Consider the following 71,736-nt stretch of genomic DNA (forward strand, 5'->3'; position numbering starts at 1 on the left):
AGTACCAGCACTACCACCACACCCTGCTACTCCCACCCTAACGGTTACAGGGGCGGGGTCCTATACAGCACCCCCTCTGCCCTCCATCTCCAGTATCCCCGCCCTCCATGGGAGCGGTGGATCCAGCATCTCCTTCCCTCCCAGATCGGCGGAGCACAGCGGCTCCGGGCTTGAGGAGCCGGAGATCTACGATGATGTATCGGCCGTGAGTATAGGCTCCTCCTCATTTAAGGGCTATTCACATCACTGGGGGTGTTTCACTTGGACTAAACGACTATGGAAATCCGTTAGCATCTTTGAAAGTATTTTGTTAAAGTTATTTTAAAAGTCATAAAATGTTGATTCAAATCATTCATATTTTCTATTAACAAGGAGATTTCACGTTCTTGATGTGGAATTTATAAATAGTCTAAAATACTTGCATTTTTGCTTTTGAATATATTTCATTTTAAGGCTTCAAATGGCTTCCCATAATTTTTAAGTCCAATTTAGAGTTAAGTTCGATGTAGGATCTTTGTGAAATACCCCCCTGGAGAATCTAGGGTTTGTAAAGAAGGAGGCACTATTTAAACAAAAATTATGCCAAGTATTGAAAACAAGTTTTATCACATTTATCAGATGTGTTTGGGGTCAAAATTTTGAAAAGGGAGAGGGCACATTTAGGGTTTTATACTTCAAAATGCAGGGAGGGGGAAAGGGCAAGTTAAGTGTGCCCTCTTAACTCAGCTAGTATTTCACATTTGTGAGGTTCAAGATTGTTGTTTTAAATTGTGATTGCAATGTCACTTTTTATTCATGTTAAATCTAAAACCAAATTTTAGTAACTGTTGAACAAGGAAAGAAAACCTTAAGCCAGTCTCTTGAAAACTCTTTAGGGTGATTTCTCCAAGAGTTAGTGGCATAGAAGGGATTTAATTTAGTTGTGAATTTGATTTGCCATACACGTAATTTTACAGGACTGTATGGTTTGTTCATTTAAGAAATGAAGCCCCTAAATTTCTTATTGATAATGATTTTTGTCTTGCAATGTCATTTTTTCCTTTTGACAGGATGGAGAATCGGATGAATTATATGAGGCATTGGATGTAGATGAAGAAAGGTATTGATATTCATTTCCTCTCTTACAAAAAAAATTGTAATTCCTGTGTCCATGTTCATATCCTTTTCAGAATTTTCAAATGTATTGCTTTCAAGAATATTTGTACTCTAAATCCCCCCTCCCCTTAAGATACCATAGTTGCTAATTTTAAGAGGAACATATGACCATTTTATCCATAAGATTACAGACAGTATATTTCATATTTCCTCAAAATTTTACCAATCTGTTTCTCTAATTTTTCTGCTTTTATTAAAATCAAGTCATTAGGCTGGAGTTCCCCATTATATGGCAACTTAATAGCATGACGTTTTACTTTTTGGTAGCAGCAAATTAACAATAATATGAATTATTCTGTTACAGGACGGCAGAAGCGGAACTGGAACAGGAAAGGGAAGAAAAGAAGAAACAAGAAGAAAAGAGGAGAAAGGAGGAAGAAAGATTGAGGAAAGAGCAAGAGAAACAGCAGAAGAAGGAGGAGGAGAAAAGGAAAAAGAAAGAAAAGGAAGAAAAGAAGAAGAAGGAGAAAGAAGAGAAGGACTTAAAGAAAAGGTTCAATGTAAGTACGATGCATTCAGCGAGTATTTTGAAAAGTTTTGATGAATCAGCTCTTCCTCTTTGAATGGGCAACTTCAATATTTGTTTCTGTCTGCGTTGCATTCTTTTGATGGACTGGTGTAAATTTAGAATGCACGGGCCTCATTTAATGCTGTTTGATATAAGAATGGACAATTTTGATGATGTATTTGACAGTTTGAAAATGTAACTAGTTTAACAAGTTTCCTTTCTGAAATAATGGAGGAACTGCAACTTTTAACTTGGAAATTTCCAAGAGAGTTTTAAACTAACATGCAAGGGTTACTTGAGATAGGAAAAGTCCCTTTGAGTTACTCTTGAAAGGTTATTGATTGTCACAACAAGAACTGGCCATTTAGAAGGAAGTCATTGAAATAAACATAATAATCTGAAGCAGAAGGGATAAGATGACAATTTGTTGTTATTAAAGACAATAAAGAGCAAGAGAGGGGGAGTGAGAAGGAAATATTGTAAGGGACATTCAGATGAATTTTCATGCATCAAAGTTCCCTTTGAAATAATGTTTGTATTCTGCTTGTAAGTGTCGGCTTGCATGGTGATGTAGATATACAGTAGGCTTGCGGGTGCACCATGTGAGAGAGAGGGAGGATTGAGGAGTCCTGAAAAGGACTCTCGGTAATCTTTCTTGGAGAGCCACTCCTGCCATTCATCCTCTCCAAGCGCTATAGTTCTCCTTAGAACTATAAGCTAAGAAAGATAACCAACAGTCTTTTTCAAGACTTTACCATTAGTCCTTTTCAGGACTAACAAACCCTCAAGAAAGATTACAGAGAGTCCTTTTCAGGACTCCTCAATCCTCCCTCTCTCTCACATGGTGCACCCGCAAGCCTACTGTATAATGTTTGTATTGTTTATCATTGTATTGAGTATTTAAAGAGCCAGAAGAGGGTTAATTTTGGATAAAGTTTATAGGCTCGTGCCTTCTGGCTCCAAACTAATGATAGGATGTTCAGACATTTTGAATTATGGACCTGTACTTTTCAAAACAATTTAGGATACAAACATATGGATGTGGTTAGCACGTCTTTATTTGAAAAAATATTTGAAATTTAAGGAGTGCCTCTTACCATGTATTGGAAGAGTTGGAGTATTACAATGGGAGGTACAAAGTATGTCTGATGTTCTTTCTTTTGATGTCTTATGTGATTGAGGCAACATTTTTCATTTCGTTATGTGCTGAGAAATGGGTAATGAAGAGAGTATCTGTGAAGTTATGTTTTATTTAAAGCTATACTGTGCTAGGAGCACTACGGCAAAATTTCCTCTATAGTGAGTTAGCACCATCTCAGGTCAGCTGTAGCAGTGTGGTTCCGTAACTCGCTGCTTCCCTAGCTGCGCTGTTGGTTTTCAAATACCGTAATTAATGGTGTATAAACCGCCCTCGTGTATTTACCGCACCCCTCTTTTTCGCCCTAAAAAAAAGAAAAAAGGATAGAACCTTGTGGTACGCCGTGTAATAGAAAAAAAAATTGGAGGAATTATTATTATAAACTACATATTGAGATCTATCAGAAAGATTACTTTTGAACCAAGATGACAGACAAATTTGAGTGTTGTTCTAGTTTCCGAGTGGTGAGTCAACACACCGATTACTGAGCTGGGAGACATTGCCAGGCATAGCACCAGGTGGAGGGCTATAAATCGAAACTTGATTTAAAAAAAAAAATTGTATTGTGTACCTTGTATAAGACGCACCCCCCACTTTGAATTTGTTTTAGGCGGCAAAAAAGTGCAGTTAATTACGGTATATCAATTCCTCTTGTCTTCAAAGTGGAAATTAGGTATTGGGTTATGCACTGTTGAGAGTCAAAAGGATACAAGAGATAGAGGAATATAAAAGATGAAATACATGATAATAAGAGTGAAGCAACAATTCAAGTTATAAAGGCTGCTTATAAGTATTGGCTTGCATGGTGATGTAGATATAAACAGGTTTACTGTTGCACCATGTGAGAGGGGGGGGGGGGGGGAATTGGGGAGTCCTGAAAAGGACTGTCGGTTATCTTTCTTTCTTGAATGTGTGTGTAGTCCTAAAAATTAAAATGATATTGATAATTATATCTGCTCATTGAATGACAATATCATAAAAACAAGCTCATTGCAAATCAACATTGTGCTCTCTCTTACATGTAGCTCAAAGGAGAGATCAACATCATCGATGAGGGTATCGTCCTGGAGGCTATGGACGCTGAGTATGAGAAGTACAGCCTCCAGTGTAACATAGGGGAGAAGATTGAGATCCTTAGGAAAGAAGGGAATCCCCCTGGCAAGTGGCTGGCAAGGAATCCAGACGGACATTGTAAGTTACCATTCCATACAGGAAGCCTGCCCTCGCACGAAATTGTCTGTTTTGAGCCAGAATGATGTTAACTCTGTGTGAAGTGGTATGAGTTAAAACACACTGGCTCCAAACAGACAATGGGGTTTTCCAATTAAATCCAATAAAATCTAGAATTTTCAATGTGCCAAGATTTACTGGAATAAAAAACTGGAGACCATAGTTGGTCTGTAATTTTCTGTAGTTATTTTCTGGTATGCATTATCACCCTTGGACTCCAATCAGACAAAATATTGGTTTACCCAATGGGGTTTTCCAATTCAATCCAGTTAAATCTAAAGTGTGTAATCTGCCAAGATTTACTGGAATAAAAGCCAGGAGACCACAGTTGGTGATTATCCTGTTAATGGTTTATGAGGAAGTGATCTGCAATTATCTCTAGTTATTAGCTAGATTTGTCATCAGTTTTGATACTTTTGAAAGTAAAGTCCATAAAGGGATTAGAATATATATTATAGGCTGAAATACTGAGGCATTTTAGGTCCTGGGCATACAGTTAGGAATAGTAACACAATGATGTATAATAATAGCATGCAAGACAGAGGAATTAAAGTCATGTGCATTCAGAATATGTATGCATTGATGTAGAGAAATTGCTAGGATAGGTTGACATAATATCTACATTTCTGTTTTTAACATTTAAATTAAAAGATTGTATGCAGTGTTCAAGTATTGAAGATAAAGACTGAATATCAAAGTTAATTGCTGATATACAATGTTATGATATTATATTTGTCATAAATAAAAGTATATTTGGTGACACTGTAAGATTTACAGCTTGTTCAGATATGAAATTATATACCACTACTTAAGAAAATAAAATATTGTGTAAATGAATATCAACTGCATGCAACAATGTTCCTGTGCATATTCAATTACATGTAGCTCTTTGTTATAAGATACAGAAATACCTTGTAACAAATATAATATCACAACATTTGTATCAACAATTAACTCTAATATTCAGTCTTTGTCTTCAATAATTGAACACTGCGTACATTTTGTTTACACTTCAATCTTCAAAACAGACCTGAAGATATACATCTAGCATTTTACACTTACTTTGTTTTACTAAAAATGTGCAGATGTTTACCTTGTATCTGAAGAAGAACTTGAAACACATCGCTATTTAAAAATGTGACCTCCTATCCATTGTTTTCTTTTGATTGTTTTTTTTGTTTCTAGATGGTTATGTGGATCATCAGTTTGTGAGACTAGAAGAATTTGATGCAGGGGAGGTGTATGACGATGTGATGGGTAAGAATCTTTGAACTTTTACTTTTGGTAATCATAAACCATAGCTGCCAATCTATCCTATTGGGGACGAATGATTCCTAGGTTTCGGGCCTTCAAGATATTGTTTTGACCCCTAGATTTCTCTCTTCGTCTGAATTATTCTGTGTGAAAGTAAACAAAATAGACTGTATTCCTAATTTTGCTTAGAGAGATTCCTAATTTTTGCTGTGAAAGGTCTGCGGGTATGATAAACTTCTGTAAGGGATAACAATGGAAGGTGGGATTTCAAAAGGTTTTTGTGAGGGTATTGCTCAATCACAATCCCACAGTAGTAGCAAGTTACTTTAAAAGCAAAACCTGAAAGCAGAGAATTGAGTGAAAATATAAACAAGATTAGAAAAACATATAGTGATGAATTTTAAGATTTTTAGACCACTAAATGCAAGGAAGTCTCAAATTGGATTGGCAAATGTTTCATTCAGCTGTGATGTTATTAGGGTCAAAGGTCGCATTTGTTATTACGCAAAGAAGAAAACAAATATCATATTCTCTCACAGGTACCTTTCCCTTCACTACATGTATATCTATATAGAGTGGTAAAGTGTGAAGTTATCAAAAATCTATTTTTTAGAATTTCTCAATTTTTTCCTCATATTCCGAAAGAACACCAAAAATAATTTCCAAATGTCGAAAAACAATTGAATATGTCAAGTACTGGCTGAGTTATGACCATCTGAAGAATATATGTCCTATGGGAATTCAATCAGTGTTATATGCTCTAGCTCCTAACCATTAGAAGCCAGAGCATATAACACTGAGTTCCTATGGGGAGTAAATTTATTCAGATGGTCATATCTCAGCCAATATTTAACATATTCAATTGGTTTTTCGAAATTTGGACATCATTTTTGATGTTCTTTCGGATTAAGAAAAAATTGAGAAATTCTAAAAAATAGATTTTTATGACGTCACAGCTTCGGTACTCTATTGTGGGTAGCATGTTGTTAAAGATCCTCCAATAAAGAAAGGATCGTATTAAATCTCATAAGATTCTTATTGTTAATTTAAGGGGAAGAACTTATTTTATTTAATCAATGTTGTTCAAACTTTAATATATGTGTTTCTCATATATTTCATTATGAAACTTGCTTTCAAGGTTTTTGAAAGAGCCTGTAAGTATTCTGTCTGACACAAATGTAATATTTTTGAAAACCTCTATATATCATTTTTTACTTCATTTTTGTTGTTGACATGGGACAATTTATTTCTTCAATAATTTATTCATCTTCATCTTTAATAAACTCATTGGTTTTGTTAATCTTCCTTTATCACTAAATGTTTAATCACAAGAACTTTTCTGTATAATGTGAGATTTCTCATTTTCCATAATCCAAGGTATTCTTTTTTTTCTCTACAGTACTTTAATTTCCCAGTTTAAATTTTGAATGTCAAATTTTTTTTTTTACTTTGATACAGAAAACCTAATTTTCCATCCTGGGAAGAGATTAATGTTTTACACGGATTGTGTTTGAGTGTAAGCTCATGTCCCAAATGACCCCGAATATCCACAGATCTTCAAAACATGAAGAGGTCCCAATTTTTGTACATTTTGAAATAATCACTCCTATAGCGATGGAGGTGCTACATAAATATCCTTTGTTTCCCCTTTTCAAAGAATACCTCCACCTGTGTATCATGGAGTGCACTGCTTGTGCATAAATGAATAATGATAACATAACACTCATGAGCACGCATCCAGTATTTTGTCTCCGTGTATTTCACAATTTGGTCTGCAATCACATTTATCTCCTTATGCTCAGACTGATTGGTATTGATTGATTGCTTCAAAAGTTATAATTTGTATTTTTTTGGAAAAAATAATATTCTCAATTTCTAGAAGAAGAAAAACAAACTGTCAAACCAATTGAACCAGTCAAAAGTGAGTATTTAAATGTGGGGAAATATTCTTTGGTTTCCATGCTTTTCACTTCAATGCAGCATCTACATCATATTCAAATATCTTCTATTCGTCAGAGAATATATGGAAACTGTCTGTCATTAACTAGAATGCTATTTGTTCTATATTATTGCTTGTCAGGCACTTGTCTTCTTGTATGTGGTTTACTATACCTTTTTATGCCTCCGCCACCGAAGGTGGTGCCGGAGGCATCATGTTTTCGGGTTGTCCGTCCGTACGTCCGTACGTCCGTACGTCCGTCCGTCCGTACGTCCCGTTTGACCGTTATCACAATATCTCAAGAACCATTTAAGATTTAAACTTAAGACTCGGGAATAGTATTTATCACCATAGGAAGACGATCTGATTAGATTTTGGAGTACGTAGGTCAAAGGTCACAGGTCACAGAGGTCAACTTATGAAATTCCTTGTATTGAGTTTGTTAGCGCGATATCTCAAGAACCATTTGAGATTTAAACTTCAAACTTAAGGATAGTATGTATCACCATAGGATGACGATCTGATTAGATTTTGGAGCACGTATGTCAAAGGTCAAGGGTCACAGAGGTCAACTTATGAAATTCCATACATTGAGATTGTTATCATGATATCTCAAGAACCACTGGAGATTTAAACTTCAAACTTAGTGATAGTGTGTATCACTATACGAAAACAATCTGATTAGATTTTGGAGCACGTATGTCAAAGGTCAAGGGTAACAGAGGTCAACTTATGGAATTTCATACATTGAGATTGTTATCATGATATCTCAAGAACCACTGGAGATTTAAACTTCAAACTTAGTGATAGTGTGTATCACCATAGGAAGACGATCTGATTAGATTTTGGAGCACGTAGGTCAAAGGTCAAGGGTCACAGAGGTCAACTTATGAAATTCCATACATTGAGATTGTTATCATAATATCTCAAGAACCACTGGAGATTTAAACTTCAAACTTAGTGATAGTGTGTATCACCATAGGAAGACGATCTGATTAGATTTTGGAGCACGTAGGTCAAAGGTCAAGGGTCACAGAGGTCAACTTATGAAATTCCATACATTGAGATTGTTATCATAATATCTCAAGAACCACTGGAGATTTAAACTTCAAACTTAATGATAGTGTGTATCACCATAGGAAGACAATCTGATTAGATTTTTGAGCACGTAGGTCAAAGGTCAAAGGCCACAGCGCACATTATGAATGCAAAAACAGCTTGTGATCGCGTTATCTCAAGAACCGATTGATGGATTCATGCCAAAATTAGGTCATGTTTGTTACTTGCAGAGCCAATGAACTGAGTAGATTCTTGGTTCATAAGGTCAAAGGTCAAAGGTCATGGGCCCATTATGTATGCAAAAATAGCTTGTGAACGCATTCTCATTAGAACTGACAGATGGATTACTATTTAACTCAGAACATCTTGCAGAGCCAATGAACTGAGTAGATTTTATGGTCATGAGGTCAAAGATCAAAGGGTCATATATGTATATGAGAAATTGCTTGTAATCACAATATTCTGAGAACCTGTCAATGGATTACCATTGAACGTGAATTCAATTTTTTTTTTCTGTTTTGGTTTGTAAAATTGCTCTATAACGGAGGCATCATTTTCGACTGCGCGCAGTCGAATTCCATCTAGTTTCTATCTGTTTTTGAGCAATTTGCCTTATATTTCAACTTTAAAATACAGACGCAATTCTCTTTCTGATCTGTTAAGTTGAAAAGTATGTATATCTCAGCTCCTGTTCTCTTTTGCGTGGTTTAATATCTTTTTTATCTGTTCTGTTGAATAAGTATGTATGTTCTCTTTTCATGGTTTACTTATCTTTTCTGTTAAGTCGAAAAGTTTGTATATACACAGCTCCTTTAATCCTTTCATGGTTTACTTATCTTTTCTATCTGTTCTGTTGAATCTTGGTATATGGCTCAGTTCTTAACAGACCTTTTTTCTGCAGTGTACTTTATTTATGTCCCTGTTAATAATTAAATCTTAACTCATAATGGGTTCTATTCTCTCTCTGTTCAATTGAATATGACTATTGTATCAATTCATAATGGATGCTATTCTCTGTCCAGTCAGTAACAGGCACTATTATCTTATACAAACTTTTGAACAGGCTTCCTCTTTTTGTGGTTTACTAGACTTTCTGTCATTGGAATTGCATCTGTCTTTCTGCCCTCAATCATAACAAAATATATTCTCTTGCTGGTGATGTTTACTAGAGTAGTATGTCTGAATTGTATGTCTGCACTCCTAACAGTTACTCTAAGTTCTGTCGTTTACTAGACTTTTTAGATCTGTTCATTAGCAACTGGCTGTATGTTTCAAAAATGTCTCCAAGCGCTAGCCTTTGCCAATGCTGGTATAAATACTTTGAATCAATAAGTATACTAAGTGCTTGCTATGTTTCGAAATTTGTAACCATTGAGCAAGATTAAGAATTGTAGTAGAGCACTGGAAGTTAGTGTGTCTTGAAAAAGAAAAAAAATCTCTGAGGTTTCGGAGGCACAATGTATTATGGGAATGTATATTGCCATGAGCGGTAACAAGAATTAAGCTTATGCCTTTCACCTATCAGCAGATGATATTTCCTTCCCTGTTTCTGATCTCTGCGGAATGTAAACATTGATTTTCTTCTTTCACTTTCCATTTAGGTTTCCAGTTAGATATTCGATAAGGCATTGGCGCTAAATTTTATGTATGTATGACTTGATGTAATGATTTAACAATTGGCCTGTGCTCACTTTCTATAACTTTAGTAGCAACCCCACATATACAAAATAAAAATATATTTCTTTATCTGTTTCTTGTTTCCCATTTAGAACAAAAATGGCCTCTGAATAATTTTTCTTTTTGTTGTTGCATCTATTAGCACTGAAAAAGTATAATGTTTATATCAATAGCTTTACAATTAAGCCCCCCCCCCCCCCTCTTTTTACTACTTCTAGTACAGTATGGCTTTATGACACTAGGGGAAATCTCTTCCTCTTAATATTGATTTTTATAAAGGAGAATTCGCAGAAGACAAGATTTGAGTAATCTGCACTCCCAAGGATTTTAACAAGGATATCTCCTAGACGTCTGCTGTATAAAGCTCTTGCTAGACATTTTATTAATGAAGGCTGTTTTTCTATGAAGAAAAAAAGTTTTAGAGCCTTTAATTCTAGTTAATTATCTTTTGGAAGTCTACAAGGGGCATACCCTAGCTTTATCTAATCAAGTTCAAGTTCAAGTCTATGTAGTTCACATCTTAACATGACAAACCGTACACAAAGTTAAAGATGATACAATTCATACATAAATTAACATAACTAGTACTTAAATATACGATACATGTATTTTCATGACAATTTATTTTCATGATAATACATGCATTTTCATGACAACAGCAACAAATGCAAAAGAAAAAAGGGAAAATATTTGGCTTATTTCTGAAGAATCTTTGTCTTTTATGGTAGAGGAGAGGAGAGGAGAGGAGAGGAGAGGAGAGGAGAGGAGAGGAGAGGAGAGGAGAGGAGAGGAGAGGAGAGAGGGAAGGGAGATAGATAGATAGAGAAGAGAAGGGAGGGACAGAGAAGAGAAGGGATAAGAAGAGAAGAGAAGAGAAGAAGGGAGAGAGGATAGGAGAGGAGAGGAGATAGATAGAGAAGAGAAGGGAGAGACAGAGAAGAGAAGGGATAGAGAGAGAGGTATATCTATATATTATAGATAATGGGGAGGGTAAGCAGTCAGGGGAAGAAAGTGGGAAACTTTTGAACTTTCGGTCGGCTATATAATTTAAATCATATGTGAACTGTCACTCCGGCGACAGGGAGTTCTGTTCTCACCGGGCTCTATATATGATTCATCTGTTTACAAGTATATGCCAGTCACCAGAGCATGTAATAACATTTGTGGGATTCTGTTACAGTTGGGTTATTTTTAGGACTTCCTCTTTCTAGATGCATAAAATATTGCTGTTCGGTGGACAAAAAATACTAGCCCCCCCCCCCCCCTCCTCCTTCTCCATTTTCCCCATATTCCTTTCGATATAAAACATTTAATACTACGAGGATGAATTATATACTTGCACTGACTTAACAATTACGGACTTGTGTTTTCCCCACCTGGTTCTATTCTCTATGATCTTCTCCAGGAGTTCTCCAGGAGTTCTCCAGCCTTGCTTGATAAGTATTTTTCATAATGCCTTTGATTCAACAAAATAAAAGATTCCCCACCCCCCCCCCCCCCCTCTCTCTCTCTCTCTCTCTCTACTATCTTGTATTCCATTATCCCTTTGGATGGACAAAATTAATAGATAGTTCCCCAATTCTCTTCCATATTCCATTCAACACAAAAGTTCATGAAAATTATTGTCCCTACTCTCTCTCTCTCTCTCTTTCTCTCTCTCATTCTCTCTCTCTCTTTCTCTCTCTCTCTCTCTCTCTCTTTCCTATCTCTCTCTCTCTCTCTCTCTCTCTCCCTCCCTCTCTCTCCCTCCCTCTCTCTCCCCTCCCCCCCCCCCTCTCTCTCTCTCTTTCTTTCATATTTCAATCAACATGAAACTGTGATTATGTGTTTCAAAACAATTATCATTGTCAATGGTGTATCCAGGATTCTGTGACCTTGCAGTGAGGATCAAGGCACTCTTTCTAATTCTGACAAGATAATAATGAATTGACTAAAATTAATCACAGTTTCAGGGGTCATGCTAGGGGCATGCCCTTTTTTCTTCCTATTAAGCATGTACCATACCTGGGGGGTGGGGGGGGGGTGCTTCAAAAAGACTCAGATCAACTTTAAGTTGGGCTTAACTAAGGCAGGCCTTTCATGCCACTGTTTGGTCTCACTGTTTACTGGCATTTGTCTCTCAAGGGACGTACAAATTAATCATGGTCACAAATCTACAGAATTTACATTTTTTTGAGAATTCATTATTGAAGGAAAATACAATATCTAAAGATCATAATGGGGGAGCAAAAAGTGGTATGAATGGCCTGTCATATCGTTAAGTTCAACATCTTTGTGAAACACTCCCCTGTACCATGTACCAGATTAGGTTTGTATACGTGTGGAACGGGGGAGGGGGGGGGGGGGGGTTAGGGGGCGTACATGTTCCTCTGGATGCTGGATCTGCATAAGATTCTATTGCTTTCCCAAAGAAAAAGAGGGACATTGAAGAATAGGCACATGAACCATTTTATTGCTTTGAATAATGAGAATAGAGGAGGAAGTTTGTAACCAAAATTCTAGAGAGGTCATGGTAGAACCCAATCAACATTCAGTTCAATCTATAACATGATATTGCGGGTGATCAACGGAGGTAATAGGCTGAATAATGAGTTTGTGATTTTTCAAAAGAATCTTGTTTTGATAAAGGAGGAAGTTTGTAACACAAGGATAGAATCGTGATACAGGTAAAGGGGAGTGGAATGTAACCAAATATGATTGAGTTGTATATCCATGAAGTATAGGAGTGTATAGAAGGTGCAGAACCAAACGCTATGTGTAGTAGTCTTGAGGTGTTAAAGCCCCACTGTACTACTTGTAGCTACTTGCTCCCTCTATATAGAAAACAATGCCTAATCGGTGACCATTGGTCCCCATGATCCTCTTTTTCTTATGTTAATTGAGAGCTGTGTTGATGGGATAGCCACCTGTCATTGACCACCCTGGGTGGTCTAATCCCTCCTAGCCAAACTAGTACAGATGGGTTTAAAGAGAAGGTTGAGTTCTGGGAAGAGGTGAAAAATAATTTGTGAGCGTTATCATTCTTATTATGCAAGTGTGGAAGAACATCAGATAAGACATGTTCCCTGAAAAGCATGGCTCTTCAAATGCCTTTATATTCTAAATATGTCATGTAACTCGTAAAACTCGGGGGGGGGGGGGGGTAGGTTTTTACGCCACGTGTTCGTGTAGTCCCATATACATCTTTCTGTGTACAATGTTTGTAACTTTACCAAGACTTGGCCAAATTTCTTATCATTTTTATGATTCCAGAACCTTGCATTACACACAAATTCTATTATGCTAGATGATCAACCTTTGCTGGTCGATTTCACACCGTTTCTTTCACAATGCAATTGCATGACCAGAACTCAACTTCATCTTTAAGATCATGTAAAGTGAGAAGATGAAGTTATTTATCATCTGGTGTGAGCTAGGAGGGTGTATGTATGCATAGTTAGCATCCTTCTGGATCTCAGCTGAAAACATACCCTATATCATCAGAAGAAAGGCTGTAAAATCATATTATTATGTTTTATAATGTGAGTTACCCACCTTCTGGCTCTTTGCAGATAGTATTAATTATAAAGGTTTTTTCCTCTTGGCAAGTTTTTACAAAGGTCATTAGAATTCTCCATTTTTATTTATCACAATAATGCTATTCACAAATTATTGCCCCTCTTTTTCATTTATTATTTCATTCATTTTTGTATTCATTATTTTCAATTCCAATAGAAAATCAAAAGCTTACAGAGACAAATCACAGTTTAATATTACCCTCCATAGGAGATTTTATGTTCTTGATGTGGAATTGATGAAAAGTCTAAAATACTCCAATTTTTGCTTTTGAATATATTTCATTTTAAGGCTCCAATGGCTGTCTATACTTTTTAAGTCCAACTTAGTGTTAAGTTCTACTTAGGATCTTTGTGAAACACCCCCCAGGGGTATGAATAATTCAGTTGTTCACTGTAACTGCATATTCTGTCTTCCTCCTAAATTGAATTTGAGTGTGAAACGAGCTATAAGTTTCTTTATTTGCGATCATATACTAGTGTCTCACATTAAAGTAGGTAGTGTTGCCATAATATGCTCTGAGACAATTAAAATATAATCATGTATGGAGTGAGTAATAGTGTGAAGCCATCAATAACGTATATTGCAGCCTGAGTCCTCATTCTGTAGAAACAATGGGGTTTGTAAGTATAATGACCCTAGCTGCTATACTCCTTTTGTGAGTCATTAGTCAATTAAGAAAACCCTCATCACCCGTCAAAGCAAACCGGTCATCTATTTTTAATCTGAGGATTAATTAATCCCTTCCTCTTACTAATGAAGAAGGCAGGCAGGCAGGCATGGAGGAGGGGGAGGGGGGGGGGGTGTCCCTAGGTTTGACAAATGGATTAGGGAAGCATTTGCCCCCTCTTGTACACATCAATATCATGCTCAATGTTGGTTTGGACAGCTTAAAGGGAAGTATACCAGATGTGAAAGAAGATTTGAATAGAAGCTGAAAATGAGAGAAATATATAGGCACAGTGTGCAAAATTGGGGTCAGGGGAGGGGTGGGTTGGGGGGGGGACAGGAGAGGGAGGCATGTGTTGCCCCCCCCCCCTTCCCCCTCAAAATCCAATGTACCATGATAAAATACACATCATAAGAAATGCACAAAATTATATAATGTGTTCCCCCATCAAAATGTGATAAATTTTCTCCCCTTTTGCGTGCTTATCAGAATATTTGTGAACTTGTACCTTCTGGTGAAAATGTGAAAATCTTTTTAGTCTGAACTCTTTACATGAATAGAAGGTTTATCAAAATAGATAAATGCCATACTGTGATCAGTAATATTATTATTGGCTTGAGGATAATATTATACAGTATGATGATTATAGTCAATTACATTAAATTTTCTGCACAAAAGATCATCATTTGCAATTCAGAAATAAAATGTGTTAGTCGGGTTCGTAATCTCAGACTTTTGTTCAAAGTCTCAGATTTCAAATTTTGTAGTTCAGCATCAGTCCATAATCACAATATCTGGAGGATCAGAAAAATATCTGAATCAGAAAGTTCTTTCTGTTCATTCTTTTATTGTACATGTCATTTGGATATGTGTAATTTGTTTTATATCGGCCTTCCTCAAAATCCAATACCGGTAGCCTGTCTGCAACGAGTTCAGAATACGGCAACTTGATCGGCTCATCGCTCTTCGTAGTAGATCAAACAGTATTTCAGTTATTTAAATCTCTTCATTGGTTATCAGTCACAAAAAGAATCATGTATAAGCTGTAACTCATTACTTACAAAACACTTCTTCATTCTTCACCCCATTACTTGTATCCGATTTGAAACCGTACACCCCACAACAGAATTTACGTTCAGGTTCACAGCTCATGTCATGTACACCCAAAACCAATAACAAATGGGGGGACAGGGCTTTTGCTGACATATTGCACCCAAATTATGGAACACTAATTATTTTGATATTGTACAGAAGTGCCTGTCATTATATATGCAAAATATGTATTATAAAAACATAACTGGGAAATGCTTTCTATGTGAATCTGGATTCAAAACTACATGGACTATTGTATGTATTATAACAGCTTAAAAACAATGATTTCAATACGTAAGCAAAAGAATCAATCAGTGTTGCAACCTTTAGCGCTTGCTAATCTGATGAACAGGATATTGCATAGGTACCATTATTTCCGTTCATTTGTTGTTAGTACTGTAGAATGGCATTCTTGTGGCTTGTGAGGGCAGCATTCAACTTCAAAACTTCCTACCTTCAGAGTTTTCATATTTGCTATATTGCTTTGGAAAAAAACCCGTATTGATTTGATATTTGATTTAGAGAACATCGTATGAAGAGTCTATTAACAAACAAAGCTGTTGCATCTGACCCCTCAAAAGGTGGTGGTAAAATCAGAGGTAAAGAGGGAGATAGTAAGAAACAGACAGAGATACAGACAGCAAGAGACAGAGGCAGACGGACAGCTAGGAACTGACAGAGGGAAATATAGACCAGTAGTAAGAGAGAAATTCTACAGACAGAAAGAGAATGAAAGTGATCATGTGTATTAATTAGAAGATAGGCAGGGACATAATGATTGTAAGATTAAAGGAGAGAAGGAGAGGAGTGGGAACCATTGAATTCAGTTAGGATGGGGGCCAGGTACTGTTTGTAAACTGCATTCTGATGTTTGAACTACACTTACTTGTACCATGAAGTTGTAGAAGCAGAAGCGAACCAATTTGATTGGCTTTTTTGGCACCCTCCTTTCAGGGACTGCTGGGGTGTTTCACAAAGACTAAGATAAACTTTAAGTTGGACTTAACTATGGCAGGCCATCCATGCCACTGGTTGCTCTCATCATTATGATCTATAGATTATATTTTTCAATTCTGTAGATTGGTGACCATGATTTGTATGTCCCTTGAGAGACTGATGCCAGTAAATGATGAGAGCAAACAGTGGCATGAATGGCCTGCCATAGTTAAGTGCAACTTTAAGTCAATCTTAGTCTTTGTGAAACACTCCCCTGGTATGACTAGCTGGTCCACAACCATTTGATAACTGCTGAAGTGGCTATCATTGGCAATTGCACAAGATATGAAGGAAAAAATGGAGTGTAAATGTTAACAATTCTATTGCAAAATGAAGATTACCTTTGATTTTTAACTTTCTTTTGTTTTTTAAATTTCAATTAGGTGATGAAGAGGGAGAGGAAGAGAACATCTATGATGCTGTCAATTGATGAAAGCCAACTCCATTGGGTTAGTGGTTCCAGGAAAGAACTCTACTTAATCCGTACTTGAAGTGGAATAGCGCCCTCGGGATGTACTTCTAATTTAGTGGTTAAATAATAACACTTATCAGGATTGTGAATGAAGATCATCGAGTATGAATGAAAAGTGAATCTATGAAGTAAACCTTTGGTGAGAAAGAACTCTACTTACTCCTTACTCCAAGCTGAGGTGCCCTTCAAACGTGATTTTTATTTTTCTCATGGTCATAATATAAATTAGACTCGTGAATTAAGATCATTAATGGAATGATCAATATAGATCTATGAAGGAAAGTTTTACTTAATCTGAATTTCAAGTTCAGTTGACTTCAAAGTGTACTTTAAATTTTCACTTTGTAATAACATTAATCAGACATAAGAAGTAAGATGATGAAGAATGAATGGTTAGAGTTTGTTTGGTTGGCTGAGGATTATTGAAGAAATCTTTCTATGAGACTTAACTCTTAACTTAATCTGCTACAAGCAAAAGTGCCCCGTGTACTTTCTGATTCTAGCAATTTGCATCCATACAAACCAACCTGGAAATTTGTAGAGCGCCTGTATCTAATTGCCTAATCTAAGGCGCCCGACGAGACTGAAAAACTACTGAATATGCCATTCGTAATTTTAACCTGAGAGAGACTAGAGTAGTGGCTAGTTGTATTTAAAGCAATGTGGAATAGGTATATCTTTAGTTGGGTTTTAAAGGTGGATAGCAGGTCAGAAGAGCAAAGATACTGAGGAAAGCTAGCTGGTCCATAACCTAGGTGCAGAAGCAGGGAATGTCCTATCGCCAAGCAGAGAATGGGCTCCAGAACTCTGCACAATTGCTTTAAATCAAGTTTCGGAATCGGCAAGTTGCTAGTAACTCTTTATCCGTGTCTGTCAAATAATGAAACAAACAGTGAACCGCTAGTGTCAACTTTTGGCACACCTCAAATGTACCGTATATGGAACATTTCATCTGTTTGTAGCCCAAGGGCATAAAGTTTGTTTTAAAGTATGAGTAAAGCTCACGTAAATGTTTGGATTAATGCCCTTCTGGCTCCAAAGTAACGACATACTCCAAATAATTTAGCGTTCTATTGTTTCAATCTGTAACAAATATTTATGTCCTATCTGTGAAATTTAAACATTAGCAGTGTCCTGAATATTCAAATTATGCAAGGAAACCCGTTTACTTGCTAGACTGTAACAAATAAGGAGTGAATATTGCGTCCATTAACCTGTACTTGAACTTGATATCAATATTAGGCAATAAAATAAATGAATGACATCGCTGAGTTAATCATGATTGAAAGGATGAATACCATGCTAGGGTAATTAGTATTTAATCGTTTGTCAATTTTTATTGAGAACATAACCTGTTTACACACAAATTTAATGATGTGATAGTTTGATTTATGTAAAATACCCAGAATGAAATATCTGTCCCAAATTGTAGATGATGCTGCAGGAATTTATGCAGCTTTTAAAAATTAAAATGCGGTCTCTGTGTGCTATTGATTATTAATATGACTTCTTTAATGACAGAAACAAAATTGTCACAAATGTTCTCTGAACATATGGTAAATCATATTTTCTGGTCAGTTATCAGCTTATCTACGAAGCCTTTCAGTGGTGGATTAAGGATTTAGGAACTGCAAATTCATCTTGCTGCTTTTACATGCAATATCTGGGTTGACTTTAGAATGTAGTAGGTGTACTAAAAACCTGTTATTATATGTTGGGAGCCAGAAAAACATTACCTTTGTGTTAGATGGTATGAGTTAATGACCTTGTGGCTCTCAGCTGAGGATATTGACCTTTGACCTCTTAGAGATGGGATACTGGGGCCCTGTGTCATTAAACCTCATCAAAGAACAAGATACAGTACCTGTTATAAGCTACTGAAATCACGGCTTTTGATTGGCTGTGAGCAAATTGACATACCGGTAGAAATTTAGCATTTGTTATTGATAAAAAGTTTGTATGAAAGTGAAACAGGGCCCATGACCTGGCACACCAAACTGTGTGGGAGTTGGTAAAGATCAGGTAGCGCTCACAAAACCTTTTACTGGTACTTGAATTTTATGGGCATTTCCCCCCTCCCCCAGAAAAAAATATATAAATGAGGGGCAATTGTTTCCTGCTTTCTGGCAATGCCTTTCTAGCACAAAACAGCCCTTGCATTGATCCCGTGGTTGAAAAGTAGACAAATTATGTCATATGAAATACTTTTAAGTATATTTGCTTAATGGGAGAATTTTAATGTATTTATTTAATCGCAACTTCCATAAAAATAGAAGGTATATTTTTGTAGCCAAGCTCAGTTGAATAGTTTTATGCATAGACTTGTAGGTTTTTTACATCTCTTTTTATATACAAAACTACAGTAATATAGCATTGTAAGTCATGTAGTAATAATATTGGACTCTCAAGGTATAAGCAAAAGTTCCTTAGCATTCTTTTCAGACTATTATGTACTCAGTATTTAGATATATTAGACTTGAAAATTATCTTGAAGAAATGATGTGTTTTCTTTAATTGTACGATACTATACAGAGACGAGAATACATAAATGTTATGAACAGTACAAAACTTGTAATTATATCTTGTACAGCATACCTTGGATTATATATATTTTAAAGCATCAGTTTTATGTGTCATTATATTATATGATCATGATGTAGAGTAAGAAATATGTTTTATGTTAAATAATTTTTAAAGGATCTTTTTCAAAATATGATCATGTCTAATTTCATGCTGGTTTGATACATGTATTACATAATAATATGGCAATTTTAGACAGCTGCAATTCTATGATTTGTCTCTGAAAGATTTTTTTTTTGTGTGTGTGCAAAATCTTAAGGTCTTTTAATGTTATACAGTTCTTCTTATTATTTCATTCTTAATACAATACTATATCATGTAAACTTCATCAAGCAAATTTTTATGAATACTGTTATTTGTATGATAAATTGTTGATTTTACGTATGTTATTGATCAGAACGAAAACTAGTATTTACCGAGAGCTGTAATGGTTTAAATGCATACTTCATATATATTATGGTGAAGCCCATTAAAGATATCGTCGCTGTTTTCACGAAGTGACGGTAGTGAAAAAAAATTGCATTCACTTTCGTTACGATTTTCCTCAGTACCGTCACTTCGTGAAAACAAGGACGATATGATATCACAACTTTTTGACAAGTCCAAAATGAAATTGAAAAAAGAAAATTGAAATTGAAATTGAAATTAGCAATAATCTTATATTTTTTGTAGTAAAGTTAAAGGCTATCATGTAGAGGTGTCTAGTGGATATGTCACCAGACTGTGGATTACAGGGTTCGAGTCCCACTGTGGAATTAATGTCATTTGGCAAGACATTAATCTACATTTGCCACTCTCCACCTAGGTGAATTAAAAGGGTACCCGGTAGGACGAAATTCCTTGAATGCTTTAGTGCCTTACTATGGCAGCTCAGCTACAGCCGGGGTAATAATGTGATACTTTGTATTACGAGCAGTAGTGGCTGCACTGTATAAATGGACCTATTTTTATCATTACCAATATGCTATTACATCATACCTATATTTTAATTTGATCTGTATTCTGAGGAAATAAATGCCACCCCGCCTATGAATGAGACGATGCTGTTATTTTCTTAACTTATTTTGCAAATATTGAGTCACAACCCAACTTTCTTAGCTAAGAAAGATAACCAACAGTCCTTTTCAGGACTACAAACCCTTAAGAAAGATTACCAAGAGTCCTTTTCAGGACTCCTCAATCCTCCCTCTCTCTCACATGGTGCACCCGCAAGCCTACTGTAAACCCAACTTTTGTTAGTGAGAACTGACTCGTAGTTACGCTTTCCTCTTTGTAAGTTTTTGTAGGAACAAGCCACATCACTTTTGTTCTGCCAATAGCTACTGTTTGGGGTTTGGGGTATGTGATACTTATATCATGTAAAGGGTTTCATACTTTTTAATTCAGGTTGAATATTCTTATTTGATTTGATTTGATTTGATTTGATTTATTGGTTTCTGCATCTTTTTTTATTAAAGGTTAATGCCAATTTCCCCATAAATATCAAGAGATTACTCCTTATAGCTTGATGGGAGGATTAAAGACAATTTGCTTTCAATCATTGGGAAATTGAGACCCCCCCCCCCCCAAAAAAAAAAAAAAAAACATCAAAAAACCCAAACAAACAAACAAAATGATTTTTCTTAAATAGGTAATAAATGCGAGTGTTGAAATTGAACTAAGAAAATGCTTGGCTCAACAAATTTCTATGTTCCTTAAAGGTTTTTTTAACGAAAAGAACCCCAGTATATTGTAGAAATTATTTTCTTTCCATTATTTAGTAGTATTGGTGATGGTTGATATGCAATATTACTGAATAGAATTGTTAACTCCAAGTTTTAGTTGTATACGTCAATGATTATCTAAGGACATGCTTGCAATGCAGTAACTCCCAAACAATATGATGTATACTGAATGTGAATAACGATCTCAGAAATATAGTCTAACCACTATATTAACTAATTTTTTTTTTTTTTCAATTATTACACCCATGAAATCTTGTGTTGTAGTTCTAGATTTATTTCATATTTTGCCTTATAAGTTCATAATATTAAGTGCTGTAGAGTGTAGTTCAGGCAAAACATTGACCTTTTTCTTAAATGTTATTATATATTGTCTTCACTCTTGCTCAGACACAATAAACAACTTGTTATTTTTTCACAAGGAAAATACTGTATTTTACAGATAATAAATCTTATCTTTTATTTTGTATGTATTTTGCAAGTAAATGCATTATTATGAACCATGGGGTTTGGGGCAAACTTTACAATTTTTTGTAATATTATAAAATTTAAATTTGTGACAATGAGTTGAGTGATATATTTTTGTACTGCTAATATACTTTCTAACAATTTGTGTAGAATAATTGTCAAACTAGATAATGTGAATGTATATTTCAAAATAATTATTTTGTATACAATTAAATGATGTCATTTATGCAATGCTAAGCACGATTGTGATATTGTTGTTTATTCTGTTCATGTCCCCCCCCCCCCTCTCTCTCTCTCTTTCTTTCTCTCTCTTTCTCTCTCTCTCTCTCTCTCTCTCTCTCTCTCTCTCTATCCCTCTCTGTATCTATTTATTCTCCCCTCCCTTTCTCCCTCCTATTGGCTTCCTCTCTATCCCTCTCTAACACCACTCTCATACAGTCTCCTTATCTCTATATCAAACTCTCTCTCCCATCTTTGTCTCTATCCTCTCTTTATCTCTCTCTCCCTCTCTCTCTCTCTCTCTCTCTCTCTCTCTATCCCTCTCTGTATCTCTTTATTCTCCCCTCCCTTTCTCCCTCCTATTGGCTTCCTCTCTATCCCTCTCTAACACCACTCTCATACAGTCTCCTCATCTCTATATCAAACTCTCTCTCCCATCTTTGTCTCTATCCTCTCTTTCTCTCTCTCTCTCTCTCTCTCTCTCTCTCTCTCTCTCTCTCTCTCTCTCTATATATATATATATATATATCTCTCTCTATCCCTCTTTATCTCTCTCTGTATCTCTTTATTCTCCCCCTCCCTTTCTCCCTCCTATTGGCTTCCTCTATATATCCCTCTCTAACACCACCCTCATACAGTCTCCTCATCTCTATATCAAACTCTCTCTCCCATCTTTGTCTCTATCCTCTCTTTCTCTCTCTCTCTCTATATATATATATATATATATCTCTCTCTCTATCCCTCTTTATCTCTCTCTGTATCTCTTTATTCTCCCCCTCCCTTTCTCCCTCCTATTGGCTTCCTCTATATATCCCTCTCTAACACCACTCTCATACAGTCTCCTCATCTCTATATCAAACTCTCTCTCCCATCTTTGTCTCTATCCTCTCTCTCTCTCTCTCTCTCTCTCTCTCTCTCTCTCTCTCTCTCTCTTATCTCTCTCTTCTCTTTATTCTCCCCCTCCCTTTCTCCCTCCTATTGCCTTTTCTTTATATCCCTCTCTAACACCACTCTCATAATAGTCTCCTCATCTCTATATCAAACTCTCTCTCCCATCTTTGTCTCTATCCTCTCTTTATCTCTCTCTATCTCTCTCTCTCTCTCTCTCTCTCTCTCTCTCTTTATCTCTCTCTCTGTATCTCTTTATTCTCCCCCTCCCTTTCTCCCTCCTATTGGCTTCCTCTATATATCCCTCTCTAACACCACTCTCATACAGTCTCCTCATCTCTATATCAAACTCTCTCTCTCCCATCTTTGTCTCTATCCTCTCTTTATCTCTCTCTCCCTCTCTCTCTCTCTCTCTCTCTCTTCCTCTTCCTCCCTTTCGTTTTCTCTTTCATTTCGTTTTCTCTTTCACTTCTTTTTCTCTTTCCTCTCTTTTTCTCTTTCCTTTTCTCTCTCATTTATACTTCCCACCCTTCTCTCTCTCTTTCTCTCTCGCTCTCTTTCTCTTTCTTTCTTTCTCATTCTCTCTCTCTCTCTATATATATTTATATTTCTCTCTCACTCCTGTTTGAATATCTTTCAAACTTTCCCTTTATTTATAGTAACCACTGAGTTCATTCTCCCACCCATAGGTTAATAAAATCTTACACAAAGTTATAGCAACTTCTAATGATATTTTATTCAAAGAAACCTCTGAATAAAGACAGCAAACACACATGAACTGTATTACATGTCTTTTTATTACATACCTAGCCAACCTTTCTTTAGAACAATAAATTATAAAATACATTTTTGTTTCAGATAAGAAAATATATTTTCTATATTACTTTTCATAGAATCTTGCTGGCCCGGATTAGCTCTTCTCTCATCATATACATGATTTTTAACATTAAACAAAAAAATTAACCACATAATGAATTTAGTACAGTGCATATAAAGAAAGGAAATTATTTCATTTCATTACAAAATGGAAATGGGGCAATAATATTTACACTTTTTGTATGAGCTCAACATTAGATAACAATACAACAGTTTCACTAACATGATAAAGAATTATAATCTCATGAAGTCAGCAATCAAATTTGTGATTAATCTGACAAATCTTAATGGAGAAAACAAACAAAGGTGAGGAGCAAATAAATATAAAGCCACTAAAAATATTTACAGTAGCCTACATTCAACTGATTTGAATTTTTTTCAGTAATACATTCCCAATAATCATAATAATCAGGGTTATTTTTTTTTAGGGGGGGGGGGGTTTACTTTTTTGCACTGTTGATAAATCACAGTTCCTATGAAATATAATAGTGTCTTAAAAGGAAATCCAACCCTTGTAATGAAAGTAGAAAAGTAAGATTAACAGAATGGCGAAGTTTGAAATAAATCTGACCAATATTAAGAAAGTTATAAATGTTTGAAATATCACTTTGGCCAAATGATTGTAACGTAGTCGGGGATAACTCTCCAGTTTGTCGTGTACAAATATACCATTAATTTCTGTTTTTTCTCCTTAGTTTTTTCTCCCTGCAAGTTGGAGCACTACTCAAAATAAATTATGTGCAACATCTCAACAAAAAAACCTTCTCTGGTTCTTTCTTTTCGAGTTTGAAATTGAAGCTCTCATTTTGTACACAGCAAATGGGGTGAATATAACCAGGGGCGGATCCAGCCGGCGGCAGGGGAGGGGCCCAATTCGTGAGAAAATATTTAGCGGCGAAACAGCCGGCCGATAATTCGCATAGTGGGGGAGGGAAGGGGGGGGGGGGTAGCTAGTGAGCATGGGTGTCGATCCCGGGGGGGGGTGGGGGATATATCCCCCCCCAATATTTCAGGTGGGGGATGGCCTGTACAATCATCCCCCCCCCCCCAATAATTCACCATCAAAACAAAAAAAATGAAGAGAAAAATTAATGATGAGAGCCCGGTGGGAGTAGTTAATGGTTATTACTCGCAAGATGACCATCGATATACACATTTTGCTATCTCATTTTCATAATACATACATAATATACGAAGTAAATGAGACAACCGTATATGAGACAAGAATAAATTGAATTCTCGCTCATACGGCTTCATCAGGAATTGATGAATTTATTCAATTTGTTCAATCAACAGCATCATAGAAATGCAGTGCGCCAAATGCAGCGTTAAAAAGCAACGAGTTAAATGTTAAGCGCGAAGCGCAAAAGTAGCAATCTGCAATGCACATCAAACAATCCTGGACAGTGTAAACATAGATGAACTCTGTGACGAATTCGTGATGAGATCGGAGACAAGGAGTTCGCGCGGGAGCGGGGAAATTCATACAAGGATTTAGAGTCGAGAACGGTACAACGAATCGTCTTCTTTCTCTAATAATTTAATGAAACGTCAAAGCTTCCGCGCTTCAAGCGGGAGGGGGTGGAAACTGAATTCAGACAAGGATTAAGAGTCGAGAATGGTACAACGAATCGTTTTCTTTCTCTAATAATTTAATGAAACGTCAAAGCTTCCGCGCTATGCGCGGGAGCGGGGAAACTGTATTTAGACAAGGATTTAGAGTCGGGAATGATATATCGAATCGTTTTCTTTCTTTAATAATCTAATGAAACGTTAAGGCTTCCGCGCTACGCGCGGAGGAAGAGGACCTTTTTAAAACAAGGATTAAGAGTCGAGAATGGTACACCGAATCGTCTTCTTTCTTTAATAATCTAATGAAACGTTAAGGCTTCCGCGCTTCGCGGGGGAGGGGGAAAACTCCCACTCCCTGCACCTAACCCCATAGGGAGCTCGCTTCGCGTGCTCACTACCGCCCCCTGAAATGAAATCCTGGCTGCTACGCGCTTGGGGAAGGGGTGTAACCTGCCACATGCTTCTAACTCTTGGTTGCTTTGATCCATATTATATAAATATTTTGGCACCTATCATCCCCCCCCCCCAACCGCGTACACAAATCGACACCCTTGCTAGTGAGCACTAATTTATTTATTTTTTTGCTCCCGAAAATGTGAAAATCGTGCCGGCCGATAATTCGCTCAGGCCCCCCCCCCCCCCTGGATCCACCACTGGTGTCCAACAGTTTTTCACAAAATAACTAAATTTTCCATTGTGCAAAATGGATGACTCCGGAGAGTCTTTGCATTTTAGAGTACCTAGATAATGCTTTCCATAATACTCTCATTACCTTAGCCTGCTTATACACTCTTTCAATCCAATGGACTTGAATTTCTCTGTGCATTAACCTGTACAACTATAATTACTTTTACCTCATTAATCTCTAATCTTTTTTTTGAAGAGCACCTAAAAAGGTTGTAAAACAAAGGTGTTTTTAGTATTATTATAATTGTAGCGCCCACACCCCGAGGGAGGGGGCATACCTATGAAAGGAAGACAAAATAAGAAAGGTGTTGACTAGGATGCATGGCAAAACAAAATCTTTATTACTTAATCTTCTACAATAACAGTCTTTTCTTACAATAACATATATACGATCAAATGGCATAACAATACTCTTCAAGTATTAAACACAAATAAATCTACCTGTTCGCATACCTTGAATTCATTAGCTCTCAGTGTTCTCTTACTATATCACTAAGAACATCATCTGGTTAGTTTCATTACTTTACTATCTCTAAACGAAACTATCCTTACTTCCATGCTTTATTTAAAAGCGCAACTCTTCATCGATCTCATAATCATAACTTGGCTACTAATAAATAACTTAACCCTTATCAAATGTCTATAACATTGCGGTATCAGTCAATCTACTTTAGCTTCTAATCATATAACTCTTCACTTAGCGTCTCTTTCAAGAAATCACATATATAGACCTAATACAAGAATGTTGGCATAATCATCCCTATATTACTGTCTAATAAGCTTCCTACTCTTTACGCTCCAAGACTGAGGATCCCTTGTGCACATAGACCCTTAGAATGTAATTCTACTCTCAGCCTTCACTAATCCATAAATTCACAAGTTACTTCTTGTCTCAGGACTTCACATTAATACTGAATAAACTTATAACTCTTCCTTAACTATAGCTCTATAGCTCATGTATTTTCCAATAGTCATCTGCATCACTTTGATCTAATACTATCTTTTCCAGCGAGATTACTGAACTTGAAAAGATACATCTTCAACAACTTATATCCTAAACTCCTTACAATATTCACAGAACTGGCAAATAGTCTTAGTCTGCAGTCTGTACTAATAGCTCTAACAAACTTACAACCAATATTACGAATTCCTCTTACTGTATAATCTCATCTTCACATACAGTTCATATTCTAATTCTAAACAACAACCAATAGTTTTACTAAATACGTGTATATTCATTTCATGGTTATATACAAAGCAAAGTGAGAGTGAAAGAGAAAGGGTGAACCATACAGAGAGAGAGAGAGAGAGAAAGAGAAAGAGAAAGAAAGAGAGAAAGAGAGGGAGAGAATATAAAGAGAGAGGGGGGAGAGAGGGGAGGTATATATATATATATATAGAGAGAGAGAGAGAGAGAGAGAGAGAGAGAGAGAGAGAGAGAGTAATTCCCAATAACATTTAACCTGAATTATCATTCCTAACAATATAATACAATGAATTCCAGACAGTGATTATGCAAGTCTTCAACTACAATATTTCATCAACCCATCCATCACTAGCTAACTATTAGACAATTATTTGACCATGTGTTTCTCAACAAGTGTATTCCCCAACTCAAATCCTTTGTCTTCTAATTTTGCTGACTCTACCAAACTTTCATTCCCGCCTAAGATACCATTTCCAGCATGGGTCAAAAACAAACACATTCTATCTCTAACACTTCTCAACATAGCATTTGGGTATAGCATATACTCTATCTACACTGTGTGCGTGTAATGCATTGCAGTGGATGGTCAAGCTTGGGGGGAGAGGGGATTAAGAACTCTGATAAGAAGTTGTGTTCACATTGCACGCACTGCCATAACCTAATAACACACTAATATTATACACGTGGTGCGTCCACACTCACTCATACCATAATACTGTAAGTTAAAGATAATCTGGACTTGAACAACTCATTTCGCTATTCAAACTGTATCTAACTCGAACTAGAATATATAACAATGTGCTTTGGCATAATGCATAGTAAATGGCACATGTCCTTGGCTAAGAATATATATATACACATGAATATCGAGCAAAAGACAAATATACTGACAGTAATAAAGTATATTCTCTTCTCAAAACTTACTTAAAATGTTGTCTAAGTCAAACAACATAATCATCAATCTCACACACTCGATAATACTTTCTTATCATTTCTACAAGTAATTACTATGTACATTAATGACATTATCTCTCCCCACATGGCATCTCTTCCCACATGGCATTTCTTATATTTCCACTCATAGTCCACATGTCATATAATCCAACAAGTCATTGGCAAAGATCATTAATATCTCTTTTTACACAGTAATACAAGATATGTGAATAGTGAAGTTATAATAGTTTAGAAATACACATATTATGAAGAACAAGAATATAACACAATTGAATAATAAGAGATTCTTTCTTACCTATGAAAGGAAGACAAAATAAGAAAGGTGTTGACTAGGATGCATGGCAAAACAAAATGAGAAGCCACTCCTGGTATCCCAGCTGGTGTGTTTATGTTGGTTGTGGGTGAGGCCACTCTCGCAGGAGGGGGTACCTAATCAACTAAGAGGAGGGACTGTGGGGGCTAGAAATATACTTGTGTCATACATAGTGGCTCGAATTCACAAAGCAAGGTTTGAGCTCAGACCAAGGTTTGACCTCAAACCTCCTTTTGTTTCGCCAAACCTCCTTTTGTTATTTACAAACCTGGTTTGTAAATAACAAAGGGAGGTTTGGCGATACAAAAGGAGGTTTGAGCTCAAACCTTGGTCTGAGCTCAAACCTTGCTTTGTGAATTCGGGCCAGTAAGTCAAAGATACACAAAAAATAGGGGGGGGGGGTATTCTGTGGGGCTCCACATAATCATGAAGTTTTTATCGTCATGCACATAATCAAGAAACTAAGGTTATCTGTTTACGATTCTATTTCGTATGGTGTATTAATTATTATGATAATCAGAAAGTTTTGATTGCCGTGCACTAATCAAGAAACTAATTGCAGTGCTCCTCCTAGGCGATCTACCCGTCGCCCAGCCAAACCTGTATGGCACTCAGACTATGACATGTGACATTGACACTCGAACAGTTTACCTTATGTCTTTAATTCTTTAACTGATATTTGGCTATTGCATTTCTTGTTTTGCTAGTTTCCGTCATGTGTTAGGTTTCGTTTTAGCCTGGTCCGCGTTCACGTTTATTGTTCTTACTTTTACTTGTCGTTGATCATTGGGTCGTATTTTAAGTCTTTGTCGCACTGTTAGCCTTTCGTTTCTTTTTGCACCAAAGACTTGGGGGGAGATAGAGGATTATGTTATAGTTTGATCTTAATTAAGGGTATTTTCTGTTATCTTATTTGTTTACAGTCCGTGATCATTGTTGAAGTCTAGTGGCGTACACAGGATTTTTTCAAGGGGGGGGGGGGGGGGGGGGTTTAAAATTTTGAAATCGGGCCGAAAATTTCGCAATGACTCAGCCAGCCGCTGAATAAGCGGGGGGGGGGGGGGGGGGGCTAAGAGGACACTTTTTTGTGGGGGGGGGGGGGGGTCTCGAAATTTGAATAATTGACATTTTTTTTTGGGGGGGGGGGGGGGGAGGTAAGGTTTTTTTTTTGTTATGATTAAAAAACAAAAACAAAAAAACAAAAACAAAAAACAAAGGGGGGGGGTTAGGGGGTTATAGGGGGGTTTACACACATAAAAATACCAAAGGGGGGGGTTCAACCAACTAACCCCCCCCCCCCCCCCCCCCCCCCCCCCCCCCCCCTGTGTACGCGCCTGTTGAAGTCTACTGATCGACTGACACAAATAATAGCCAGATCTTATTTAGAATTAGTACATACAATGATTGTGCATATCGATATCTGGGGCAGGCAACGTTCGGTCAGATTTTAGCTTTATATTCAAACAACGTTTTGCGTAACTTTTAAAATTTTTGTTAACAAAAAAAAAACCTATAGACGCCCTGTATATATTTGAAATGTTGGTTTATTTTGCTGAGAGAATATAAACAAATTGTTTGCTGAGACATGTTGAAGAAAAATGGTCTAGTAATGGAAAAAGGAATAGATTACACTTTTCTGCTCATTATTGAATACATGTCAGGGAGGGGAAGTCCACCTTGATATTAAGTTAGCTTCATTAGAAGCAGAACAACAATTTGGGTTTTCTGTTGTACGCAGAAAAATCTAAATTTTCTATTCTTTCATCAATATTCGACTTTAAACGCATTTGTTTTGAAAAACCCTCGCAGAAATATGTCTTAAATTAGATCCTCTTTCACATTATGATACAATTTGAGTCAAATTATACCATCAAACTTTTGGGGCTCCCAACGATTAAGAGGCTCTACACCAGGCGCGGATCTAGGATTTCTTAGGGGGGGGGCCCAAATTTAAAATTATGCGAGCCAAATATCGGTACGTAATGGTGACCTGCATTGACGTAGTGGGGGGGGGGGGGTGCAGGGTGGGGCGATTTCCACCTCCCTCCTCCGCAAAGCGCCGAAGCTTTGACGTTTCATTAAATTATTAGACAAAAAAAAGAAGACGATTCGTTGTACCGTTCTCGAAAATAATCCTCGTTTTAATTCAGTTTCCCCCTCCCATGCAGAGCTTTTACGTTTCATTAAATCATTAAAGAAAGAAGACGATTCGTATTACCATTCTCGACTCTTAATTCTTGTCCCCCCCCCCCCTGGATCCGCCACTGAATATAACACTGCCACATGCAAAATTCAAATTTGAAACTAGAAAATGACTGTGATTTTGCTAGTGATGAATATTTTGACACCACATTTTCAAGAAACCCTTCAATTATGATTTTCTTCCAATATTTTAGCCCTTTTTTCCGGGCTTAGGCTAGTAATAACTCCATGGTTTTTTTAAAACAAGTTTAGATATTTTCACCGTGCAAATCGCAGCAACAACGCCCTTTAAAGATACCGTAACGCTTATAAAACCTTCGTCGTCGCGGTAGATTCCGATTCACAATCACAGAATCAGAGGTACCAAACATTGTTTCTAAAATGATCAACACCGGGTAAGTCACGTTTTAATGGGACATTAATGTAAACACATGAATGGAGGCTGTCTTAAATATTTAATGGGATATATTAGTATATTGCCAACCTTCATTTTACGCATGATATATGATAATCTTGTTTGACGATTCGTACACCTAGGCCTACAATACAATAGACCCCACATGTGTACGAGTACGATCCAGGGCAGCGCCAGCGGGTCAGGCTCACGTTCACCGTTGGTGTGCCAAGATATGGTCGGACGTTGGGTCTGTCTGGGACTGGGAGCGCGCTAAGCCTAAGGAACATAATTTTGCGGATCACCACTGTCTGGCATCTTCTACGCAACGCAATTAAATTAATGCCAAAATGCAGGAAGGGCTTGTAAGATATAACTTTTTCAAATTACAAAGGGAACTGAGTGTGAATGAATGTTAGGCATGCATGGAAACTTCGCTGGGAAAATTGACTGGTTCGATGATGTCTGCAAATCTATGCCACGCCCACACACTCATATCATTATCAGTCATAGAAGTTAGTGGCATCACTAGGGGTGCTTTTATCGTGTCTTGCCACTAGATATGTACATATCGAATCCCACTATCGAACCCCACTATTGAACCCCACTATACGATCATGATTTGCAGGATGTCGCGTTTATCGTCTCTTCACGATTCAAAATAAGAGCCTTGTCTCCGCGCAACTGTTTTGCACCATAATTTGACCCGGGTTTTGCACCATAATTTGACCCGGGAAGCAGACAGTTTCTCGGAGGTCAACTACACACACATCCTTATACAACAACATGACACAACACATGGCGCACGCTAGCCTCCGAACCGGAAATTAACCTGGGAGGTCCAAATTGCACATGTATGTGGTGTTCAAAACAGCTTTTGAGTTTATTATCTCTCAGAAACGTGATTCTGGCTGTATGTCACATTCAAAACTGACCTTTTTTGGCGTTACAATATGCCCATATCTAAAGACGTTTGAAAAAGGCTTTGCGTTTATCACCTTAAAAATTTGCCTGAAAGACGAGTCACGATTGAGAAACCTGATTCTAGGCAAAAAATTGGTCAATAAACGCACCCTATGATTTGTGTTATGAAAAAAAAGGGACATCCTGTCTTGATTGATACTCATATATCTCAACACCACTGTACAAAACTTATTCTCTCAAAATCAACACTTTCATGACAATTGATGACACCAGAATAGCAGGAAAATACAATCAATTCAACTCACGGATGTTGGAAAAAATATTTTCAAAATTTAATTCAGAAACCTATTCAATGTCAATCCTGGCGAAGAGTTACTCTTGATTCTTGCGCTCTTAATTGGTGTAGTAGTTCAAGGGATGGTTATGCCTGGTTGCAATGGAGATGACTTAGTTATATTTGATTATTTTAATTAGTGAGCCTGACAAGAGTAGAATGTACAGTGTCTTTGGAGGATATCACATTTGAAATAGAAGAGCATATTCTGGTAACAGTTTATTGTTAATCTTCAGAATGATCAGGTATCCTGAAAAATTTGACAACACCATTAACATATATTTAGCCTTATACTATTAAGGGCAAAATACCGGCCTTGTCCAGTAGACTTCATACACAAGTTTAAATCCATATAACTGATGAAATGTTTGAATAAAAATTGAATTTTATCCATCCTTTGCTGTAATTTTTTCAATGAAGAATAATAATACTAATACAAAAATAAAAAACAACTATGCAACAAGACAGTGTAAGACAATAAGAAGGTTAAAAATGTTCACTTACAGATATTTTTAAGAAGGAAAGAGAAAACATATTAAGTAGTAAGTGATGTAATAATATTTGAATTTTTCAAGAAAACTTAGGCAAAACTGGGCAGAATACACATCTAAAATTGAGACAGGAGATCGAGAGGAAATTCTGATATGTTTTGTAGTTCTGATTGACAGATTTGTTAACACATTGGATTTGATATGGGGAGGGGTGAGTCTGCAAACACAGGCTCTAATTTACACTTTAACAGCCTACTGTAGTCTCATTGTGCAGACACTGTACAATATGCAAAACGCCGGCAGGGCGCGACAAACCCGCTTGCCCGACGTCCCGGGGCAACCAAATTGAGCCGTCGGGCAAGTAAATCAAATTATCACTTGCCCGATTCGGGCAAGTGATACTTTTACAGTAATTTCCTAGTGTCCAAGAACTCTACCATTCACCCGTCAACTTCTTACCCGTCGTCAAAATCCAGAAGCAAAAAAGCGATCGTTCCGATTTCGAAAAAACTTCACAGACAGCTAGCCAGCTCAGCTAGCTCAGCGCGCATGCAACAGTGACACTTCAAGCCATGAATGCCGCTCCGCCTCCACGCACGGCCGGCCGTGAGCTAGCTAGAGACAGCTAGCGCGATCGTACCAGCTGCGAGCTTATTCGCGCTCTCTCTCTCTAGCTCTGCAGGCCGCACCGACAGGCCTTTGCTATTCTCTGATTGCCGATTGGTTGAATCACGCCAAATATGACGTCATTATTCTAGGGAAATGAACACGTGCGAATCGGAATGGAATAAACAACAGGGATTTTCTAGTAAGTACAAAAAGTCAAATGTTTGATATTTATTCATAATGACTGTTAATGATTGTGAACATATTATTTAAAACTCGCTGCTCATATAAATCAGATGAATGTTTTTGTCTCGTTTTCAATTTATTACTGCGGTCTCAAGATCCGACCGAGCGAGTCATTTTGATAATAGTATCGAGACCCCCAGAATATAAGCCGTTGTTGTTTTGTTTTCATGGTTTTAGCGACGTTGTTTAGTCTAGTTTTCGCATACTTATCCGAGATTTATCGTAAAATATCTTCAATATTATTATTTAGTAAGAATTTACAAATTTTGGCATGATATTTATAGCAGTGAATGATGAAATAAAAATGTCCGTACTTTATTTAAAATAGTTGATTACCCATTATTTACATGACGTTTCTTGATGGAAGAGTTGACCCAAATTATTAACAGCTGAAAATTAGCCTACGTTTCCAAATGACAGCGGCTTGCACAGACACACATGTGATGTTGCACCATGGTACATGTGGCTACCATTAATGACATGTTTGTATCATATTTTTTACAACAGGGTCATTATGCTTTTTTACATGACTGAATATTAAAAACTTAAACCTGCTTGAACCATTCTACCTTGCCGAGATTCATGTGAATCTGATTATTTATGGAGAATCAATAAAATGCGTTTTTTAAACCTTCAACCATCCTTTGTTGACCATTTTCTTTGACATATTAGGTTATTATTCAGTACAGTTACACTGTACATGTATGTGCATTAATTTGCTATCTAAAACACTAACTTATCATTACGAGATAATAAATGCTTTAACCTCGAGTCCTTTTTCGCTTTAAAGTTTTGGGCAAGTGGAAATATTGTTTGGGCAAGTAAATTGAAAACCCACTTGCCCGACAGGGCAAGTGGTGAAAAAAATTCTTGTAGCACCCTGGCCGGATGAGCGTTTGTGCCTGAAAACTAGGGAGAGGGTGGGTAACTTATGGTTTCCTCTTTATTGACTCATACTCATAGTCATACTGTGTACTGGTGATGCTTGTACTTCAATTGCATACTTAAAGGTAAAGACCAGTATTGGAAATGCCCCAATTTCAAAAAATGAAATGGAAGCTCTCATTACCAATCATGTGAAAGAATATGTTTTGACTAATACATGATGATAAAAAATTTGCCGGGAAACCGCCTACTAATTCATATATTTGGTAAATTTGTTTCTCTCATGGTCTGTGAGAGATATAGGGTAGTCCCATATACATCTTTCTGTGTATAGTGCTTGTAACTTTACGAAGAATGGGCCAAATTTCTTATCATTTTGATGATTCCAGAACCTTGCAGATGCTAGATGATAGATGATCAACCTTTTCTGATCGATTCCACAATGTTTCTTTCACAATGCAATCGCATGACCATAACTGGTCTTTACCTTTAAGAATAAATGATGTGCCTGCAACCTTTATATTGTTGGTACCAGTAAATGTTAAAGTCTAAGACTAATCCCATTTACCATCAATAGTTATACTCGTTTCACACTTGTTTTGCTTAACCCCGTACTTTGCTTAGCCCCGTACTATCCTTAACCCCGAACTAACTTATTTGGCTTTTCACACACGCTTTTTTAGTCCTCTACTAAGCGCCTACCCCGGAATAAGAAAATTAATGCTGTTCTCACTGCAAATCGTTAGCCCCGTACTAGCTATATTGCGCGAACATTCATTAATTCGCTCCATTGCGTAGTACCGGACTATTTTTTGTTTCTGTTCTCATTCATTTGCTAGGTTAGCCCTGCTCTTTTGCAGGGCCAGCTAACCCCGTACTATAGGTAGGGCTAGCCCACTTTGGTAAATACATGTCTGAACAGAAAGTGAAATAAGCTTAACCCCGAACTATAGGTGGGGCTAAGACCCCCCTTTAACCCCACCTATAGTCCGGGTTAAGCGTATTTGTGCTATTGTGAAAACAGTACTAGTGGACTGAATGCTTAAAATAGATGCATTTATGGATTAAATGCTTGCATGTACATGTATAAATATATGTGTAGTCACTCCATCATTTTGTAGAGTCTCTGTCTATCTGGCGAGGAAAGGCAAGATAAGATTTGAAGTGGTCGAAGAATGTGAATTTAATGTGATTACCGGTAGGCCAAATTTAAAAAAAAAGTGTTTAGTCTCCTGCCTTTTTGAAAAATAGGAAGGAGGCCCTTTAAAAAAAAAATTAAATTTTTTTTTACTTCAAAATGGCCGCTCGGTACATCTTCCCTGACAGTCGGGCTATTTTTCAAGATGCCCGCCAGCATTTATGCTTTTAAAAAATTTAAACTTCAGGAAAATATCATTTTAGCAGTATGTTTTTCATGTTTTATCATTATTTTTTTTTTTAAAGAGCAGGCGCACCCCCCCCCCCCCAAAAGGAAGCAGGCGAGGACGCTTAACATGATTTTTTTTTGCAATGGCCTTAATTCTGTCCTCTCCCTGCATGTACCAAATTGTGCTTAGTTAGGCTATGGTTTAACATTTAACATGCATTTGTGTACAGTACTTCCTGTCAGCAATCGTTTGAGGCAGTCTGAACGGCTTTGCAAACAGTAGCTGAAAATGACCTTCAGAATTTATTTGCATTTAAACTGATACGCTCACTGACTTTGGTACACATAAGATAGACCTACAAACTCCATATCTATTCATGTTAGTGTGCTGAACTTGAACTAGTGGACAGATATTGCAAAGACGATTCTATTTCTACAACCAAACTTTGATACCTCAAAGAGTCCATTTAGCCTATTTACAATTTACATGTACATGGCCATTGTAAGGACCCACTCTCCCAGGCCCAGTACCTATGCATTGTAATACATTGTGTTTTATAAAATAATAATACTAAATGGGCATTTTAGAATTTAAACCATATTAAATACATGAACTATGTTTATAATATTCAATTGGTTTACCTATGTTATTTTGTGAGTACCTTGTTAACTACTGTAAGATTGCTAAAACAAGTATAAAAACTTTTATTTGGGGAGGGGGGGGGGCTTGCTCGTCATAGCAACAACTAATGCATTCATAGGGAATTTACCCATTGGCGTAGGGGGATGGAATCCTACATATAAAGTAATCTGGTCTATTTTAATAGGGCTTGTTCCTTTCTTGCTGTCCCTCTCATACTTAATCCAATTGTATACTTTGTTATTAATTTTTCTTGTGAATTTTATCCTTTGTATCATGTTGATTTATGAATGTTTGCATGTGTTTTCTGGATTTTTATGAGCAAATAAATTGAAATTGAAATTGAAAGATTGAAAATTGTATATATTGATGAATATGAAAGATACTTTTTTTTAAAGTTAAGATATTTCAAATGTAGATTTTAAATCATGAATGCATTGTTGTCATGGTAGACATGACATGGTAGGAATCATTAGCACCTTGTTTTTTCCTGTATCTACAAGTTCACATGTTCAATGAGTGATAAACTTGAAAGTAGGAAAAATTCCTTTCAGGTACAGGGTTGTTGATTACAGAGAAAAAATAGTTTACTAGTATTTGAATACCAAAAAGCATTTGTGCAATATAGAGGATATTTTTTTTGGTCATGTACAGTATAATGTATACATGGATTTATTTATTTATTTATTTATTTCAACATATTTCATCAGGATAACAAGATCAGAGAGGACTGGTTTACATCCTGGTCCTGAATAGTAAAAGCTTACACTAAAACATCAAAATAAATTAATCATTCAAATACAATATAGTCAGAATTCTTAAAATACTTATGAAGTCATAAAAATATTTATAGCGACCACAATCTTGAGTAGAAACCAAGTAGAAATGACATGATATTTACTTAAATATATAAAAACACAACAATGGAATCAAATAATCAATTAATCTTTTTAGAATCAAATTCTGTCACACTACAGAATAACCTTATATCATGAAGTACCAAACTAAACCTAAAGCAGAAAGAGCAGTAACAACGATATTACAATAATAATATTCATAATTAACAGAAATAAGTTTTCTTATACATGTTTTTAGAACAGCCTGTGGAATGTGTATTATGTAGATTAAAGGGTACTAAGTTATTCCATGCTTTGCCGCCTGCATAATGTAGACTATTCTTGAAAATTTCAATATTAGGCTTGGAAACGACAACACTCGTTGAGTAAGCCAATGTCGTATTCATTGGATGCGGATCAAATACCAAGTCAATAGCATTGCACAAACGTGATGGAGCATAGCCATGGATACAATTATACAACATACAAGCATGAAAATAGTTCTGTCTTTCTTCTAAAAACCTGCTATTTCAATCTTTTAATAATATCAAGTTCCTTTCAATTATTCTTGCTACTTTTTTGTGTAAATCTAAGGATAATGGTCTTGTATACAGGACAATCCCCCAATACTGAACAATTGCATAATCTAATATACTGTACATGTACATGTAGGTTGGATTGTACATTTATATTTCATATGCTAACAATTTACTGAGCTTCTTCACATGCATGTCCCAGGTTAAGTTTTCATCAATTTCAATTCCTGAATACCAAATACTTTGTTCTTGTTTGATTTTATTGCCATCCAAAGAAATGTTTAAATCCTGAATAGTTTGTGAGTTGCGTTTCAATAACATACTGTAAGTTTTTTTCAATATTAACTTAGACAGATTCTTAGATTTAGACAATTTCTCATGACTAATAAAAAAAATTGTTTTCTGCCAGACAAGTAGTTACTAAACCATATCAACTCATTATTCTAAACACCATATCTTTCCAATTTGTGCAGTAATACTTTTTTAATCAATATAGTCAAAACATTTCTATATATTGAGGAAACAAGTACCGACCATTCTGCGTTCATTAAAAGAATCATACCAATCATCTAATATCTTATGTAAACTTGTAGTTGTCGAGTGGTTCGGTAAGAAAGCATATTGATCAATATTTTAGAAAGTTGTGTTTTTGAAGTTATCAAAGGGTTTGACTCTGGACTTCTTTCTCCGGTAATTTTGCTAAATGACATACCACAGAGATGGCCCTAAAGTTAGTCATATCACCCTGTGTGTGTGTGTGTATTGGGTTTTTACAGATGTTTATTAATCAGATATGATTGTTTACGTCTGTGGACCGACCTTTAATGTCACCATCCGAGGACGTGACTTTCCTCTGCTGAATCAGTTTGTAACTTCCATTGTTAGCTGGATTACAATACAGGCGCACCCAAATTCCCTTTACCCTTATAAATGGGAGCAGTTCGAGCAATCTTCCAGTCTTCCGATATACATGTATATCCGCTTGACAGACTTTCATTAAATACAGACTTTCATTAAATAATACACTGGTAATTTTGCTAAATGACATACCACAGAGATGGCCCTAAAGTTAGTCATATCACCCTGTGTGTGTGTGTGTATTGGGTTTTTACAGATGTTTATTAATCAGATATGATTGTTTACGTCTGTGGACCGACCTTTAATGTCACCATCCGAGGACGTGACTTTGTTTCGAACCTGCGTCCTCTGCTGAATCAGTTTGTAACTTCCATTGTTAGCTGGATTACAATACAGGCGCACCCAAATTCCCTTTACCCTTATAAATGGGAGCAGTTCAAGCAATCTTCCAGTCTTCCGATATACATGTATATCCGCTTGACAGACTTTCATTAAATAATACACCCAAAGAAGTCCTTATATAAGGCGATGCTATTCTTAGTACTTTGGTATTAAAATTTATTCATCCGTAATGAATGCATCTACCTTTACTGTCAAATAAAATGTTCACTTTTTACAGTACAGTCAAAGCTGTCTTTAGAAAATTGCTAATTATTTTAAAAGTCATCTATGAAAAGTAAATTAATATACCGGCACATCTTATGAAAGATTGTTTCATCCCAAATCATTTGGTATCATTTTTGTGAGGTATGGATTCACGCTTGAATGAACAGGAGGCATTGATTGCGAGAGTGCAAAAATCGACTTGCGCCAAAGTTACTTGTGTGATGTTTGAATAAAACAATTGGGATTTGGGTATCAATTTGGTCCTTGCAGATCCAAATAACATTCCTTACAAAATTAATCATGCCACACATATCAAATATCAAATATCAAATATCAACAAACGTGTGTGTGCGTGTGTGTGTGCGTGTGACCTTGCTTCTGCAAAAAGCATATGAAATGCATTTCATTTGATACATTCAATTCATTCTCTCACTTCGCTTATCCCAACATAATACATGCTGTAAGCATCACTTTGGCGCAAGTTGATTTTTGCACTTGTGTCGTGTAAGCTTCAGAATACTACTGTAGTCCCACGCGTTCACATTTTAGTTTGCTTTCTTTCCACTACATGCAGGAAACTAGCCGGGCGGACGCTGTTCATTACAGGTGCTAGCAGAGGCATCGGCAAGGCCATAGCGCTGAAGGCTGCCAGAGATGGAGCCAACGTCGTCATCGCTGCCAAGACAGCAGAAGCTCATCCAAAACTTCCAGGCACGATCTACACAGCAGCAGAAGAGGGTAGGTTGGGCGTAAGAACCTGTGGAGATATGGCACTTTGTCGTGCCAGCCAGTGAAGCAATGAAAGTTGGTCGTGCATCTCAAACAGTAAAAGTTTAACAAGCAAAATGCATATCCAGGGTTCAAACAAGTACCTTATGCCCTGCACTTTGCACTTTATACAGTGTGGATACTTGAAATATTTTCTTTGGAGAAACATGAAATAAATAAATTTGCTCACATGAAACAAAAATAAAGATCTGCTTGCATGGATAATCATAGGGTTGAGAATTGTGTCAAAAAGATCAGAAAGAACTTCATTAATTAGTCCGAGTCCTTTATCAGATTTTCCTGAAATTTCTACTGATTTTTCCCCTCCATTTTATTCATCCCCCCCCTCATTTTCTGCTTCTGTGATTACAGAGGAGACTCCCCCTTTGAGTTCACTTTAATTTCTACATGATTGTTTTATCTCATAATCATATTTTCTCTGTTTTGGTGTATGTATTGGAAAAGATTAGAGGGTAATACATGTCATATTTACTGGATATCAAAGAAGAATTCAAAGTGGTTTTCTAAAAAAAAAAAAAAAAAAAAAATTGACATATTTGCATACCTGTTCACACAAACTCAAGTTCAATTTGTTTTCTTCTTCTTTTTCTTTTTTCTTCCCTCTCTGTGTATGGTGTCTGTAGTGGAAAAACTTGGAGGGAAATGTCTGCCATGCATTGTGGATATCAGAGAGGAGTCCCAGGTGATTTCAGCCGTCGAGGAAGCCGTCAAGAAGTTTGGAGGCATCGATATTCTAGTCAACAACGCTAGTGCCATCAGTCTTACAGGTTAGTATGCACATTTATGGCAGATAAATATATATAACGTATCATTTATTTTAATGATAATAATATTCCGCTTTTATATAGCGCCCAATACATCGTTGTATCGCTATACAGATATATTATTACCCCGGTCATCGGATTCAGGCTTACCTGCACACAATGTATGCACATTCTCCACTCCCTGTGGTGTTGATTTTCAGGCTATTCCCTTATTTGAAGCCGTGACACCACTTCCATTTCAGGCTCTTTCTGACCTGTTCAGACTGTAAATTATACAGTATTTATAGTACTCCAACATATATGTAAATCCACTCTTAATACACTGAATGATAACCATTTTCTTTGATTCAGTAAGTTAAAGTTCTAATTTACCACATCCATAGAAAGTCTTTCTTTCTTTGGTGGTAAAATTCAGCACAAATCTATTTTAATACATGGTTCACTACAAGTAGGAAATAAATCTTTTATTATTCTTAAATTCTTAGATCTCTGTATGAGAATATGAACCGGTAGTTACACCTTGCACTTGATTGAACAAAAATAGGAATCAACTGTTTTCATATGAGAGGTGTTGTGGTCTAATGGATACATCGTCAGACCTTGGATCACATGGTTCACATTTCGAGTCCCACCACAGTCCTAATGTCCTTTGGCAAGAAATTCCTCTACATTTGCCACACTGGATGCAGGTGAGGTGAATGGGTACCTGGTAGGAATTAATTCCTTGAAATGCTAGAGCCCCATAATGGCAGCCATGCTCAAGTCGGAGTAATAATTGTGGAGCGCCAGGAGTTTCAAGTCTGACAGACATGAGCGCTATACAAGAAATCCACTATTACCGGTATTGTTATGATTATTTTTGTTTTACCTAGATACTGACCACACACCAATGAAGAAATATGATCTCATGAATTCTGTCAATGCAAGAGGGACATACATGTGGTAAGTTATCAATCTTAACATTCCAAAATTTCACTGAAAGCTTGCATGGAAAAACTAGAGTGAGGGCACTATAATGCTTGTAGTTTATTGTATCACCCTATCAAAAGATCATTAGAGACTTTGGTGGAAAGCGCTTTATAAGCATAGTTTGTATCAGTATTATTATCATTATTTTTGTTACCGATGTAAAGTCTACATTAATGTGCAATGAAATGGAGAATGTTCCTGTGTATTTGGTTATCAGTCAATGAATTTACTTCAGTTGACTTATAGGCAGGAGGTTGATCATTTAAATCCCAGCCATTTGTATCTTCCTACAATCTTTGACTAAATGATATGCTATGTGGGGAGATACAATCTACAAGCTCCCTACTCAAATGTAGATGATTAAAATCTTCTGATTACAGTGAGGTCCAGTCATACGTTGGCTTGGTATTAAAAAAACTAGGTTCACAATTTCAAAGTACACTTTCTGAATACATAGAACATAATGCAAATATTAATAAAACATTGATATCATTACAGAGATGCCAACCCTCCCGATTTTATCGGGAGGCTCCCGATAATTCACCCCAACTCCCGACCTTACGATCACCATCCTTATCCTCCCGATTTATTAAAAAAAAAAAAAAAAAAAAAATGATTTTTTTTTTTTTTTTTTTTTTTTTTTTTTTTTTTTTTTTTTTTTTTTATTATGATTTTTTTTGGAGGGCGCTTATCAGTATATATATCTGTGAATTGAATGAGAAATATCATCTGCTAACTTAAGCATGTAATAATTCCACTATGTTAAAAGACAAATTAAGAGTAGCGAAAGATTGTTTCAGCATATGGATCGCCGTAACCAATGCGTGGATATTGCCACAGAATCCAAATGGCGGAAAATCAGCAAAATAAGACCAGGAAATGGTCTCGGAAGTATAAGACCGAATACAGTATCAAGTACCTGTGTAATCGGAAGTCTGAAAGTAATTCATCATGCATTTTGTACAATTTTTATGTTATTTAAAAAAAAAGGGGGAATTATTTAACTAAATACACATGTAAAATGCTCCAAAATAAGGCTCAGATTGCACCAGAGAGCATCTAGAACCCCAGAGCTTCCAGGGCCCTAAGGCGGGCCCTGGACCCCGGCCGCATGTGTCGGGCGCTACGCGCTCGAGATGTGCGCTACGCGCACATTAATTGGTGTCGATTACAAATCCTCCCTATTTCTGATTTCCAAAAGTTGGCATCTCTGTCATTATCACTAATATTTATCACTACTTACTTTAACTTTGTGTGTTATCTTGTTTTGTTTCTAATTTTAATTTCAGCTCCAGAGTTTGCCTTCCATATCTCAGGAAAGGAACAAATCCACACATCTTAAATCTTAGTCCACCTTTGAACTTTGAACCTAAATGGTTTAGAGGTCACGTAGGTAAGTGATCAATATAAGCATTATTCCCAGTGCTGTGCTCATTTAAAATGCCAGGACCTTGAAGTAAAAGAATAATATTTTCTAGTGCTGTGCTCATTCAAAATGCCAGGACCTTGAAGTAAAAGAATAATATTTCCCATTTGCTATGGTAAACTATCAGAGTAAGGGGGTGTTTCACAAAGACTAAGATCGACTTTATGTTATACTTAACTATGGCAGGCCATTCATGCCACTGGTTGCTCTCATCATTATGATCTATAGATAATATTTTCTTTCAATAATAAACTATCAAATTCTGTAAATTTGTGACTATGATTTGTACCTCCCTTGAGAGACCAATGACTGTAAATGGTGAGAGAAAACAGTCCCCTGTTTTATCAAGTCTTTATTGTAAAAGAAATTGTAGTACAAACAGTCAAACCTGCTTTTAGTGACCACCTGACTATAAAGACCACCTAACTAGAGAGACTACATTCTCTGTTTTGCCCTAAATAGTGTCTTTCACTGAAATGTGTACTCGAGTGACCCTACACCACCTGCCTATCAAGACCACTTTAAAACAAAAAACTTTGTTGAGCGGTCTTTATATACAGGTTTCACTGTAGTTATCAGGACTATGGTCCAATTCTGGACTCATGGCAGGTCGTACCCAAAAAGTTTTTGTTGCAGTAATGTTTTAAGATTGTATTTTTACTATAGTATAGTGACAAAGAACCCTTATCTTACAAACCAAAATATTATTTGATGCTGCTTATAAGTATTGGCTTGCATGGTGATGTAGATATACAGTAGGCTTGCGGTAGCACCATGTGAGAGAGGGAAAGATTATCGAGAGTCCTTTTCAGGACTCCCCAATCCTCCCTCTCTCTCTCACATACAAGATACAAGATATTTTATATGGTCTTTGCAAACAAGGTAAAAAAAAACTTGGTTTCCATTGGCGTTACAGTAATATTCATGAAAATACATAATTACAAGAAATAAGTGCATCACGTTTATAATAATAATAAGGAACAAATACATGCAAAAGGTAATGAAGCGACAAAAATAGTCATTGGTACTTCAAATCATGAGTTTCAAAATTAAGTCTCGGTCAGTGGTATTTCAAATCATAATATTTTCAGTATGGTGCAACCGCAAGCCTACTGTATACAAATATTATTTGGTGCCACTTTAAGTTATTCCATATAAAACCATGGAACATTAGACTGATCTTTTCTGTCTGTTCCTCATCTTCTCAGTATCTTCTTTGTTTGATTTCAGCCTATTCGATTGCCAAATATGGAATGTCTTTATGTGTACTGGGAATGGCGGAGGAATTCAAAGCAGATGGGATAGCCGTCAATGCACTGTGGCCCAGAACAGGTAAGATTCAGTCACTTTCTTATTGCTACAGCAGGGTTGACAAGTAGTCCCTTAGTCAAAATGGAACTGTAATTAATCTGTTTTTTCTTAAAGGCATCGTTTAAAGGTAATACAAAGTTTTGGGAAATTTTGGGTTGGGTGGATAGTGATTCTTTACTATTTTGATATATTTGGATGCCCCTGTGGATGTTTTATAAGCACTAGAAAAATTAGCTCCTAAAACACTTTTGCTTTCAAGAAAAATTGAATTTTAAAATTTACTGGTGCTCCCAATAAATTTTGATGGATTTCAAATAGCCCCTACAACCGTACAATGGTAGCTGCGACCATGTGATATGTATTGTAATTTGTATGTCTATTTGCATTTTTAGTTTTGTATAAGATGTAATTGTATATCAGTCTATTTTGTGTGTATAGCGCTTAGAGACTTCAATGGTAAGCGCTTTATAAGTAACGTTTTTATTATTATTATTATTATTATGAAAATCTCAGAATATGCAGTTGTGATATATAATTTCCAAACGGGAATAGCTAATTGGTCGATTTCAGTCAAGAAACATTGTTTTATCGCTTAATTACTACATTGACCTTGAGAGGGAGCTATACAACATAAAGAGTTTATTATTTACAATTTCATAATTTAGACTCGATATCAACCGCGACAACGATCACTGAATATTGTAGGATCGCATATGCTTCCATTATGTTCATTTGAACCAAATTCATGACCCCATACCAACACTTTGTATTACCTTTAAAATGTTAAATTTGAGATGCACGGCCCTACGTGTTATCAGTGTCTGTGATACGGTGTAATATTGAAGCCCTAAAAAAAAAAAACGTGCATCAAAGTGATCAAGAAGTGCCTCAAAAAAGTATATATCTTTGAGTGACTGGTTTTACCTTACTCGTTTTCCCCAATAGACTGTAGTGTTATGAAAACCGTTGGGAAAACGCAAAATTTGGTTTCGATTTCCAATCATAAATATCTTGATAAAATCACACAGGCGATCAGCTTGTAAACGTCATGGGGTTCCTGACTGACCTAAAGGTTTATAATTATAATAATAATAATAATAGCCTAATAGTCCACTCCAAATATTATTAAACCGAAACGGAAATTCTTTTTGCCCAATTGATCGTGAGCCCTGCAGCCACTGAGCAGCGCCAGATCAACGTTGCTCTATCCCTTATTGTTGAACGCCAAACAAGGTAGCAACAACTCCCATCTTTTAACGTCTTTTGGTATGACGCGGCCGGGGTTCGAACCCATGACCTCCCGGTTGTGAGGCGGATGCTCTACTGACTGAGCCAACACTCCGGTACTGCAGCATGAGCTAAATCCAAGATTTTGTTTCAGAATCTGATACAAAGTTACCGGATCCCTTAAAAAAAAAATGTTTTCTTTCTTGTGTAGGTGAGGGGAAAATTCTGAAAAAGAATGCAGACAGATATAAAATTAATTTTTTGGGTTATGAATATCATGCCTGTTGTATAGTTGTACAACACATAATCCTGCCATTCTTACTCGGTGGTCACTTTTCTACATTAACCAAATTTCTAACTTCAACCCTGTAACTAAGCCATACCTATAATTGGAGGTGTGGCCTACTCCACAATGAGGAGTTGCATAACATTTGTTATAACAGTTTTCACTATAATGACGTTCCACTGTATTTCAAATATTTTCCTGTGCTGCAGCGCCATCTGGGTAGCAGGACAGCAGGAGTCAGCAATACAGCCTAGAACCATCAAAGTTACAAACAAAATTTTGTTGTTGTTATAACAGTGTTCTTTTTATTGAAATTCCAGTGTAATTCAAAACTTTCTACTGTCCCTTCGCAGCCATCTAGAGGGCAGCAAAGCAGATGGTCGGAGGTGAGGCCTGTTCCACGATGAAAAGTTGCAGAACAGCAGACATCATCACAGATTCAGCAAAGATACCAAGTTGAATTTAATAGCATTTGTTATAAAAGTGTTCATTATAATGAGGTTCCACCGTAATGTCTTTCCTTCACTCTGTAGCCATCTGGACGGCAACCATGCAGATGATCGGAGATGAGGCCTATTCCACGATGAAAAGGTGCAGAACAGCAGACATCATCACAGATTCAGCAAAGATATCAAGTTGAATTTAATAGCATTTGTTATAACAGTGTTCATTATATTGAGGTTGCGTCCATAGTAATAGGGACTTTTAGATTCGCACGAGGACAATGGGGATTGCTACGATCGACGTCCTTTTAATGCGCTGCCTTGAATGGACGTCACACGTTTCAGTCCACGCAAATCCAAAAGTCTCTATTGTCTTTCCTTGACTTTGTAGCCATCTGGACGGCAGCCATGCAGATGATCGGAGGTGAGTCTGACTCTACAATGAAGAGTTGCAGATCAGTAGATATTATCACAGATGCTGCCTACGCCATCTTCAGCAAAGACAGTTCAACCTTCACAGGGAACTACTGCATCGATGATGAGATCGTCAGGGCAGAAGGCATCACTGACCTGGGACAGTACTCCTGCGTCAAGGGTACGTGAAGTAGACTTTGTTGTAAAGCCAATTAAGTTCTGGTAATGGCATTGGATTTCATAGGAGAAACTGGCTGAGAAGTAGTTCTATATACTGTATAAGCAGATATTTTCGCATACAGATATTTTCTTTTTTTTAGTGCAGTGTTTATCCCCATTACAATCAGGCCTATACAGAGTGCCCCTGAAACAAGAAAGCCCAGATTTGTTGATAAATTAATCTAAATTAATTATTGGTTAGTTTTACCATTATTGAAAAGCTTATTTTCTCTTCTTTTATATGACTCCTAAAACATGATCACTATCTCAGGAATAACTGATTTCAGACGGCCTGATGAGATCTAGAGAGAGAGAACCCTGATTGTCCAAAACAAGTGGATGGCCTCAATGTTTGATTCATTATAGTTTTGAAAAGATAATAAGATTTTGGGAATATTTAATTATTGAAAATACACATCCCTTAAAAGCTCATATTCTCTTCTTTCAAGTGAGGCCATAATCATGATGGAAGGATAACGCCTGACAGAGCAGGCAGCACACTTTGTAATTAGTCAGGCAAAAAAAAAAAATGCATTTGAGCAATTACATTGTATCTTTTATACCAATGATAGGTTGTGCACTCAGTCATATGTGATCCTTCCATTATGATTATGGCGTCAAATATAAGATGAAAATGCAAACTTGTAGATAATGTGTATTTTCATTAATCAACAAATAATTGTTGTAATTCTATTATTGCAAAATTATGTCCTGAAGTATGTTAAACTTTAACTTAAATGTATTTTACTTTCTTTATTGAATCACTTGATGGTCGTATGCCCACAATTATACAATTTTTACACAACTGCGCAAACAGTGTCATTTTTGACAGACATGGTGCATTATAAATGTCCACTATTATTATTATTATCAATAATCCAAAATCATTTTTTTGCTGGTTTGCGCAGGGGAACCTCTCCTCCTTGATTTCTTTGTGGACCCCGACCCAAAGGCCAAACCAGGAGAGTTCATAGATGCCATTGGGGCCGAAGAGGCGTTAGGAGGAGGAGGAGCTGAAGCTGGAGCAGGAGCCGTGCCAGCCATGTTTGATAAGATGGGAGGCATGCTGAGTGAGAGTCACGTCCAGAAGATTGGCGCTGTCTTCCAGTTTGAGCTATCAGGTATAATGAGGAGGGCAATAGATTTCTCATCCTTATTTAAAGAGAAGGTTGAGTTATGGGAAGAGGTGAAAATTTGGCGTTATCATTGTTATTACGCAAGTGTGGAAGAACATCAGATGTAAGTGTTCCCTGAAAAGCATGGCTCTTCAAATGCTGTAATATTCTAAAATGACATGTAACAGCTTAAAGATCGGGACAGATTTTTATGCCACATGTTCGTGTAGTCCCATATACATATTTCTGTGTACAGTGCTTGTAACTTTACCAAGACTGGGCCAAATTTCTTATCATTTTGATGATTCCAGAACCTTGCAGTACACACCAATACTTAAATGCTACATGTACATGATCAACCTTTTCTGATCACATTACCAGAACTCAACTTTATCTTTATGAGGTACTGATCATTCAAACTTTGGGGAGGGGGAGAAGTGCATGGTTCATTAAATGTCTCCACTCTTGATACCACATTGAGTTCACTGGTTACTGTGACAGACTTGAGTATCTTATTGAAATGGTTCAAAATTCATTTAATCATATCTTATCGGTTGAACAGTTAACGACCCCCCCCCCCCCCCTCCCACCTCAATGTATGTGATTATCATTTGCTGTAAAGAGGTTAGAAATCAATACATAACATTTGGATGATACTTTTACTTTACCATGTAAGAGATACATTATTAAGTTCTGAAATGAATCAGGAACAAGGGTGACCCATGAGTCATCTCGTGTGAACTGGTTGACCCTAGTAAAAAGTGGACAGATGGGGTGACTGAGATGGAAGGAAAATGATCTCTTAGCTCAGTAAACAATTGAAGAAGAAAAAAAATCCACTGTTAGTGGTTTAGTGATTTAGAGGATCACCAGCAATTAATGTACTCATAGTCATAATTATCTTCACGAGGGCAGAAGTCCCATATAGAGTACTGAAGCTGTGACGTCATAAAAATCTATTTTTAGAATTTCTCAATTTTTCTTCATTTTCCGAAAGAGCATCAAAAATAAAGTCCAAATGTCGAAAACCATCTGAATAAATTTATGTCCTATGGGAACTCAGTGTTATATGCTCTGGCTCCTAATGGTCATTCTCAGTGAATACTTCACATATTCAATTGGTTTTCGACATTTGGACATTATTTTTAATGCTCTTTCGGAAAATGAAGAAAAAATTGAGAAATTTGAAAAATAGATTTTTGATGACGTCACACTTCACCACTCTATACAGTCATAGCTATAAATAAACAGCCTCTAAATTAGTTTGTTTACACTCGGTTTTATTATCTCTCATTCCTTTCTGCCGACAGGTAACGAACCTGGAACATGGCACCTCGATCTGAAGAATGGCTCCGGATCAGCTGGCTCCGGACCTCCGTCCAACACCGCTGACGCGACCCTGTCCTTGGACAGCGCTGACTTCATCAAGATGTTTGAAGGGAAAATCAAAGCTACCGTTGCCTTTATGGGTGGCAAGCTGAAGATCAAGGGAGACATGATGAAAGCCATGAAGCTGGAGAAACTCATGGATGAATTCAATAAGCTTCCAGCGGCAGCGGCGGCACCCAAGGCAGAGCCCGTAGCAGCAGCAGCAGCGTCCGGAGGCAGCGGGGGTCAGATAGATGTAATGTTCACAAGGATACGAGAGCTTCTGAGCGAAGAGATGGTCGGGAAGATTGGAGCCGTCTACCAGTTTGACGTCTCGGGTAAGATCACTTACAGTAGTAGATAAGACCACTTTGTACATGCTAAAATCTTGTTATGTCAGACTAAAAAAAAAAACACGATAAAAAATAACAAGCTGCCAAATTCTTATTGTTATAATAGGTTTCACATAAAAGTTTTCTTTATCATAGGGTTCTCCTCTCCTTTATTTGTTCAGCATGAGAAGTTTTAAAATGTATTTTACAGTCATTAGGTAATAGAGGTATACTGGAGATGGACACACAGTTGCTTTCAAGTCTGTATTCAATTTGATAACAAATCAACTTTCTGGAGGACTTTTATAAATAAGGAACACAATATTGTTGTTCTGATGTACGTGGTATTTGGCAACAAATAGTAATGCAATCTTAAATATGCATAATGGAACAATCACTGTGAAATCTTTTCTGAAACCAGCTTTACTTCCATAGGCACTTCTGTTACTGTTGAAATTTTGCACAATTTATAGGTGAATTTTTTTTCTGACCTCAAATTTTTAAAATTTTATATAGAAGTACTGGGGGGGGGGTGTTGCCAATCTGCCAATCAACGATACCTCATACAATGTATGAACATGACCTACATGACTTTAAGTTGGACTTAACAATGGCAGGCTGTTCATGCCACTGTTTGCACTCACCATTTACTGGCATTGGTCTCTCAAGGGACCTACAAAGCTACAGAACTTACATTTATTTACTTACACTTACGTTTATAATTCATTATTGGAGGAAAAAATACTATCTAATACCCCATTCACAGTGGCCTCAAACACCGCGACAGCAGCGGGACTGTCCCGCTGCTGTCGCGGTGTTGTCTTCAGTGTGAAGGCTCGGACCCGTTATAAACTATCGCGGGATAACACCGCCTCGCGATAACGCCGCGACAAACTATCGCTAGGTTCGCCTAGCTACAGCAGCGGGACAGTCCCGCTGCTATCGCGGTGTTTACTCAGTGTGAAGGCTCTCCGCTATAACACCGCGACAAACACGTGTGATTTGTTTACTTACCTATCACTGACCTCTTTTCTCCAGCAATGGGGAACATAAAGTGAAATAGAAATAAAGTAACCAGTGGATTCAAATTGATTTTATGATTATGTAGATATTATAATTATCCAAATAAAAATATTTCACACTTCAAAAAATTAAAATATTCTGACTGGAAGCAATAAAAATGCTAGTTTTTTAAAAAGTAATATGATCGAGGATACAAAAAGCAACTTGACATGTTTACGCGCTGAAGTATTTCCGGTCATATCGGGGTCACTCGCGGGTCATGAGCCATGCATACACGTGTTTGTTACGGAGGTAATAAAAATCACCCGCTGCAGCGTGAATGGGTACATGATATTTATCCCGCTGCTGCAGCGGGATAACTTTTCTACTGTGAATGCATTTGTAGCGGTATTATGGCGGTGTCGCCGCTCCGCTACAACACCGCTACAAATTTCAAAACCACTGTGAATGGGGTATAAAGATCATAATGGTATGAGCAAAAAGTGGCATGAACGGCCTTGCCATAGTCAAGTCCAACTTAAAGTTGATCTTAGTCGTTGTGAAACACTCCCCTGGGGGGTGTTTCATAAAGCTGTTTGTAAAGTTATGCATGACTTTACGAACGACTTGTATATGAAGTGCCAGATAGGATGCCCAAAGTTTTGCCTCATATTTCCAATAACCTTAATTAGATTTTGGCAAAAAATATACTTTGCATTAAAATGTTTGTTATTATAATAAGAATGTTAATCTACATCTGCACAGTTCAACTTTAGATGATGCAGTTTATAACAATTGAGCATCCCATTTGGCTTTTCATATACAAGTTGTTTGTAAAGTCATGCGTAACTTTACGAACAGCTTCATGAAACACCCCCCTGGTACATGTAGGTCTTGTTCATGCATTGTATGAGGTATCTTTGATTGGCAGGTTGTTTATTACACAGGAAATACTCGAGTGAAATCTACCCAAACAGGTGTGTAACAATGGCAGGCATAGTAGCTTGTAGATTACAGGAAGAAAATTACAAGAAATCAACATCTGATGAATTTCTTGGTCAGAATTTGTAAACAAGGAGGAATGTATAATTGACTAAAGGTGCGAAAGGTCACCAGGAGGGCACTGGGATTATGAATGAAGGTCATGTGTAAAAAATAACTTTGCACTGACAATGGTGCCAGATATGGCAGATGTAAGTGAAGATCCAACAGAATTTGTTTTTACTCCTATTTTGTAATTCCTTTTGTAGTTAAGAACTTGTAATTGAATTACTCATTATTTCTAAGTATCATTTCAAGGGTCCACACTTGTACAAGCATTGCTTTTTAGTGGACCCCTCTGTTTCCAATATGTATTCCTCAATTTTTGTAAATGTTTATAATTGATTTGTCATGTTTTGTTGGAAACATGAATAAATTGAATTGAATTGAATTGAACTTAACCATGTACGGTCAAACCTGTATATTGAGGCCATGCAAGGGAAACAGAGAAAGTGACCACCGTAGACAGGTTCTACAACACACTTGTTTTTCTTGAGGGAGACAAAATAAATGGCCACTATAGACAGGTCACCTTTGTATAACAGTGGCCACTAGTAAGACAGATTTGACTGTATTTGACAAGTTTTCCATCTTTCTTTGACCAGGTGAAGAAGCCGGAAGCTGGACCCTGGACCTCAAGAACGGTTCCGGATCCGCCAACGCGGGCGCTGCTGAGAACCCTGATGTGACCATGATCCTAGACACGGCTAACTTCATCAAGATGTTCCAGGGCAAGATGAATCCCACCATGGCCTTCATGGGCGGCAAGCTCAAGATCAAGGGAGACCTCGGGAAAGCCATGAAGCTCGAGGGTATCATGAAGAAGATGCAGTCAAAGCTGTAGAACAAGAGCGATTCAAAGTATTCAGTAGGACTTGCTTTCACACATGGCTCCACATTAACTGTTATGCCAAGGGGTCAGTCTCTGTACATTAATGATTCATCTTTAAAGTATACCAGCCATCTAAAAATATAATTTGTGTACAGTTAGAATGTATAAAAACCAACCTCAAAATATCTTAACCGGGCAGTATACGAGCTAATGGTTGAGAAGTATGTAGTATGAAGCAGAACCCAAGACAGACTTTGGTTCTGTGTGGGCCATATTCTATGCCAGTGCATTGAGTAGTCTACTCGCTCTAATGGAAATGGGCATAAACTTGGCCCATAGATTCCGAGATTTTTAATTTTTTTTATCTTGCTTTTATACATTCTAGCTGTACACAAAATGTTTTTTTTTTAGGTGATTGGTCCAAAAAGAGAGTTTTGCCATACCTCTTAATGAAATAATTGTGCAAATCTTAAATACGTACACCCTTATATGTAATTGTCGACTTCTTCCACAATACACGTTTGCTTTGATTGCATTGATGTACGGAGAATTTACGTCATTTCCTGTAACTCTATTAAAGCTCTATGCTGCACCTGTAAGTTTCTGTTTATCTTGTATATGTAAATAAAAAGATTGATAATTTGAAGCCATTTGTGTTGTTCACAACCATTTTGATCAAATCAATATAAATACTAGTGAACTAAATGTGACTTCCATCCACATACAGGGTAGATTTGGAATAGATAAGAACTTTATAAGGGCATTGATTATCTGCTTTTTGTACGGTAGTAACAATTGGTTAGGATACTATATGAAGAGCCTCAAGTAAAGTTTTAACTCTATTTCATAATTATAAATATTGTATTTAATGTTGCAATGATATGATAAAAAAAATATTCCTTTATAATATCGGTTCCAGAAATCAAACAATGGAATTTTCTTAACCTATTGAAAAAAAGCTTGATTCACACACATATTCAGTGGAATGAAATAGACATTTAATGGGTTTCATCTTTACTGGGTTAGTTGTACACTGTGTCTTGATGATATGCAAGCGTGTTCCTGCATTTGTACATGAGCATTTAATATCTTTTAAAGCGCACTAATGTCATGAGCGGACAAGGCCACACCAGAATTACAATACAAGAAACATCAATACATGTATTAGCCTTTCTCTTGTCCAGGACATATCATCTATCAGAGTGGGGGCCAAGATGAAACAGATGGAGTGTATGCCTTAGCCATCATGGTGCAAACATGAATATGCATGAGATTGTGATCGAATAATATGTGTACATTCATCATTCTTTGTTTTTTCATTAAAATGTGATGCACAAATGATAAGTGACATTTCTTAGGAAGTATGTACGGTTGGATTTTACTTTACCTCAATATCATTATGTAATGATAAAAGTAATTTGTCAAGAATATGAGGCTTGTAAAGCATTCATTGTAAAGTATGCTCTATGCTCTAACATATTCTACCTCTGTTATCCTTTGTAAAATACATGTACTTCTTGATCTATCCTTATGGAGGGTATATTTTCAATTCTTAATTCTGTCACCAAAGAAACAGCCTACTAACGCTTTTCTAGCTGAAATCAATTTGAAAATGGGATTTTCGGGGTCGTGTGGAAAATATTGTTTGTTGTATCATTTTGAAGTGTACATGTAAATTGTTTTTGTTCTTAATGGAGATGCCATATTCCAATTCTTAAATGAATTGGCATAATATCACTTCACTGATTTCAAAGATTTCTCATAGGAATTTATTGAAAAACAATTACTACATATTTATTTGATTAATTTAGGAAATGCAGTGCAATCGGTGTATTCCTTATCATTGTGGCCATGAAAAACACTTTGCAGTGCGTTTTCGTTCTGCACCGAGACAATCATTTGTAGATTACTTATACACATTCCTACTGAAGTATACAGAGAGGGGAATACCCTGTTAAGCCCCGTTCTCATATGATGCAGGAAACTGCATCTTAAAACCAATACGGCCAAACAAAAACCATTTTATTTCTGAATGGCACTTAGGAATGAATAAAAAGGAGAGCTGTGTTCAATGAAGGCCCTGAAGTGTACTTACTTTAATATCTGTGTGTTGTAAGATACAGAAACGTGAAACATACAGTATATATATAGCCTATTACAATGTCAAGATTTGAGGCAGTTGACTCGTTATGTGTGAACAAGGTCCAAGTTTACAACATTATCATCATGACCGACCATGAATGTACAGTCAAAATGTTTGAAATCTATTTTCAGAATTCCCTTGTCATTTCTTGACAATTTGCCCCCCACATTTGCATTTCATTTTGAAAATACTTGTACAATGAATTTATAACATGATTGAAAGAAATTACCTACAGATTTCTTTGAATCAAATTTATTGAAAAAGAATTAAGTAACTTTGTACTCTATTATAATATATATGTTGAAATTTATGGACGAAAGTAGTATGGTTGAATTATTATTTGTCTTGCACAAATTGTTTTCAATTCTTTTGGTGCGGAATGTAATAAATCGGTTGAAATCAATGATCCAGTATCCTTCTCATTCTTGTTAAGTTTAGTTTTGTCCATTAGGAAAAGCAACATCAAGGGCATTGACATTTCTGTTAGAAATCAATTTCTTGTTTAAAAATGTCTTGAAATTGAAACAATTTTTGGAAGGATTGAAACCACAGTGTTTCTTGCACATAATTTGTATACAGCGGCGGATGACAGATTTTTGAAAGGGGGGATCCAACAATTGCAGGAGGCACACTGAGAGTGTAAACATGACTCCATCTGGGTGGGGTCCAGGGGCAGAGCCCTCGGAAGCTCTCGAGTTTTAGCGATAGACCAGTACCTGGTTAGCACATGTCCCAGATGACCCCGAATATCCACAGATCTACAAAACATGAAGCGGCCCAACTTTGTACATTTTGAAATAATCACTCCTACAGCGAAGGAGGTGCTACATAAAACAGCCTATGTTTCCCCTTTCCAAAGAATACTTCCACCTGTATATCATGGAGTGCAGTACTCAGTGGCGTATGCAGGATTTTTTTCAAGGGGGGGTTTTCCAAAAAAACATACATAAAACATACACATAAAAAAAACTCGAGGGGGGGGGGGGGTTAACCCCAAAACCACCCCCTGCGTACGCGCCTGGCAATACTTGTGCATGAATGAATAATGATTACATAACTTTCATGAGCACGTTTTGTCTCCGTGTATTTCACAACTTGGTCTGCAATGACCTTAATCTGCTTATGCTCAGACTGCAACCGTGAGCTGGCTTATTCAGAACCTACCTACCTAGATTAAACCAACTTGAGCAATAGAAACACTCTTTCCCAAGGACAATTGTATACAATAGATGGTTGTCTTGGGAACCACTTCTATATTTATGGATGGATAAGGTCCAGGGGCTCACTAACTTAGGGCCCCTGTCTGGGGTCTAGGGGGCGGAGCACCCATATGCTGTCGAGTACACGTATTGGCAATTTCAGAACTTGATAGCCGTCTTTTGCGATAGAAAATCTTCTCTATGCCCTGAAACTTGCACTGCCATCATTTTTTTCTTCCCAAATTCAATTTTCTCTCTCCCTCTCACACCCGGGGTTGTGAGCACTATTTTTTTTTTTGGTCCTCGAAAATTTGAAAAATTGCACCCCCCTCCCCCCTTGAGCGCCAGGGGGGGGGGTGGACCTATCTCCAAAAAAAGGTAAAATTAACTGTTAACAAAATGTATAAAATATATTTTTAAAAAATTTAAAAAAAAATCCCAGGATCCGCCACTGAGTATATGGCATCATTGCTTTCTTTCTCCAGTTCTCCTATCCATCTCCAATATTCCACCAGAAATAGTTTATCATAATATGTTATGATAAAACCTAAGAGAGAGCGCAATTGATGGAATCGAGACCGTTTTTTAAAGTATTCACCTGTGCCTGGGAGGGGAAAAAAGAACAGAATCACTGTGATCACCTTCCAATCAAACCATGCAAGGCCGCTCGTATCATTATTATCTTGTTTAAATCCAAATCCACCCCTCCCCATCCCTCCTCTTTCCCCTCCTTATATCCACTCTAAATACAGCTCCCTTTTCCATCCCGATCCCCTCCAATGCACCACGTACCACGACCACCATGTGGCACCACTATTATATATCACCACGGTTGAGACAGCGCATTGGCAAACACGGGTAGGATACCCAAAAAAGAAGAGAGAGAGAGAGAGAGAGAAGAGAGAGAGAGAGAGAGAGAGAGAGAGAGCAGAGAGAGAGAGGGAGAGATTACCCACCCCTCTGTTTGCGTCCTGACAAACCTGGTTCCTCGATCGATCCCTTCACCCTCTCATAATGATATACCCCGGTAGGGTCCATGATGTTAACTATAGTGTCATCTTGTTTACACTAGCTGCATGGTTTAATTTTAATATACTTCATAATGCAAATTTGGTCGTCGCGTCAAACTTTGAAACATCCGAGCTCGCCATCCGATCCGATCCCTTGGTTTTATTTTCCGTATAACAATTCAAATAGGCCTACATACAAGAATACAATTTACAAATATTTTTTTTCCCCATAATTTTCCCTCCACATGGATTTTATTGATTTTCATTTGAAACAAATTAACAAATATATATTCAAGGTAATTTACATTTATAAAATAAATAAAACTTGGCTTCTCAAGATACAAGTATAGTTGAACTGTTGAGTTAACAGAAAACTAATAAATCGATTATTCATTTCAAATATTCATGGAAAGAAAAAAAGAATACAGAAAAATATCATTTTATTTAAACAAATTCCTGAATTGAAACCATTACAAATATAATACAAATCAAGAAGTTGAAAGACATGACCTGTGATGGCTGTGTGTATATAATCAGGACCAGACCGAGTCGTGACTTGAGCTTTAACTTGAACTAAGAAAACGTAAATATTGACAACCCATGCTTAAAACAAAAATATCCATTAAAGCCACCGGAGCAGTATCAGGTCGGAATTTACGACCTATAGTTATATTTTGTCAAGTGTATAATTTAGTTCCAGAGATATTCATCTTTATATTGCCACACTGACTTGCACCTGACCAGAGACCTTTGGAGTAAATTGGCCGACATTTCCAGGGAGACGGGTAAAGACATGAATGTGAAGGAGTTCACTTCTTAGGGCGTGGCAATGGGCGTGTCCACTGGAGTTCACTGCTTATAGGGCGTGGCAATAGGCGTGTCCACTAGATTTTTTGGCGAAGATGGCTGCCTTTTCAGAACCGATAACCGGCGTCCAGATTGCAGAAGTGGCCTGAAAACTAAGATGACGATGTTTATGGTTTACAAAATGGTCTCTCTAGTATGTAGGCCACCCCCTTCCCCCGTTAACAAAATAAATGAAATATAATTTAAAAAATAATACAATGAATAAATAAATAATCATGTATATATATTTCAAGTTCAAGTCTTGTTGTTTGACTTCGTAATGTCTTAGCTTTGCTCATTTTCATTGCTGTTTATCTGTATACTATTAATGTAAAGTGACTTTGCAATATCAAGTCTATTATAAGATAGAGATATGACCACATATACGAGTTTGGTAGATCATTGATTGTTTTATTGTTTTGTTGTTGTTGTTATTTTTTTAATACCATATCATTAATCTCGCTGAAATTTAGTATTGTAAACAGCCTTATTTATTGTCATCCCATGCTCTTGCACTGTCTCACGCGAGGTTGGATTTTGAGGGTCGTATTGTCGGGGTCATCTCGTGCATATAAAACATACATATATTATTTTACTACTTGAAAGAAAATAAAAGTTGTAACAAGTATTACAGGTAATTTATTTATTTTTTATTCCTGTATAATATCCCAGAAGAGACACGCAGTAGTACGTTAATTTCTGTAATTCCTAGTCATCGGATTGATATCTTTACTTTTGCACTCAATTTTCTATGTTACACTATAATTTTGAAATTTGTTGTCCAGTGTTAGAAAAAAGAAAGAATTGAGAATGATCCCATTTGTTTGGATTTAAATCCACAAGAAAAATTACTTCTATTCAATTTAATGAGTAAGAGCTGTGCACTCGATCCCCCCCCCCCCTTTTTTTTTCACGTCCGCACGTTCAACTATATTGATGCCCATCAGAGATGGACCCAGCAGCGAGCGCTACGCCACTATGAGACTGTGAGGTCGGCTAAAGTTCAATGATTTAAGGCCTATTGTGATATGAACATTCCCATAACCTTAGCAGCCTGCATACCGGGTGGTGTGGAATACACATTGTCCTACGTGCAATAAGGAGTGCATGTAGTTGCATGCATACGTCGTACACACACAATCGGGTTTCCTTATTGATAAAGTGTGTGTGTGTCTTTGTGTATGATACATGTAGTTCGCAATTGATGACTGTACGGTAAACGTGCTGGGCAGCTCAGATCAGCCGTTTGTGTATACACTTCCTTATATCCTCGTGTACGTTTGCAGTAATACTATATAATACATGCATGTTCTAGCCTTGTCGTGCATTTATTGTCATTTTGGTATTGGCCTTATATTTGATGCCTTATTTCATCATCCGCAGTTGAAGTGAATATCTACTTAGATTGAATTTGCAACAGTTAGACCTTATCTTCTGATACCGGATCGCAATCTAAGGGACATAAGACCTGGCTCAATTTCTGAGGAATATCGATCGCGGATTCACATAGTTTAGATCCTCAAATCATGCAGTCTCGCGCTCTCTCGACTAGTGCATTATTGAACGCACAATAAGGTTGTGTACAATTGTGACTCGAGTTGGCATTGTGTTTTCCGTATAGCGTTGCATTGGCATTGGATCTTCTTTAGCTAGTTTTTATATTAGCTTTCAATATAAGGCTCAACGCACTGGTACTGCATTGTAGACGTCAACCAAAATCGTAACTGGCGATCATCACCCCCCCCCCCGATTTTAATTAGCTTTAATTAGCAAAACGGATAGGCTACACCAGACAGTTCCTTAATTGTCAAATCAGTCATCCTACAATGAAGAAGTCATCTTCAAAGAGCGCCAAAGACCTGTCTAATCTTCCAGAGGCATGGCATCGGCATTACACGGACCAGGAGAGGCGGATCCTCGTTCAGCTCGTCCTAGATCGTATCGACATCATAGAGCAGAACATGAAGGACCAGTATACTTTAGAATGCAAGCAGAAGGCATGGACCGAGGTCGTCCAGCGATTCAACGCCGACGTGCGATGCAACCATCAGCGTGACATCAGGCAGATCAAGAAATTCTGGGACAACATCAAGACCAGGGCTAAGCGGATGGTGACGGACCAACGGCTTCAGAAGACCATGAGTGGCGAACTCTCGGCTGCGACGTCAGCGGCTCCGTTGTTATCCGAAGATGGAACCGACTTGGACGCCCTGGCTGAAGACTCGATTGCAGAGAAGGTCATATACTTCATGAAATTTACTGCATGCCAACATCATACGACTCAGATGAGCAATAATTCCTTTGAAGGTGATGACGACGAGGAGGAAGAAAATATGCAAATTTATACAGAATCAGGTAGGTTCAGTCACAGGTGTATTCATGTCATGACCATGGGCGTCAATCCTGGGGGGGGGGGGGGACGGGGGGACACGCCCCCCCCCCACGAATGTTCAGTTCAAACATTGGTTTACGATGAAAATCCTTTCACGAACTGAAAGAAAAAAAATCAAATTAATCCCTTGTTTCTTCCAAACATTGTTCAATGGAAACGACAAATTCATCTATCTTCCCCCCTTGCATTCTTGTTCCTGTTAGTTGTTGTTTTCTTTTTAATTTGGCAAAAATTCTGCCCCAATTAAGCCATCTATCCATCAATTAAAAAAAATAATCTTCAACTTCTGAGGGGGGCACACGTATCCCTGCGTTTAACTGTTTTCTTTTTAATTTGGCAAAAAGTATGCCCCAAATCGAGCCATCTATCCATCAATTTCAAACAAATCTTCAATATCTGAGGGGGGGGCACCCCCCTCAGACACCCCTTCGTTCTACTGTTTTCTTTTTAATTTGGCAAAAAGTATGCCCCCAATCAAGCCATCTATCCATCCATTTCAAAAACAAAAATCTTCAACTTCTGAGGGGGGCACACCCCCCTCAGACACCCCCTTCGTTCTACTGTTTTCTTTTTAATTTGGCAAAAAGTATTCCCAAAATCAAGCCATCTATCCATCAATTTAAAAGAAAAACTTTAACTTCTGAGGGAGGCACACCCCCCCCCCCTCAGACACCCCTTCGTTCTACTGTTTTCTTTTTAATTTGGCAAAAAGTATGCCCCCAATCAAGCCATCTATCCATCCATTTCAAAAACAAAAATCTTCAACTTCACACCCCCCTCAGACACCCCCTTCGTTCTACTGTTTTCTTTTTAATTTGGCAAAAAGTATTCCCAAAATCAAGCCATCTATCCATCAATTTAAAAGAAAAACTTTAACTTCTGAGGGAGGCACACCCCCCCCCCCCCTCACACACCCCCTTCGTTCTACTGTTTTCTTTTTAATTAGGCAACAAGTATGCACCAAAGCCAGCCATTTAAGCATCAATTTTAAAAAAAATCTTTAACTTCTGAGGGGGCACATCCCCTCAGACACCCCCCCCCCCCTGCGTGGCGCACCCATTCGCCCCCTAAAAAAATAACCTGGCGCCGCCCTGATTGAACTTGTGTCCCCCCCCCCCCCCCACTGTCTAATTTGGATTGGCGCCCATGGTCATGATGTATTGGAATGGGAGGTTTCTATCCCAGGGGGGGGGGGGGGGTGAACATTTTCGGTGTTAATTTTCTGGACAATAAAAATCTCTTTTTTTGCAAAAAAAGTATTTGTGTGCGTATTATTTTTGTTGTTGCTTTGTTTTGCTTTCTTTTTAAAGGAGAAAGACTAAATTCCTCGGAAAAAAGGTCAAATGAGCTTGATAACAAATTGGCCTTAACCCTTTGTCTTTTATGTTTGTTGTCGTTACAGAGTATGAATCGATGGTTAGGTCGGAAGGAGATGTGATTGTATGCGATGATGAGCCACAGTCAGGTCCACCAGCACCAAAGCGTTACGTTCTCGAATCTCGATCATTCAGAGATCCCCCACTTCCCTTCCCGGGCCCGGCGGCCGAAACTTCCGAGTTCATGGGTACGGGAGGCTACATGGAGCAAAGTAGGGACTCCTCGAGCAGCATACAGGTCACTGCATCCAGTCAGCACGAAGTGGCGCAACCATCCTTTTCTGGACACCAACATTCTACCTCAGCGCCGGCCAACGGTACCGCATCACGCGTAACTATGGCAACAAATTCCGTGACCACGCCCAGTTACGATGGCGGTTGGGTTGTGGAAAATTCGGTGAACTCGAATGGAAGCAGGTCGGGTCCTTCTGCTACTGCTGCCGCAAAGAGCTCGCCTAGAGGGAATCGTCAGACCATCAAAAAATTGAGGAAAGAGGAGTATGAGTTGAGAATCAGGAAACTTCGGTTAGATGTGAAGTATGCCCGCATCGAGCATGATGAGCGATTAATGGTCATACGGGCCCAACGAGAACTGCTTGACTCTCTGAAACCGAATCCTTTAAGTATTATCAGTTCACTTTTTAAATGATTTAACTTTGGGGAAAGACGATCTCTGCAGTTTACACCAACGAACCAAATAAAACTGGACTTGTATTAGACACGAATTAGGATTTCACGAACATTGTAAAATCACAGCTCATACTTATCTGTTAAGAGATTATGAAACATATCATTATTGTTTCGTCATCTTTGGAGTACTTGACTACTGAAATTTGCATTCAACATGTCTGACCATGTGGTGAGTAGTAATGCGATTGGTCCAAATCAATCGCATGTCCTCCAATCAATCGCAAGTTTGCAGGCTCCTATCTCTCATAGAATTATGCATAGTAGCGATTAATATCAACTCTTTATAAGACGGGGCCCAGCTCAATTTGTTAGACATGATTTGTATGTCTTTGATCTTTACTAATCTAATTACAACTGTAAATGCATTACGGTAGTTTAATTCATTTTTTACGTCTATATTATCTATGTTGCGTCGGTGCTTTGAGTCATTTGACAGTATGATATTACTAAAGACTCGATTGGCCCGAATTCACAAACTTTGTAAGGAGGTTTGTTGACAAACCTAGGTTTGTGTGCGTCATATGACGCGTTTCGATGTGTTACAAACCATGTTCAGACAAACTGAAACGCGTCATGACGCACACAAACCTCCTTTGTGAATTCGCGCCATTGAGTGTGTAAAAGCGGTCTAAAGCAAAATCTCAAGAAAATGTTAATATGTGATAGACAACTTGTTACAGAGAAATCAAAACGTAGTTGTTCATAATTATATATATTTGCTTGTATACATGTACATGGATATACAAACCTTTGTATAACATGGCTGTCTTCAATGCGATTTCATCACTGATTGCATCACACCATGATGATGAAATATATTAAGTCAACTTCAGGAGCGGTGCTAGAGGGGTTTTGAGCCCCCTGCCCCCCCCCCCCCCCCCCCCAAAAAAAAAAAATCAAGCCTCCCAACAATTCTTTTTCGAGAGACACATGTAGAAAATAAACGCAAGAACCCCCAAAATGCCCCAGATCCCCCCCCCCTCCGCCCTCCCTTATAAACCTCAGTCGTATAATTTGTGGATATTTAGGTGTCCGAATAAACGATCATACAATTTCAATTCTTATGTACCTCTGTCTATTTCTTTTCCCTACTTTCTGTCTTTGTGAAAGGTTACCTTACGTGCAAATTGACAAACTGAAGAAAAGCCATCAAAAGTTGATCAAACATTACAATATTGATAATAATTGAATGAATAAACTGGGCTCTTGGAGAGATCGTTCGGCTGTCATAGGTTCCATGACAGATAACGTGGTACTGTCATATTGGCTCGGTGGATTTTGTGACGGCCATCCATTATTTCGTCAAGATCACTAAATTCACCCTGAGGGCAGTTTCGTCCAGGGGCGTAACCCCATGAAGCTCAGGGGTTTTAGGCATTTAATAACGGTCAGATGAGCATCCAGTGGCCCGCCTTAGGCCCCCTTGAAGGTCCAGGGGCAGAGCCCCTGGAAGCTCAGGGGTTTTAGGCATTTAATTACGGTCGGATAAGTACATATTGATACCTTGTTTTTGACATGCTTGTCACTAATTGGAGTGAGCGGGCGTAGCCCCCAGAATCTGATGGGTTTTAGGCATTAAGTTACGATCCGATGATCATCCAGGGGCTGCCTTAGGGCCCTTGGTTGGGTCCAGTCGGCAGAGCCCCCGAAGCTCAGGTTTTTTTAGGCATTTAATTACGGTCAGATGAGAATCCATGGGTCCGCCTTAGGGCCCTTGGTGGCAGGCACGTAGCCACGGGGGGGGGGGGGGGGCACGTGTCCCCCAAAAATGTCCAAGATTGATTGAACTTTTTTAGACCACCCTTTTTTTTTTTACCTCGATCGATTACATGGTACCATGCCATTTCAGCAACATTTGTAAATCACTGGTATCGAATCAGGAAAAAAACACGTTTGAATTTTATTAGGGGGGCAACTGCCCCCAGCCCCCATCATTACGCCAGTGCGATGGAGCATAGTGAACGAGAGGGTGAAAGTGGCGGAAGTGACTGACCCCTCACAGTTTTTTGAAGTGTTTGTGGTATTAAAAAACTACATGCCTTAGCAAAACTATCGTATAAAAACAAGCAATATAATTTTTTCACACTTCACTTTTCTACAATATTTACTTGTACACTTTGAAGGATATTATATGCGAGGGAGCGAGAAGATTTTTGCATTTCATTTTTCTAAACCCCGCTCTCTTGGGCCCTTAATAGCCTTAAGTTTGTTGCAGTCTTTAGTCAGTATTTGCTATACACTTTTTCAAATTTTCCAGGGGGGACGATCCCCCTAAAAAAGTTAAATAAATGTATAATTGACACTGAAATTTTGCCGGTAATTTAATAAATGTGAAACTGGTGACTGGCCTCCGAAATTCCCCGCAGTGGAAGAGCGGCTCGGAGCATGGAACTTCAAAGCCAAGTGCAATGTAACGCATCCCATTGATGCGCTTTACAGAACTCACGCATGGCTTGTGTTTGAACAAATTACAAGACTTTCCACTCCTTCTATATCACCTCCCTGCCCTCAACCCTAACCCTAACCTTTATTGTCAGAGCACCGAATACTCAAGCATCCGTCCTGCACTTTTCATGTAGGCCTACATTTAGAAAGTGGCATCCGTGTACTAGACGATGCATGTGGCCAGGGGCGGCGATTTCTATTCATGACCTGGGGGGGGGGGGGGGGGGACGAAACGCGAGGAACGAGGGGGGAGTGACGTCATTAGCAAAAACTTTTTTTTTGGGGGGGGGGGGAGGGGGGGAAATCCGAATCATCACCGCTCTTACATGTTATAGCAGGCCCCGCGGAAAGTTTTTCGAAGTGGGAGGGGGGGGGGGGGGGCTAAAGTATTTACGATCAGATAGGGCAAAGCAAGTGGAGCGTAAATTGGCGTGGGGTCCTGGTGCAAAGCCCCGACGGGGGTCAGGTTTTTAGGTATTTAATGAGGGTCAGATGAGCATATTTTGATACCTTATTTGTGACACTTGCATGCAGGTCACAAATCGGAGTGGGGTCCAGGGGGGCGAAGCCCTCAGAAGCTCAGCGCTTTTAGGCATTAAATTACGATCAGATGATCATCCAGGGGCCGCCTTAGAGCCCTTGGTGGGGTGTAGGGGGCGGAGTCCCCGGAAGCTCAGGTGTTTTAGGCATTTAATTATGGTCAGCTGATCAACCAGGGGGCCTTAGGGACCTTGGTGGGGCTAAGAGGGCAAAGCCCAGGAAGCTCAGAGAAAATCATGCCATTTCAGCAACATTTGTAAATTAGTCACTGGTATCGAATTAGAAATAAACCACGTTTGAATTTTATCGGGGGGGGGGGGGGTAATGCCCCAAGCCCGAGTGAGTGAGCATAGTGAACGAGAGGGGTGAAGGTGACGAAAGTGACTACTCCCTCACAGGTTTTGTTGTATTACAAAATTATATTCCTTAGATAAACTTTAGTATGAAAAGAAACAATATACTTTTTTCACACTTTACTTTCTACAATATTTACTTGAACATTTTAAAAGATATTATGCGAGGGAGCATAGCTCCCGAGCCAGAAGGAAGTTTTTACATTTTTATGTCTAAACGCTTAATTTTTAAGTCTAAACGCTGCACTTTTGGACCCTCCAAAGCATAATAGTGTGTTGCAGTCTTTAGTCAGTATTTGCTGTACATTATTTGTTTGCACTTTTTCAAATTTTCCGGGGGGGGGGGAAATCCCCCCTACAAAAATCGAGGGGACGTGTCCCCCCGTCCCCCCGGGATCGCCGCCCCTGCATGTGGTAATGGTGTCTCGACCATGTTCATGGCTAATATCCTCGGAGCACTTTCATAGGGCTCGATCTCGACACCGTCGCCAATGACGGGGCGAAACAAGAAGCAGCTCGGTCCGACCTCAGCAACGTCGAGTTCAGGTGCCACTCGGCCCTGGAGTTGCCCGCGTGGAGTGGACCAAGGCGTACGATTTTCTGTTCATTTACATGGCGGTTCACAACTCGTACAGACCGGAGTAGTTTCTGCTGGAAGGCCTGAGGGCTCATACCGGGGGCGAAGGTAACACGCTTTTCATCTTTATATTCAAACTTAAATATTGATTTTTAAAGAAAGAATAAAATGTTTTGAATCGAGAACTAAGGCATAATGGGCAATCTTTTTATATTTCCTTGCGTTATCATAGTTATTAAAAAATTGGCATCTAATAGTTTCCTAAACTATATTTCCCCTGAAAACCGTTATTTATGTTGTCTATATTAGTTCATATTAAATTACCCCCTCCCCCTGCCAGGGAATGATACCAGTGCCCCCTCGATCATTAGCAGGAAGAATCAATTATTTTGGAAATATAACTGTGCTTACTAGTAATAGTAGGAGTATATAGTAGTAGTAGTAGTAGTAATCAGGAGCGGCGAAGCGAATGCCAAAGTGGGGGGGGGGGGGCATCAACCAAAAAAGGGAACATGTTAAGATTTGTGAAGTTGCAGCGCGAAAAATTACATTTTTTAAAGAGGAAAAACCCAACCCTGATGGGGTTATAAGCACATTCACATAACGGAAGACTGAAAAGGCCTTTGATATGCAACATAATTATATTATCCATCAATGCGAGTGAGTGTAGCGAGCAAGCTTGAGGGGAAATTGTTCTAAGTCGCTTCAAATAGTTATTAGGGGCACGTTTCATGATGAGAGGAAAAGGGGACACTTATAGAAAGGGACAAGACACCTATCAAAAAAGAAAAGCAGCACGTATCAAAGTACAAAGGGTAATTATCACAGGTGAAAAGGGGGGGGGGGCACTTCTTATACCTAAAAAAGGCACTCGCGAAGGATATAAAAAAAAGGCACTTGTGCGAGTGGTAAATGAGCATTTATCCACGGAAATGGGGCACCCATCAGATTTTGATAGGGGCATTTATAAGAGATGAAAAGGGGCATTTTATGAAAAGGGGATAGGTCCATTATTAGAAAGGAAAATGGGCACGTATCAGGGGTTAAAATGGAAATTATCAGAGGTTATAATTATCGCATCTGAAAAGGGGCACTGACCGGATATGAAAGGGGGTACTTAAAATAAAGGAAAATGTGCATTAGTTGAAAAAAAAGCACCGATCAGATTTGAGGGGGCCTCAATCTCTTATCAAAAAGAAAAAGGGGCACATGTAAAAATAAACGGGGCACTTATCAGAGATGAAAAGGGGTAATTGTGAGAAGGGGAAGGGGCACTTATGAGAATGAAAAGGGACACTTTTCATAGGTAAAAATGATCATTTTTGAGAAGGGGAAAGAGCTCTTTTTGTTAACAGGGCACTTATCATAAGGAAAAGGAGCACTTGTGAAAATAAAAGGTACGCTTATCGGAGTTTAAAAAAACGGTAGTTATTAAGGGGAAGAGGGCACTTCTTACAAAGGAAAAGGAGCACTTGTAAAAGTAAAAGGGGCACCTCTCAAATCTAAATAGGGGAATCAGAGGTACGTGAAGGGGGCACTTATCAAAAGTGAAAAAAGGCACTTCTCGTACCTAAAAAGGGGCACTTACTAGAAATTAAAAAGGGCACTTATGAGAATGGAAAATGGAAACTTGTTGAAATTAAAATGGGCACTTTTCCTATGTAAAAACGGGCAATTTTAGGGTACTTGAAAAATAGGGGGTTGTACTCCCTCCCCCTGGAGCGCCGCCTCTGTTTCTGTTACATATTATTATAAATTTAAAGTATTATCCGAACTATCTGGAGAAAGTGCAGGAGTCCACAAGCATAAGCGATACTTTATTAGGATGGCGCCCTCAAAAGAAAAATCTAAACGTGAAATTTAAAATGAAAATGTGTTCATACGTCTTTGTGTATGAATTTTTGAGTGTATTGCGTGTGCTTTTGTAAAGCGAATGTTAAATGTGCGCGTAGCTCTGTGTTGGATGGTGGAGTGGAAACAAAATTTACAGGGATTTCTTACTGTTCGTACATTTCTTTTACCTAAGAACAAATGAAAAAGTTAATCATCTTAAAATATAATTGTTTTGCAGTTTACGGAATGAAATGAAATGAAAGGCCCTAAAGAAAAATGTACATCGTCTTTTGTAATTGAACTGAAGTGAATCAATATCTGGAGTATCCAGAAACTTTGTTCTTTTCCCTATGGAATAGAATATGATTTACAGATAAGATATCGCGTGGAATATTCCTTCTTCCCTCTCGCCACTCACCTCTCTCTCTCTCTCTCTCTCTCTCTCTCTCTCACACACACACACACACACACGCGCACGCACACCCCTTTCACTCTTCCTCTCCTTCACACTCTTTCTCTCTCCGTTTCCTTTGCGCTCTCTTCCTCTCCCTCCCATTATCTCTCTCTCTCTCTTCATCTCTCTGTTTCTACTTTCTCGTTCTCCCTTAATTCCTTCCTTCTCTCTTTTCTTCCCCTTTCTTTGTCCTTCACTCTTTCTCCCCTTCCTATAAATTGATTGATCATCGTGTCCATGGACACCATAAAGACTGGCCACCAGTAAGTATAAAACAACACGTTTATTTTCCTGAACTGCCTTACTGCCATAAAAGTCACGCAGAATCATTAAGAACGTTAATTACAGGTTTGTTATCATGAAATTTTAATAGATAAACTGACACGAATGAATATTTATTTCATTTCTTATTAGGTAATACATTCAATTCTTCGAATCAAATTGGTGCTTTATTGAGATTCGTTTTGGGGTAATTATATAGTAAATTCAGATTACCATATCAACCATTCGTCACTCAGACTGATTTAATATTTTTGCTGAAATGATAATGATTCAAATATCATAAGACGATATAAGAACAATATATCTTTGTGATCAGCTTCAAATGATCACAAATCACCTTTATTCAATAAATTGTTAAGTCCGTGAGCTATAGAAAAAGATTAAGTGTCCAATACTGATTCAAACATTTAAATATCCAAACACACACGTCTAATACGAATCCAAAACAATGAGCTATTCCAATCTAATGAAATTAACATGATATAAAATTCGTGAATTGGGTAAAGCGCACATGATTATAAATGGTCTAATAACACCCATATGAAATAGGCCTATAGATAAGGCCTATCATCATTTTTTCCCCCTCCCCCCTTTAATTTGATAACGTTCTGAAATAATCATAAGCTGCATAAGCCCTCAAATCATCGTCATTGAACACAATCAGAAGAAGGAAGTATCACAAAGTTGGTATAAACCATCATTTTCAACCCCCCCCCGTAATAACGATGGTGGTACATGTATAACACTATCACCCCATTAAACCTAAGAAAAAAGACAAATCAGATTACGAATACAACAGGAAAGAGGTTATACAAAAATTGCACTTATTTAGCACATATCATGTATAACACAAGTTAAGTCAATGCTATCTTTTAACAGAGAGAGAGAGAGAGAGAGAGTACACTCATGGACCTCTTCATAATCTTCAATATTCTCTAATACAAACAGCACCAAAAGTTAACAGAGTAACACATTATTTACAATTTACTCCAATATGGGATACTCCAAGATTCTGTCCGATACGTTACCGCCCGAATTAAAGATCTCAATAACCTGTTAGTCCTACTAGAGCTTGAATCAGACAAAACATCAAATACAACGATTGTTATGTTCACAATCAATTCCATAAATTTCTTTCAATTAAAACTTAGTAACGCATGGGACATACATTATAATTACCCATACAAATATTAGAAGGCTCTGCGGTTTATGTTGAAAGTACTTTGTAAAACAATTTTTAGTATAAAAAAGCACTGTGACGTTTCAGACAAAAGATAAACGTCTAGAAACTGAAAAGTGTGTTGAAGAAGAACTTTATTCGTTTGCATTTATTTGCTGTAAAAGTAAGTTTAGTTTAGAGATCACTTATTTAATCACCATAATCATGATAATAAAATAAAAATAAAACTTGTTATAATCATGAAAATCAGCTTTAAAAGCTGTTTTTTCAGCAAGGCCATGAAATACATTTTTATATTTACATATAAATAGAAATTGGGGAAATTACCCCAAAACCCAGACCCAGTCTTTGCGATGTATATGTATACATATATATATATATATATAGAGAGAGAGAGAGAGAGAGAGAGAGAGAGAGAGAGAGGGAGGGAGAGAGAGAGAACTATACGGTTGTTACGTTTTATATGAACAAAATCTAGATGGATACACGCATCCACCCTCTCCCTGATTTAAAATAGTTCATTTGACATTGGAAAGACGAGAGAGACAGTATAACAAAAGAACGGTAAAATAAGATCTCAACATTACTGGTCCTCATATAGGCCTATTCCGCGCTGTTTTATCAAAACCAAACTGGGGGTGTTTCACAAAACTTGTCATCAGTGACAAATGACAGTTTTTGTTATAAGCTGCTGAAATCCTTGCTTCTGATTGGTTATCAACAGATTTCTCACTGATTTTTGTAATTTGTCATTGAAAAAAGGCTTTGTGAAACGGGTCCCTGATCACTGATATTCCACATTAGTGACTGCAGAAATATACGTTTAGTCGGTTCGTCATAACATTTCAAATGAGTAGCCTACTAGAGGTCCATGTAATCGTTACATGCATTACATACATTACACGTCAAAATGATACCAATTTAAAAATACTCAGCTCGAGATCTCTATAATGATTATGAAATAATATAGTAAATAGGTACATATACATTTTCATCATAACGTAATAGTCAAACCAGCCCTGAATATATTCAAAGCTGTTTTAACATCTTGTTTACAATCCAGTTCGAATGAAATTACCGTCGCAGAATCTAAGCTGTTGGGGTCGCTCGTGCAAGAAGATCATTCGTTTCATTCAGTATCCTACTTCTAATTTTTGTCTCTTATTGATGGAGATTGTTGGTAATAAATTCAATTTGCTTCAATTACATTTTCAGGACAGGAATTACTTAACGCCTGAATTGATCACTTTCTCTTCTTTAAATTGGCTACACTGATATTTTTCTTTTATGTTACTCAGTTCTTATTAAAAGTCATGTGTCAAAAATATGGATAGTTACTACCTCGAAACGTTGAAAAAAATTGCCACTTTGCAACCGGAAATAGTAGTTTTAAACATTTCAACCTCTTGCCAACTCAAAGTTTTAAGATCATCGTGTTTGAAACTCCCGTGGCTAAACACAATATACTATAATAACATTACTAAATGGACGGAGTGTGTATGTGCAGCAACTTTGTCTACACATTCCTGTACAATATTACAATGGCTCTGAATTGAAAGATATCGAGCTAAACCATAAACCATGAGAAAAGTGAACGCTACCATGCAAGAAAATTGCATCGTCAAAGTTTAGTATGTCAAATTGTCTCTCTTTGGTGATAAACCACGGTATTTTTTTAGTGGTTTCAGCACAGTTAATTTATAGTCACTTTATGACCTGATGGA

At 37.6% G+C, this 71,736-nt stretch overlaps 3 protein-coding genes across 3 annotated transcripts; all 3 read left to right on the plus strand.

The window, feature by feature from the left end:
- Positions 1-1,606: 1,606 nt before the first annotated feature.
- LOC115918101 (FYN-binding protein 1-like) lies at positions 1,607-17,390 on the plus strand. The gene is made up of 5 exons (XM_030996439.1): positions 1,607-1,655; positions 3,827-3,992; positions 5,217-5,288; positions 7,165-7,206; positions 16,657-17,390. Exons 2-5 carry the CDS (start codon positions 3,875-3,877, stop codon positions 16,701-16,703), a joined length of 279 nt encoding a protein of 92 aa, XP_030852299.1. The 5' UTR covers positions 1,607-1,655; positions 3,827-3,874; the 3' UTR covers positions 16,704-17,390.
- A 13,306-nt stretch (positions 17,391-30,696) lies between these two features.
- Positions 30,697-55,238, plus strand: LOC582286 (hydroxysteroid dehydrogenase-like protein 2). Its single transcript, XM_030996447.1, has 10 exons — positions 30,697-30,827; positions 39,729-39,892; positions 40,567-40,710; positions 41,580-41,649; positions 42,966-43,069; positions 44,333-44,434; positions 46,761-46,964; positions 47,911-48,123; positions 49,428-49,823; positions 52,466-55,238. The coding sequence occupies exons 1-10, from the start codon at positions 30,814-30,816 to the stop codon at positions 52,702-52,704; spliced, it is 1,650 nt and encodes a 549-aa protein (XP_030852307.1). The 5' UTR covers positions 30,697-30,813; the 3' UTR covers positions 52,705-55,238.
- A 4,478-nt stretch (positions 55,239-59,716) lies between these two features.
- On the plus strand, positions 59,717-63,021 carry LOC105438078. Its single transcript, XM_030996165.1, has 2 exons — positions 59,717-60,245; positions 61,685-63,021. Exons 1-2 carry the CDS (start codon positions 59,717-59,719, stop codon positions 62,305-62,307), a joined length of 1,152 nt encoding a protein of 383 aa, XP_030852025.1. The 3' UTR covers positions 62,308-63,021.
- Positions 63,022-71,736: the final 8,715 nt, after the last annotated feature.

The sequence above is a fragment of the Strongylocentrotus purpuratus genome, unplaced genomic scaffold (genome assembly GCF_000002235.5).
Source record: "Strongylocentrotus purpuratus isolate Spur 01 unplaced genomic scaffold, Spur_5.0 spur5_contig_855, whole genome shotgun sequence".
NCBI classification, from domain to species: Eukaryota; Metazoa; Echinodermata; class Echinoidea; order Camarodonta; family Strongylocentrotidae; genus Strongylocentrotus; species Strongylocentrotus purpuratus.

Bases quoted from the DNA above. Each gene is read 5' to 3' on its own strand.
- LOC115918101 (XM_030996439.1), top strand. From the start codon at position 3,875: ATGGACGCTGAGTATGAGAAGTACAGCCTCCAGTGTAACATAGGGGAG. The intron at 5,289-7,164 runs GTAAGAATCTTT...CTCAATTTCTAG, and splicing joins GGTGTATGACGATGTGATGG to AAGAAGAAAAACAAACTGTC. The intron at 7,207-16,656 runs GTGAGTATTTAA...AATTTCAATTAG, and splicing joins ACCAATTGAACCAGTCAAAA to GTGATGAAGAGGGAGAGGAA.
- LOC105438078 (XM_030996165.1), top strand. From the start codon at position 59,717: ATGAAGAAGTCATCTTCAAAGAGCGCCAAAGACCTGTCTAATCTTCCA. The intron at 60,246-61,684 runs GTAGGTTCAGTC...TTGTCGTTACAG, and splicing joins GCAAATTTATACAGAATCAG to AGTATGAATCGATGGTTAGG.
- LOC582286 (XM_030996447.1), top strand. The intron at 39,893-40,566 runs GTAGGTTGGGCG...TGGTGTCTGTAG, and splicing joins CTACACAGCAGCAGAAGAGG to TGGAAAAACTTGGAGGGAAA. The intron at 44,435-46,760 runs GTAAGATTCAGT...TTGACTTTGTAG, and splicing joins TGCACTGTGGCCCAGAACAG to CCATCTGGACGGCAGCCATG.